The 60,948-nt window shown below is 35.3% G+C and overlaps 3 protein-coding genes across 6 annotated transcripts; all 3 read right to left on the bottom strand.

Annotated features, from left to right (window-relative positions):
- Positions 1-6,145: 6,145 nt before the first annotated feature.
- On the bottom strand, positions 6,146-9,896 carry LOC113716154 (scarecrow-like protein 14). Of its 2 annotated transcripts, none has more exons than XM_072058388.1 (2): positions 9,649-9,896; positions 6,146-9,223 (listed from the first exon to the last, which is right to left on the bottom strand). In XM_072058388.1, exon 2 carries the CDS (start codon positions 8,975-8,977, stop codon positions 6,983-6,985), a length of 1,995 nt encoding a protein of 664 aa, XP_071914489.1. In that variant the 5' UTR covers positions 8,978-9,223; positions 9,649-9,896; the 3' UTR covers positions 6,146-6,982. The 2 variants fall into 2 exon arrangements, with proteins under 2 accessions (XP_071914489.1, XP_027096278.2); XM_027240477.2 differs by having other exon boundaries at positions 6,146-9,240; positions 9,649-9,895.
- Positions 9,897-17,310: 7,414 nt separating this feature from the next.
- LOC113716069 (scarecrow-like protein 14) lies at positions 17,311-20,680 on the bottom strand. Of its 2 annotated transcripts, none has more exons than XM_072058311.1 (2): positions 20,350-20,680; positions 17,311-19,751 (listed from the first exon to the last, which is right to left on the bottom strand). In XM_072058311.1, the coding sequence occupies exons 1-2, from the start codon at positions 20,407-20,409 to the stop codon at positions 17,628-17,630; spliced, it is 2,184 nt and encodes a 727-aa protein (XP_071914412.1). In that variant the 5' UTR covers positions 20,410-20,680; the 3' UTR covers positions 17,311-17,627. The 2 variants fall into 2 exon arrangements, with proteins under 2 accessions (XP_071914412.1, XP_071914367.1); XM_072058266.1 differs by having other exon boundaries at positions 17,607-19,868.
- A 6,590-nt stretch (positions 20,681-27,270) lies between these two features.
- Positions 27,271-30,022, bottom strand: LOC113715942 (scarecrow-like protein 14). 2 transcript variants are annotated; one of them, XM_027240268.2, is made up of 2 exons: positions 29,886-30,022; positions 27,271-29,682 (listed from the first exon to the last, which is right to left on the bottom strand). In XM_027240268.2, the coding sequence occupies exon 2, from the start codon at positions 29,656-29,658 to the stop codon at positions 27,409-27,411; it is 2,250 nt and encodes a 749-aa protein (XP_027096069.2). In that variant the 5' UTR covers positions 29,659-29,682; positions 29,886-30,022; the 3' UTR covers positions 27,271-27,408. The 2 variants fall into 2 exon arrangements, with proteins under 2 accessions (XP_027096069.2, XP_027096116.2); XM_027240315.2 differs by having other exon boundaries at positions 27,271-29,730; positions 29,886-30,021.
- Positions 30,023-60,948: the final 30,926 nt, after the last annotated feature.

Here is a 60,948-nt window from a genome sequence, read left to right as displayed (position 1 = left end):
ATTTTGAATATAATCATTTGAATGAGTTTATAACTATTGTTTCGCTAAAATTACATGCTTTGCTTAACTTTTGATTTAAACTGATTTAAGTAGATCTTGGGCACTCTCGTGCACAGCACGAGGGCCAAAAAAACTAGTACAATTATAAATGTGAAGGTTGAAAACTTGAATACAAATAATTAAATCTTGAATTAATTTGTCAAACATAAGTTGAAATGTTAATGTAAATAGTAATAAATATAAATTCTAATTGAATTATACCTGTTCGAAATGTAGAGATTGAAAAGTTTCTTTATGGTAGGATAGAATAAATTTTAAATAATCCTTTGTTTTACATTAACTTTGAATGATAACTTATGAAGGTTGAAAACTCGAATACAAATAATTAAATCTTGAATTAATTTGTCAAATATAAGTTGAAATGTTAATGTAAATAGTAATAAATATAAATTATAATTGAATTATACATGTTCAAAATGTAGAGATTGAAAAGTTTCTTTATGATAGGATAGAATAAATTTTAAATAATCTTTTGCTTTACATTAACTTTGAATGATAACTTATTTATAATTTTAAATGATTTAAATGATAAGGTTGAAAATTGGAATAGAAATAATTAAATCTTAAGTTAATCTATCAAATATAAGTTGAAATGTTAATGTACATATAATAATTATATAAATTGTATAATTGATTTATGTTATATCTGTTCAGAATGTACAGGTTAAAAAGTGTGCTCAAAATAATGCAATCTCATAAAGAGGTTAAAAAGTGTGCTCAAAATAATGCAACATTATAAAGAAATGTTAAATGCAATCTAATTTAGGTCATTGAGTACATCTAAAACAATGCCAACTTCACAAGACAATGTCAATTCCATAGACAAAGCAAAAGAAAAAGCTCAAAAATTCATCCATAGTGCCACGTGTCAGTAGAAGGAGTTGCTACACTAACATTGGCCTTTTGTTTATCTTATAGTAAGATATATTTGGAATCTCCACGACGTGTGGAGTTCATTATTATAAGATATTGAAAATTTGACATCCTTTCTTTTTTTTTTTTTTCCTTAAAGTAACTGGAAAAGGTTGAAATAGTGCCATGTGTCAGCAAAAGGAGTTGCTACACTAACATTGGCCTTTTGTTTATCTTATAGTAAGATATATTTGGAATCTCCACGACATGTGGAGTTCATTATTATAAGATATTGAAAATTTCGCATCCTTTCTTTTTTTTTTTCCTTGAAGTAACTGGAAAAGGTTGAAATAGTGCAAAGGTATATTATGGAGATTTGGATTATTTCATGCCAATTTCTTTGTTTCTCGATTTGAACTCTCCTTGCTATATGGAACATTTTGTTATAAAGTTGAAAATATTTGGTGAAGAGTTTGTAAAATAGTGGTAAAATGAATCTTTGACTTCATATCTAGACTCATCTAGCAAAGATTCACAAAACAAAAAAACAAAAAAAAAAAAAAAGCAAGCCTATATTTGAAATTTATGTTACAATAAAGTTCAAGAGTATAATTCCATCAAAATTCAACAATGGTAAAGCAGTGGTCTACCCTCAGTCCATAGTCATTGGCTGGAGAGGAATAGTAGTAGGAGTTGCTTGTTTTGTGGTATGTTTCGTAAGGGGCCAAAAAATACAAATAATAATTGAATGGCTAAAACAGTAAGAATGTTGAAGTTTGAAAGGTAAATAGATGTTTTGCCCCGGGTTAATTTCACTTTGCCTCCCAAACTTTGGACGATTACCCACTTTAGTCCATAAACTTCAAAATGGGACACTTAAATCCCTAAACTTATAAATACCTCCCAATTAAGGAAAATTGTTAACAGAATCCTGAATGCCGTGGTGGTTGAAGTGTCCCATTTTATAAGGGTTTAGAGATTTAAGTGTCCCATTTTATAAGTTTAGGAACTTCAGTGTCCTAATTTATAAGTTTTAGGGGCTTAAGTGTCCCATTTTAAAATTTAGAGACTAAAGTGGGTAATCGTCCAAAGTTTGGGGGGACAAAGTGGAATTAACCCGTTTTGCCCAAATAAAAGAATAAAAGATAAAATGCACCACACCACCTTGTGATTTAGTAATTAGACATGATACTCTCCTATGCTTTTCAAACCTACTTAAAAACTACTTGTGCTTTGGATAAAATTGCAAAGTGGATTTAAAACATTAAACTAGTCAAACAAACACCCGGTGTCAAAACCATTTTTAACAGAGAATGGGTAAGATTTAAGAAGTGGGGAGGGAGAAGGGAGAAATTGAAACCAAAACATCTAATTCTAGGAGTTTCAACCTCAGCCGCTAGTTCAAAAACTTGTCAGTTGCCAAATTCACTTCTCTATCTTATACTAAGATATCAAATTCACTAAATCCCTTTCCCTTTTTCAGTTTTCTTGTTCAACCTCACCAATTTATGCATTTATAGATTGGAATTTATCACTATATTTATTGTTAAGGAAGAATAAAAGGAAATTATAAAGTTTTGATTTTGACGACTAAACTTTTTCCTGTTTCTATTTGAAGGAAACAACCCGAAAAGGTAGCAAAAAAATTTTTAAATTTTGTTTCTACCCGATGAATCTCTTTGTAGATCTTCTGGATAAACAAAGTGGGTTTTAGAAGAATAACTCAAAGGTGCAATTTTCATCACTTTGAAAAGGTTGTAGATGGAAACTACCAAGCCACCCAAATGTTTAGCCTCAAATGATGGATCTGTATCGATTAAGTATTTTTAGAAGTGTTTTTGAATAGTTACAATGTAGCATTGTATTTGAAAAACTTTTAACTATAGATGATCCGTATAGATAAAGTGTTTTTCATGATGTATTTTGAGATATTTTTAAATTTTAAAATTTTATGAGATATTTTTAAACATTTATTATTTTTTACAACCACGGCCACTTACTCGTCCTTCCTCCTTCATCGCAATCACCTTCTTCCTCGCCCTCCTTCCTTCTTTCTCCTCCTCCCTCTCCCTCTTTCTTTTCTTTCTTCCTTCCTTCCTTCCCCTCCCTCCTTCCCTTCTCTACCCTCCTTTTCCTTTCCCCCCACAACTCCCTCCGCTCCTTATCTTATTAAGTCTCTATTCAATATCTTTTAATCCTTTGAGTATGTCATTCTTTATGTGTGTGATCTATTAGATTCTCATGATACGTTGATAATAAATATAAATAATAATCCTTGATAAATATTAGAAAATTAAACTCCTTTAAATTCAACTAATTAATCAAATTTATTTCTATAAATCAAGATTGGCATCTAATAATGCACCGTGATCGCCCAAATAATTAGAAAATTCAAGTGGTTTGGCTTCATCTATCTTATGAATGGTTGCCATGTAACTACTATTTCTTTACTTTACTATATCCAAACCAGTATAGAAGTAAAGAATTTGTGTCCACTTCCATAAATAATAATAATTTTTCTTGTTCCTGAAATATAACTCTCTGCGAAGTTGAAATTTGAAATTCTTCAAATTTCACTTCCACTCTACATAGAGATTGCAAAGTATATTTCAACAAAAAGGCACAAGGGACATGCGCTCCTACTATTAGGTGGATAAATTCTTTATTGATCACTGACAACCCTTCCATGCTTCAGAGTATACATAATCTCTACCATATAAGTCATTGACTCTGTTCATTGACATTCAAGATATAATGATGATTTCAAATCTAAGAATCACTTATATTAGTGTAGTTGTCTGTATATTATAGTCGATGAAATCAACTACTCCCTTCATAAGAAAGCAGTAGTATATAGGGGTGCGTATCGAATTCGAAATCGGTAATTCAAAAGTTTAAATTAGTAATTTTTCGAAATTTTGGAATCTGATAATTCGATTGAATTCGATTTCGAATTCACCAATTCCGAATTCGAATTCGTACCGGATTCAATTCGAAATTCGGTAAATTCCGATTTCACCGAATTCGGAAAAATTTATATATTATTATATAATATATAATTTATTATATAATATATAATATATTATATTATATAAATTTTATATTACATGTATAAAAATTATATATATATTAAAAACGAATTTGAAATCGAAATCGGAATTCAAATTCCGATTTGAAAAATTCTATTACCGAATTCGAAATATATAAATTCGAAAAACCCGAATTCGATTCCGATTTCCGATTTACTGATTTCAAAAATTCCGAATTCAATTTGAATTCGATCGGTAAATCGGAATTTTTCGATTTTGCACACCACATTCTAATCTATCCAAATTAGCAATGTCCTTTATTACTAATTCTATGACCAGAGATATTTAAGAATAATAACACGTGTAGTAAGAATCTTGTCATCATACCTCTTTATAATTTCCTCTACATGGTTAACTGTTCTAAAGACTTTATCATTTGCATTGTTTAGAACAATATATGTAATAAAAAACGATAAAGATGCCATGATTAAAGTTGCACAGACATAGAATTGTAAATACAACTGCAAATTCGATTGGGTTTAGGACATACAACACTAACGCTACTTTAACCCACTTGAGGATATTTTTGGTAGAAAAAATAACAAAGGTTAAATCAATTTAAAAAGGAAAAATAAACTGTTTCATCCCCCATATTTTGAGGAAAAAATTTGTCCCTTACTTTTAAAATAAAGCAAATTAGTTCTTCACATTCTAAAAATGAAGCAAACTAGTCCTATAATGATAACTTGATATAATTTTTAAGGGTAAAATTGAAATAACGCTTTAGTTTCTTCCAAATCTAACTACACTTGATATACACATGATATTAAGTCAACATAAAATGGAAAAAATTAAAAATTATAACATCAAAAAGAAACCATTCTGTATAACAAAATTAAAATTTTTGAAGTTACAAAATAAGGAATTAAAAATTTAGTGACAGGCACACAGGTTCCAAGAGGCAAAGGCAAGGAAAAAATAAGAAAGACACCATAAAGATTGGGATTGAAGGAAAGATTAAGGAGCATGTCTGCGAAAGCAGTACTCGAAGTGGGGTTTGTTTTAAAACTAAAAATTAAGTTAAAAATAAGGAATTAAAAATGAAGTGATGTTCCAATTTTATCCCTGATTAACGAAATTTTAGAACTCAAAAATTTTAAATTTTTTTTAGAGAGAAGAGTTTGTTTTCGATGTTATAAATTTTTAATTTTTTCTTTTTTATTTTGATTTAATGTCGTGTGCATATTAGATATAGCTAGATTTGAAAGAAACTAAAGTGATTTCTAATTTTAGTCCCGAAATCTATATCAAGTTGTTTTTGGACTAATCTTCTTGGTTATTGGAACATGAGAAACTAATTTGTTTTGTTTTAAAGTGAAGAGCAAAAAAAAATTTCGCAAAACGTGAAGGACAAAACAGGTCATTTTCCCTCAAAAGAAAAATCCCTCACATTGGGTGCATAACCTCAAGACACATTTTTCCGTCCGTCATAAACTTTTACCCAAGCACAAGATAGAATTAAGCAATGGCGGAACAAGTACTCTAAAGGTAGGGGGTTAAACTCCTATGTCACAAGAACTGTAGTAACAGTAGAATTTAAAACCAATAAATATGTTTATCTTAAACATTCATTTTTTCCTATGTTAAATATGCTTTCAAATCCAAATTGTGCTTAAAATTTGCAGTGAAAATTACCTTTAAATTAACATATCCGTATTTGACTTTTGTTAGGTCTAACACTCTTGTGAAAGGTAATAATTATGAACTTTCAATTATTCAGGGGAGCAATGCATGATAGAAAAGAGAATTCTAACAATTTTAGGGAGGGTTGGGGGGCCAAATAATGAATAATTTTGAAAATTTATGAACTTTCATGTGGCTTTGCTACCGGAATTAAGTACGTTTGGACAGCACAAGAGGGTCAGGTGCCTAATTGCTAAACCACAGGGAGTAAAACAATCCAGATAGGAAAGAATGAATCTTATTGCCTTCATACTATTTCCGTTTCATAATTGAAATTCTAATGTTAACCAGAGTCTCAAGTGCACTACTATCTTCTAAAACAAAAGGTGAGAAACACACAAAGAATTGATAGACCTTATTTTTTTTTTTTTTTTTTTTTTTTTGATAATAGAATTGGTAGACCTTTAAAATGTCAATGTAGAGAATACATCAGAAATGCTTAGTACTTTTACCTTCCTCAATGACAAGAGACAGTAGTCTATCCATTGATGTTCATAACTTTCATACATCTCATACTCCTATATCATAAATCAATATGTTTATCTGAACGAGTGTATATAATGATAGATAGTAATGTACTCCTACAACAAATGACTTGGAAAATAGAAACTGCAGTTTGCTCCGGAAATTAAGAATAAAAAAAAAATGCAAAAAAAGAAAGAGATGAATACATATTGAAAGTTGGAAGGTGAACCAGACCTGGTAAGATCAGCATTCAGGGAGCACTTCTCATCTCAGAAAGTATTTATTAGAACATTTGAGCTCCATACATTGGTAAAAATAGGATGCATCCAAGATGCAGATCCTACTCTCTGACCAGCACTACAGTCTCTGCACAAGGTCTTGGATAAATGGATTTCAGATTTTCAATTGCCATTGGAAACACTAGCATCTTTTCCATCCTGAACCAGAAGTACAGAAGAAACCTGTCAATGGCATCGACTCCATATTACAAGTTCTGAAGATTCCTGAGTTCTTTTGGAAATCTCAATGGTCATTCATTGTCATCCTAGAAGCCTAAGATAACTCATGCATGAGTTTAGACTAGAATATATAGTGGCATCTATAAGATAATTTTACGATCAGATAGCCCATGACTGATTAACATCACATCTTGACAAATCCAATTTTCAGCAACACCGGAAAAGGACATCAGTACTGCAATTTCACTACTCTAGCCCGTCCAAACCAAGCCTATAACAGGCAGCAACAACTACAGCACATCAATTTGCATATCCCGCACACCATCCATGGCAGCACCAGGATTCTAATGTAAAAAAAAAATTAAAAAAAAGGGTCTAGGCAGGGACCCAACAAGAGCAAGCTGTGATAATCTTGCCTTTCCACCCCTGGAGTATCCAACCACCTTCTTCATCAAATAAAAAATCTTTGTGGTACCCTTCTTTAACTTTGCTTCTTAATTCTTTCTTAAGATCTTGATTCAGAGGCAGCATTTTGAAACCAGCCCTCTTATAACGGATTTGCCACTGCTTGTATGTCTCAGCCCTCTCAACCCTTTCCGAGCCCTCACATGCAATGATATTCATCACTTCCGTTCCCATAAATTCTTGTTCAAATTTCAACCTTTGCTTATCATTGGGTGGCAGATTATGGTGAAGAAAATCAAACACTGCAGAGAAAAAAAAGAGTGCTTCTCTGCACCGAGTGAGGAAAAAGGGAGTACAAAGTTGTCCACTAAGAACGTCACTCACAAAAATAGCAGGATTAATCTCTCTGATTAATCTTAAAACCGCATCCCTTGGACAATCACCATCCACTACCTGATCAAGCATGTTTTTGAAACGAAGCTGGCAGTTCACCACAATTACCTCATCTCTTGTAAGCTTTAGTTCTTCAAGTCCAATTTTCTCCCAATTCTTTATTGGAATTGCTTGGTACACAAAAGGTACATTAAACCTTTCACAGTATTTTGCCAAGCGACAGCCCGTCTCTTCTATTCTTTCTGCTGGCCGAAATCCAGGTTTGGGATATTCTATTCCAGTAATGCGTAGCTTGGGAGGCCCACCATCTCTATTAGAAAGCTGTTGTATGAGGCTGGGCCACTGAAAGCCGTAGCCAATGCCAAAATCAACAATGTGAAGTGTTTTAGCCCTTGATGCTGCTTTAAGGATCATTTTGTTTGCAAAGAAAGAAGCAATCTGCCTGAAAGGAGCACAAAGATAAACCCTGAATGCTTTTAACTCCTCAGCGGCTGACCTCCTCTTGGACTTTACCGTGGCATAAAGCTCAGGTCCATTGCCTGCCAAGCGTGCCTCAAGAGCATTGGCAAATAAAATGGCCAACCGCTGCTGTGGGTCACCAGTGGAACAAGCATGTTGTTTAATTAGCTTTAGTTGATCATTTGCAGTCCTACGATCATCAGCTACAACAGAATGTGCACAGTTAAGCAATAATGCACTTAGGTCAAGAGCTTCATTATCAGTACCCTTCCTTTCTTCTGTACTTTTACTAACATCAGATTCATGATCCAAGGCCTCAGATAATTCAGTTGGCTGCTCAACATCAACATTACAACATAAATCTTGCCCTCTGGAATCACTAAAAAGCAATATTCTATCAAATGCCTCTGACAACTCAACCTCTTCCATAGAAACAGCAGACTGTTTGTACTTTCTTCCTAGATGTGCATCACCATCATCCTGGTGTTGGTGCTTCCTTCCTCTCATTCCAGTGCGCAAATACTCCTCATCCTTCTTTCCCGTGGTCACGAGACCCACATCCTGCAACTTTGAGGGTAACGTGTACTTATCTAAATCAATATTCATTAGTTTCCCAGCTGGAAGGAATTTGTTACCTTCCTCTAGCCCCTTCTTGAACTGCAAAATGGTATCACTATCACTCACAGAGCTGGAAATCATATTCTCATTTGTTAAAAAACCTATTAGCCCATCGCCACTATTGCTCGAACTGCTCAGAGAATGAACAGAGTCGAGTGAGCTGGTCTGAAAGGATGACTTGAAATACTTATCCCAAGGTTGATGTCCTTTCCCAGAAGACTCAACAGGATCAAGAATTGGTTGGCTGTCAATAGTACTGGTATCAGTGTCACAGCCATCTGTATAATGCTGACTACAACTATCAGTGGATTCCTGTGAGCTTTCTGCAATCTGATCTAAGGCTGCCACTGGTTCATGAGGCGAAGGAGGGTAGCTCTTGCCAAGAACATGGTATAATGATTTCTCGGCAGCTTTTAGAGCTAGAGGATCAGGGGATATGTTTGGCTGCTCTTCCGAAAAGTCCTCCATGAGCATCTGGTTGATATACTTGAGCATAGGATAGGATTCATAATCACCAGGAAAATCAACCTCTGAGCTCACGTTATACAGAGGAGCAAAAGTACAAGAACTCAAAGGTTGCTGCTCAAAACTTGGAAAAACAACGCTACTATTGAATTCAAAGCCGTTCACAGAATTCCAAAACTTCTCAAATTCGATATCCAAATTAGATTGCTCTGAACTTGCTAAATTAATCCCATTACCAAACTCAGAGTCATTCACAGAATTCACCAAATTGGGGAACTGATGATCCATAATACCTACGCCAAAATTGAAGGATCAAAACACTAACAGGAATACCAGAATTAATCAACTTCTTCTATACCCAAAGGGCCAAAAGGGCCTAAACCCAGGAAAACAATCAAGAAATTGGCACCTTTGCCAGTAATAAATTAACCAAATTCAAGAACGCACACAACTGCAGCAACAAATGAATAAGAAAAGCAGAATTAATGAACTTGTCCTGTAACCTAAAGGGCAGAAACCCAGTAAGCCAAACAAGTTTCCCAGTAATAACTTTAACCAAAATTTAAAGAAAGCATAAAACTGCTGCAATAATATTAATCAAATGAAGAAGACAACCAGCAAATTTACTGGAAAGCAGAAGCATCAGATGAATGAATTATGCACAAAAGAAAGTCAATTCGTGAAAAGCACATCAAACTTACGATTAATAGTCATGCCTTCCCCTGCATACAAGTCTTCTAGAATTCTACCTTTCCAGTTTTCTACCAACAACACTCATTTGTTCTGCGTTTACTTGTCTTCCAGAAATTTACTTTATATAGTTTTCACATTTCTGCGTTTACTTGGCTAGTGCTCTTCTTTCTCCATAGATAGTTACGTCTGAGGCGCTAGTGCCATCCTTTTTTTTGTTTTTTTTAACCCTTCCGCCCCTTCCCAACTCCGAACATAACGGCAACTTTAATAGCCTCCCGCCGACCATTGGACGGTCCCCAGCAGTTACCTTTTTGTAATCTCTCGTGAACTTTAAAGTAGAGTTGACGGTGACTTGGACGGATTTGGGTTGGGTAAAATGGGTAATGCATATAAGTGAATCAATCTATTTATATTCATTTAATTAGATGGGTATAAATGAGTAAGTCAAAAAATGAATTGGGTAACTCAATTACTCATTTATAATCTATTTATTTTAATTTTTTGTAAACTCATTTAAATTCATTTTTACAAACTAAGTTATCAATTTATACCGCTCTTTATACCCATTATTAATTTTAAATATTTACTTATAATTTTCAATAAGTCTAATTATCAATTTTTTTTCCATTTATACTCTATGTTGCAAAATTATATATTATTTAATAATTGAATAATAAGAATAAAAAAATTTTGAACTAAGTACTATAAAAGTTAATCTAAAAACTTAATCTAAAAATTTTGAACCCCTAACATTTTTTCCATATATAAATTTAAAATTTTATTTTAGAAAAATAAGAAAAGAGGCTAAAACTTATCATAAATTGGTAATGCTAAAAATGAGCAAGTTAACAAATTAAGAGAAAATAAAATAATAAGATAAAATCAACAAATAATAATAATAATAATGAAACAAAAATAGTTAACATCATGACAAAATAAAAAATTTGAAAAAAAAATGGGTGGGGGGAGAGAAGAGACTTGGAAGAAGAGAATTCTAAATGGATTAATTGGATTTGATGAGTTACCCAATAATATCCATTTATTATTAAATGGGTATTATTGGGTAACCCATTTATATCCATCTACAAAATTTTAAGATACCCATACCCATCTATTCATGGATGGGTATGGGTAAATTTAGTTAAGTGGGTTGGTTTGCCACTAGGGATGGCAACGGGGCGGGGTTGGGGCGGGGGACGGGGGAGTCCCCCGCCTCCTGCTCCCCCCGCCCCGCCCCGCCTTCCCCCGCTTCCCCTGTGGGGGCACCCGCAGGGTTAATAAAATTTTATTATATAATTTTATTATAATTAAATTTTAATAAATAATCAAGTACTAAAATATCAACACATCACCAAATTATTATTCATTGTAATTTTACAATTGAAACTCATAAAAACAATCAAACAGAAGTTATTTGAATACAATCCAATATGATGAAATAAATATAACTAAAATAGTCAAATTTTCACTTTTAGTACAAATGCAATTACTAATTCATCATTGTGTTTGTGCTTTTTTTTGAGAAAAAAGTGTTATTCTATTAAGTGTAATTAGAAATTTAGTATAAATGTATTAGTAAATTTAGTATAACTAATTAATAAATTCTATTAGTAGACATGTATAATTATTCATATAATTGATAATATCAATTATATTACATAAACTAATATACATTATATAATACATCTAACTAATAATATCATTATCATAAGTTTATAACTAATTAACTTACATATAATATATAGTCATATATATATATATATACACATTTTTTTTTGTTTTGCGGGTGGCGGGGCGGGGGATGGGGCGGGGGTATACTCCCCCGCCCCCCGCCCCGTTTCTAAGCGGGGGGAAAAAATTTCCCCCCGCCCCCGCCCCACCCCCCGCCCCAACCCCCGCTCCGTGAGCCCCCCGCGGGCACCCGCCCCCATTGCCATCCCTATTTGCCACCTGTACTTTAAAGGGTAATTGGACTCAACTTTCCAACTTTGGTCCCAAAAGGAAAAAGAAAAAGATTAATTACATAAACTACCCCCCAAGGTATTGTCAGTTTTACATTTTACCGCCTAATAATATTCTATTCTCACTTTTATCTCAAAACCGTTAATTAATTTTAACATCTTGTGTATAATGACAACATTAAAAAGACATTTTTACATTAGTATTGTGTTAAAGCGTTAAATGTTAAGCTATATCTAAGATTTTAGAGTCATATTTTCTAAACAGTAAAATGTATTTTCTCAAATATGCTAACTTTTGTTAGAAAAATTAATAAATATAAATAAACTTTAATGTCCACACGTAATTAGTACATTGATATTACGTTAGTGTGGTACTTGGGGTAAGTACACTTACTGTGAGAGTTTAGGATACAAAAGAAAAGAAGAGAAAATTTAGATTAGAAAAGGAAGGAAGATTTAAAAAAAAAAAAAAAAAAAAGAATGGGAATACTGTAACACTTTTTTTTTTTTTTTTGGGTTGAATACCAAACACCCGTCTCTGACTTCCCGTTGAACTTACTTCCTTATTTATGGTTTAAAAACTGGCCTTGTTTGGCAATCAAATTTTTTGTCAAGTTTGTCTGTTTTTAAAAACTAGTTACAGTAATTTCAAAAAACTTCTCAAAGTTTTTAAACTATATATTTCAAAATATTATAAAAAAACACGCTTCAAAAATTTTTTTTAAAACTTCTATAGTAAACTACAGAAAAATTTTAGACAAACACTTAAAAAATTTACTTGTCAAACGGGGCCATACACTTCAAAATATTCAAAAATTTTACATACTTCAAAATTTTTTTTAAAAACTTCTACAATAAACTATAATAAAGTTTTAGACAAACACCTAAAAAAAACTTATTTGCCAAACGGGGCTATAATTTAAGCTGTCGTAGTTTGTAAGTTTTTGAAATTCTGAAAAAAAAAATTGTTAAAACTAACATTAACAAGAAAAATATCACAATTACCCTATATAAACAAAGAGGTTAAATACCAAAAAAAAAACCCTATTTTTTAGGGAATATTCAACTCTCCCTATGGTTTATGTACTTACAATTTAGTACTTCGTGATTTGTAAGTTTTTTGAAAAACCAATGACATTTTATGAATCAATAATCTTCACCATGGCTTTTATTCAACAATCACAATATTTGTATTGATATCTCAAATCTCTAATTCCACCACCCCTCGATAGACTGAAGAAGATATTTTCGAGGGCGCTAGAAACAGGTTTTGTAATTTTTCCTTTCACTATAACAAATTAGATAATTTAGATTGTATAAACTAAGTAATACATTCAATTTCAGGATTTAAATTTTTTGCGTCTTTTTCCAATTCAAACACACTGATTTCTCTCCAAAACTACTGCTTTGTCTTCTTCAAGTTTTGGACCCATGATGTACTACAATTTACGTGTGTCGTTGTAGATCAAGGGTATAATAGGCAAAATCATACTTTTTTTTTTATTAAAAACCTTTTTACACAAAAGAAAAAAAAAAAAAAAAAGGAAAAACCGCACAAGGCACATGTTTCTTGGGAGCCTAGTTAGACAGTGGATGATTTTTGTCACGATTTCAAAAACTTATGAATTATGAGAGGCTAACTTGCGGGGTATCAAATATTTGATAGAATATAGAAGATATTATGGTATTTACTCGATGTATCCATACGGGGGAAATTTTGACTTTTGCTTGCCAACGTTAGCTTAAATGATTTTTGTTGATAGTTCAAAATTTACAAACCAAATTAAATCACACGTTTCTAAACTATATGAAGCTAAGTTAAACAATAGCTAAATTATAGGGGGTCTTTGGTATTTAACCTTTTTTTTTTTTTTTTGTGTAACCTAATACTCTTCGAAAATGTTAGAGAATAGTGGGAGAGACATTCTCTAGGTGAAAGTGTAATTCGACTTCAAGCCTTTCTATTTCTCTTTTTGTAAGGTTTGAAGGCTTTTCTTAAATCAAAAAGAAAAACTTAATAATACATGTATTTTATACATTTGACTTCAAACTTAAAATTTTGGAGTTTGTTTGACGTGTAAGTACTTATAAACTTCTCTCCTTAAATAAAAAAGAGAAGCTTGCTAATATGTGTATTTTATACATTTGAGTTCAAACTTAAAATTTTCAAGTTTGTTTGATGTGTAGATACTTATAAATTTTTGTGATACAATTCACTCTCCTTCCATCTCTCACCACTTCTACTGGACAGAATGGTTTGAATGGTGCAAGAGTAGGGAGTGCAAGTGAGAGATTCAGAATTCGAAACCTCCCACATAAAAAAAAAAAGTAACAAACATTTTCATTTCTCTCTCTTTCTTTTCTTTTCTTTTCTTTCCATTTTAAACTACCAAACAAAGGACATTAATCAATTTCCCACAATTTCTTTTTTCTTATCTCCTCTACCTTGCATTCGATCTCACTTCTATATTACGTCCAATTTGATCTAATTATTGTACTTATTAGTTTTAAATTATAATTTACTCCTTTTGATTTTGTAGATTATGACATGACATTCCTAACATCTTTAAATATTCTTATAAACTCCTATGATTTTACGTGAAGTAAAAAAAGGGCGAAAAGCAACTCTAGTTATCGTGATTGGCCTAGTGCTCCAAAATGCATATAATAAGATTATAATTTCCATTTAATCCTCTTCTTCTTTCACATATATCCACATAATCTCCTTATAGTTTTATGCAAAGTGGTTAGATCCAGTTATATTTAGTACTTCAATAAGAGCAACATTAACATACCTACTAATGATGTTACGGAGGTTTCTTTTTCTCAAATTTCCAATTTACATAAAATTACAGGGAGCTATTGTGGATATTTTAAAACGTTAGAGATATCATGTAATAATAGACAAAACTATAAGGTAGCACACGATAGCTAACCTTAGAATAATAGTTGGTATTAATCAAATTATATTCTTGTACCATATAAAATCAAAATATTTTATTTATATGCACCAAGATTTTCACGAATTCAACATTACAATGTGATTGTGCTCTCTAATAATGTAGCAAATACAATAATCGCAAAAAAGTCAGACAAAACCACAACCGCTCCTGCCCAAAACAATTAAGGGGGATTTAAATATAAAGCAAGAATACTTCCTTAATTGTTTTTTAATTGGTAGGAATACCTCCTTGATTTTTCGTCTTTTTATTTTCTTTTTCCAGTTTTATGGGGCTCAAGCCTTAGATATTCTTCCCTTAGTCAAATCAAGTGTGCATATAATTTCAATTCCATGAAACCCAGAGGATTCTGAAAGAGCTATGTCCAAAATTGCATATTGAAATTTTCTTTTGCTAAAAAGTATGGGACGCTAAGAAGCCAACTTCAAAATATCTCCTTTTGGCCAACTTGAGGCAAAAAGTAAAAAAGAATACCACATCGGCTATGTACAGTGGGGCGCTTAACAGCTAGAGGACAAGAGATGAACTTTTTAGATTGTATTACTATCCAATTGGTCAAAAGGAAATGATTTCGGCAGCACCTTTTTTTTTTTTTTTTTTTTTTTTTAGGGTGAGGGTGCAGCGTTTATTATTCAAGTTCAAGAGGACTTTAGGTACCATTTGACCATAAAATCATTTCCCACTTTTCTCCTTGCATGTCTGGAGCCTTTGTGATACCAAGAAACCAATTCAAGATGCCTCCAATATAAATTGATTTTGGATAATTCTAAAGCTTGACGATTGTCATTCCTTCTCTTGCCCCACCCTTGAATAATACGCTTGAAATCGTCTATCTCGAATTTTATTTCTGTACCGTCTCTGTTTAATTATCACATGTATTGATTAACAACTCTTAACATTCCATTGTGAATGACCCCTTTCTGTTTAACTATCACGTGTATTGATTAATAACTCATGACTCATCCACAATGGAATGCTAAGAGTTATTAACCAATACACGTGGTAATTAAAAAATTCGGAACAGACGATTTCAAGCGTATTAAAACACCCCAATTTTTGTTGAACTGAAAACTTTGTGATTCATCCACAATGAAATGTTAAGAGTTATTAATCAATACACGTGGCAGCTAAACAGAGACGGTACAAAGACAAAATTGAGGACAGACGATTTCAAGCATATTAAAACCCCCCCAATTTGTGTTATGCTGAAAGCTTTGTGCTTTAGTAGGCTATTTATTATTTCTCATATCCAGTTTTTGATGTGATTTGGGAACTTATTTGTCTTTGTACATTCAAATGTCTTGCTTTCAAAAAAAAAATTACATTCAAATGTTCATGTCTGCTACTGCTACATAATTCTCTTGGATCTATTTCATATGCAAAGTGTCTATTTTTACATCTTTTGCAAAATCTTGTATAATCTGTATAACGCCAATTCAATATACAGCACGAGCGACTCTTCAGACCCTGTAATTTCAAAAGGTTCTAGAGGACTGATGCTTGAAAGAATAAAGTAAACAATAATGCCCATCCAACATTAAATCTGCACAACTCAGCTCTATAGCAATTTACATCGACAAATTAGCAAGTTCATTGACAAAAAATTACACGTTTAGCGTAAATTTCATGATCACAAGTAGTTTCCGGCCAATACCACCAAAAAACTTCAAGAGCATGATCTATTTTATATCCACCATTGAAGCACCTGCAACAAGAGAGTTCTATGCAGGTATCCAGCAAGAGGGAGCACAGATAATCTTCCCTTTCCATCGCTGAAGCATCCAAAAACCATCTTCATCAAACATGAAACTCTTGTGGTAGTCTTCTTTAGCTTTGCTTCTTAGTTCCTTCATAAGGTCCTGATTCAGTCATTTATGTGTTTCTGCCCTTAATTTTGGTCAGATGGGCAGGTATTTAGGAACGACTTCTGTGACGATAAGGAATTTGTAGATCTAATGCCTGACGCTATCCCATTACACTTCACTGAACATCTCAAGCAGATTTTAATCCTAAAAATCAACAATGAGGAATATGAATTCAAGGTGATAGAGTAGCTTTTGCAGAATGTGAAATGCTTAAAGAAAATGACTCTTGGTGGACTGACAAAACCTTCAGAGCCCCAACAATAAGTTTGCAATCGGATATTATCCTTCAAGAAACGCTCCGAGAATTGCCAGATTCTGTTCAAGGATAAGTTGCCATGAACTTCTGGTAAAATTCATGTAGGAACAAGGATTTTTTGCTTGATATTTCTTCCTTGATATCTTTTTCTGATTTGCCATGGTAAACATTGACCTATTCGAGACCTCGCTCAATTAATGTTAATCTGAACTTGCAATCAGATCATTATATCTGCCTCTACAGGTGATGTTCCCCAATTCCCAAGTGAATCTGATTAGCATTTGCGTTAAATAGTACTTCAGTTAATAATACAACAAAAATTTCTGGATTCTGTTGTGTGAATGGAGCAAAATGCTACATTTTCAATGACAGAATACTAAAGCGCAAGGGAATTAAACAACTATACGTATTTAGTCTCCTGTGTTTATGTTTGTCATTGAGTTGCCTGATGCCAGCCCTCTTTTTTGTCTCTGTCCACTTTAATCTCTTTTAGCATCTTCTGCAGACTCTTGCATAATCCCTATCAAGTATAAAATCAATATACAGCAAGAACAACTGTTTCGACCCTGTAACCTCGATAAATTCCAGAGAAAGATACTTGAAAGAACAAAACACAGTAGCCTCGTCAAAGTCACAAAAATAAACCATATTAACCATCCAACATAAAATCTGCACAAGCCAGCTCTATGGAAAATTGCATCAACATATTAACAATTTCACCAAAAAAAAGATATATGTGCATAGAAAATTTCATGATCAAAATGTAGTTTTAGGCCAGTACCAACCCCCCCCCCCCCCCCCCCCCCCCCCCCCCCCACAACAACCCCCCTCCAAAAAAAAAAAAATTTGAAGAGCTTGATCTATTGGTCTCATGTTCTCACACATCCACCAGAGATGCACCTGCAAGTTATTTTTTGGGGGGGGGGGGGGGGGAGAGAGAGAGGTCTATGCAGGCACCCAGGAAGAGCAAGCGCATATGACCTTCCCTTTCCATCCCTGAAGCAACCAACAACCATCCTCATCAAACATGAAATCTTTGTGGTAGCCTTCTTTAGTTTTGCTTCTTAGTTCCTTCATAAGATCTTGATTTAAGGGAAGTTGCCTGAAGCCAGCCCTCTTATAACGAGCTTGCCACTGTTTGTATGTCTCACACCTCTCAACCCTAGCCAAGCCCTCACATGCAACAATATTGAAAATTTCAGTTCCTAGAAATTCTTGTTCAAATTTCATCCTCTGCCCATCTTTTCGCGGTAAATTGTTATCAAGAGCATCAAAAATAGTGGAAAAGAAGAAAAGGGCTTCTCGGAAACGGGAGAGAAAGAAAGGACCAGAAAGTTGTGCACTAAGAACTTCAGTTACAAGAATATCGGGATTCATAGTCCTGATCAAGCTTAAAATTGCATCCCTCGGACATTCATTCCCCACTAACTCATCCAAAATGTTCTTTGAATCAAACTGAAAGACCACTGCAAGCACTTCATTTCTTTTAAGTTTCAGCTCCTCAATTGTGATTTTCTCCCAGTTTCTTGTTGCTATTGCTTGGTACTCAAACGGCACATTAAACCTTTTGCAGTATTTTGCCAAGCGGTGACCTGTCTGCTCTATTTTTGCTGCTGGCCTAAGTCCAGGTTGGGGAAAGTTTATTCCTGTAATGCGTAACTTGGGAGGCCCACCATCTTTCTTAGATAGCCGTTGGATGAGATTAGGCCACTGGAAGCCAAATGTGATTCCAAAATCAACAATGTGAAGTGTTGTAGCATTTGATGCTGCTTCCAGAATCATTTTGTTTGCAAAGAAAGCATAAATCTGCCTGAATGGAGAACAAAGAAAAACCCTTAAGGTTTTCAACTCCTCAGAAGTTGCCATTGGCTTGGAAGTTAAGGCAGCATGCAGGTCATGTCCATTGCCTGCCAGCCGTGCCTCAAGAGCATTGACAAATATGAAGGCCAGCCTCTGATGTGGGTCGCCACTTCTAGAAGCATGCTGCCTAAGCAGCTTAAGTTGTTCATTTGCAGTGCTATGATCATCACTGGCAACAAACTGTGCACAACTAATTAACATTGCAATGAGATCAAAAGGTCCACCATCAGTAACCTGCCTTTCAGTTTGACTCTTTCCAACATGAGATCTGTGAAGCAATTGATCATTGTGCAAGGTCTCAGAGAATCCATGGGACGGTTTGATATCACCATAAAGCAGTGCTCTTTCAATTGTTTCTGACAATTCAACGTCTTCCTCATAGAGTGCAGACTGCTTGTTGCTTCTTCCAATGTATGAATCACTATCATCCAGGTATTGATGCTTCCTTCCTCGCAATCCATTATTCAATTTCTCCTCCTTATCTTTATTTCCCTTGGCCACAAGCTCCGCATTCTTCATTTCTGACGGGAATGTGTACTTGTCTAAATCAATAACCAATTGATTCCCAGTTGGAAGAAATTTGTTGCCTTCCTCCAACCCTTTCTTGAATTGCAACATGGTTCTATTATCACTGTAGAAACTGGAAATAAGATTCTTATCAGTGAGAGATCTGACCTGCCCATCTCCACAGATAGTCAAATTCTTCAGCTGAGGAGGGGACTCGATTGAATTTGTCTGGAAGGATGACTCCAAAGAGTTACCCAGAGGACAATGCTGTTTTGCAGGCAACTCATTAGGATCAAGAACTGGCGAGGGGGCAGCAGAAGTGCTACTTCTGCTGCTGTTCCTAGAATCCTTACTGGAACTTTCACTAAAGCCCTCTGGGGTTTGTGCATTTCTTTCAAGGGCTGCTACAGATGTTTCAAGAGGTGAAGGAGAGTAGTTCTCGCCCAGAATTTCGTAGAAAGATTTTTCCGCAGCTTGGATAGCTAATGGATCATGGGACATACTTGGCTGCTCATCCACATTCTCCTCCATGAGCATCTGGTTAATGTATTTGAGCACAGGGTAGAACTCATGCTCATCAGGAAAGTCAAGTTCTGAGCTCATGTTATAAAAAGGAGCATAAGAACTAGGATCCTCCGAACGAAGACTTGCATAAACACTAGCACCATCGAATCCAAAGCCATTTACGGGATCCAACGATTCCTGGAATTGGAAATTAAAATTAGACTGCTTCAATCTTGAAAAAACATTCCCTTCGTCAATTCCAAAGCCATTCACATCAGGAAACTGGTGGTCCATAAGTATCTAAGCTTTTATAACCTAGATCAGAGTTCAAGAATTGAGTCATTACCCTCGTAAAACAAGACCTGTAACAATCAACTTTTCCCACATATTCCCTAGACCAACGAAACAATCAAGCTGGTTTACATCGTAATCCCAAACTAGCAACCTCCTAAGCGAACACTTTCTTTTGATTCTTGTCGCACACATAAGTTCCAACTTTCAACCATTCCAAAAGATACAAGATGTATGTGTTTATTGGGAAATTTTTATTCAAATTTTCCCCTAAATTAGCAAAAAAAAAAAAAAAAAAACCACTGCTGTATGAGGGGCAATTTTTTGAAACAATAGTTCCTGTGAAGAATCCCAGAAGAATCTTTTATTATTTTAAGAACAGTAAAAACTACCCCCAAAAATTCAGAAAAATTGCAACAAAAAGAGAAGCTATTTATGCGACAGTTAAAACAATAAATAAGATGTAAGCTTTGAAAGGAAATCAAGCAAAGCACATAAGCCTTACAGGTGAAGTCATGTTTTCTCCTTCAGAATTCAGACTAGTCTTTGACTCCACTGGTTTCATTTCATTTGGGCGGCAAGCAATTATTTTCTAACGTCAGAGAATTTCAGTTCTAAACGGAGTTATTATCATAAAGTCGACTTTCTAACAAAATCGATCGGTTTAAACTATCATCGTCACGAGCAAGTGCATAAATATACTCTTAAAACTCTGAAAGATAACCCAATTCGAGGAAGTTTCATAGAACATCCTCAGAAGTCTAACGCCGTTGGTATGACTGACGGTTTCGTTACGACACTGCCTTGTGAGGGCAAAAGCCGCCCTTAGTTTATGTTTATGGTACACAATTATTTTATGTTTTTTTTCTAACAATAATGTTACTATAATCTGATTTATCCTATTCTACAAGAAATGATATTCCTTCCGTCCCACTTTGATAGTCCTGTTTCTTTTTTCACACAATTTAAGAAAAAATAGTTAACTTTGTTGGAAAAGTAAATTTAGATTGTTATTTTTTTAAAATATCCCCACATTAAATATGGTACAACTTTATGGGAACTTAAATTGATGGTAAAAAATAAATCAACTCTCATCAAATGGAGTAGGTTTATAGTAACAACTACTTACATTGAATAAGGGTATTTTAGAAAAATTAAAATATAACTACATTTTTCAATTGAAAAAGGAATACATGACTATTAATGTGAGACGGAGGGAATATATTAAAGAAGATATGTAAGGGATTAATAGATAAATAAATCCAACTAAATTAAGACTAAAGAAATTATATAAGGGACTAGTAGATAAACAAATCTGATAAAATTAAAACTATAAAAATTGTATAAAGAATCAACAGATAAATAGATCTGACTAGATTAAAAATATGTTCTGACATCTTCTTTAAATTTATTTTAAATTAGATGTAATTTGAACTTTCCACTTCAAAAGGGAAGCTCTTTTGGTGGCCCAGTGGTGGACTTTATTTTATGCTGTCATTCAATGAGTTTCCAATAAAAGTAAGGTACGCATGAAGACATCCACAACATTCCATAATCAGTACATTGCCTACAAAATTGGCTGTCGAGGTGAACCGTGAAGGCGGAAAGTTATTTCAAAATGCCCAATCATATTATTTCTATACATTTTATATAATTTTCAAGATTTCTCAAAAAAAAATTTACCATGAAAATTCGACTAAGATTTGACATTTGCCAATGACTAATTTAATGCTTTCACGCTAAATTGACTTAGACAAGTTTTCAATTTTCATAAAGTTTGAACTGAAAACTTGTCTCATAAAAGACAAAATACACTCAAGAAAATGATGTGTTTGAATTACATATTATTTTTATCTTATTTACATACATCGACTTGCTTGTATCATCAATATATTTTTTAATTAATTTTTTTATCTCACATACATCACATAAAAAAATATTATAGTATTTTTTCACAAAATTATCTCAAATTATTTACTATCCCAAATTGACACCAAACCGACTAATTCAAAATCCTATGTAGGCTAAAACGCTCTACTCTAACAACTCCACAATTTTTTATAGCAAGTTCTAAATCCAACACAATAACATTGCTGCAGAGTCAAAGTTCATTATACCCATAATTTAATACAACAAAACAAAACTCGAATGGACTAATCAACGATATAAATGCGAGCTTTTCTGCACCCTAGAGTTCACAACATACAAATAGGGATGGCAATGGGCAACCGCCTCGCGGGGGCTCTCGGGGCGGGGGACGGGGGGCGGGGGAGTATACCCCCACTCCATCCCTCGCCCCGCCACTTGCAAAAAAAAATTTATATATATAATTATATATAATATGTAATTTAATTAGTTATAAACTTATGATAATGATATTATTAGTTAGATGTATTATATAATGTATATTAGTGTATGTAATATAATTAATATTATCAATTATACGAATAATTCGACATGTCTACTAATAGAATTTATTAATTAATTATATTAAATTTACTAATACATTTATACTAAATTTCTAATTACACTTAATAGAATAATACTTTTTTCTAAAAAAAAAAGCACAAACACAATAATGAATTAGTGATTGTATTTGTACCAAAAGTGAAAACTTAATTATTTTAGTTGTATTTATTCATCATGTTGGATTGTATTCAAATAATTTTTGTTTGATTGTTTTTATGAGTTTGTTGGACTTTTACGGCTCCAATTAAAGACCTATGTTTCAGATATTCCACAAATTTTATTACAGGAATTCCTTCTGTTTTTATATTCTTCTTTTTCTTCTAATTTTTGTCTTTCAATAGATTTTAATTCAGAGTATCTGTGCCAAAGTAAATCTACCTTTGCTTGTCTAATATTTCTGAGAAAGGATGCGGGATGGTGGTGTGCTACTTTTACTAATCTAGATTCTTCTATTTGTATATTTGCTAGACACTGGTCTGAAGTTTCTATGTCTTCTAAAATTTTATCAAAATAATAATAGGTATCTGGTTGTCTGAGGGTTCGTAATGCTAATCTGTATGCGTTTTCTGGAGTGGATGTAAATTGAAAAGGAGGTTCAAAATTCATATAAAATATCAGGATGATTAACTGGAATTTAAGAAATAAATGACTACTAGATACTTTAAGAAAGATAACTGAGATTTTACCTTCCTTGCTTTAAATCCAAATTTTCCTTCTGATGCTATGAAAATGGGAATCTTGTGATTAGGAGTTTTGCCTCACCGGATCTTCCCCTGGCGCCTGCTTTGTAACTGAAAGGCTTTGATGGGTACTACACCGTCTTTTGGTCTTTTAGGATCCTAAAAACAAGGTAACTTTTTCAAAGTTTCCGGTTGTTTGGATCTAATCTAGGGTTGGCTGCCTAAATCTCTACTTTCTTATTTCTCTTTCGTCTTATGCTAGCAATATGAGAGAGCTAAGAACTTGGAAAAAACTGCTAAGGAACGTATGAAATTGGAGTTTTTATTGGATGCTTTAATTTACAGGATGTAAGTGCATCGTACCCAACATTGGTTTGGGACGTATGCCTTTATAGACTTCTTGTATAAACTGTGCGGACTTAAAAATTTTTGACTCGAAGTCCGTGGATATGACATGCTAACTTTACGGACTTAAAACCTACTGAAATCCGTAAAAACATCAAATCAATACTGCCTAACTATACAATGTAGCTGACAACTAATGAAAACTTTATGACCGGCCTATACATAGATTCTAAATAAATTTGGCCAAACTATACAATGTGGCCTGGTAACTAATAAAAGCTTTATGACCAACCTATACATTTTAGCTTTAGACAAGATGGCCGAAGAATTATCCTTCCATCATATTTTCGATGTTGCTTATTTCTTCTGGTCCCATTGTTTCCCAATAATGATCATCATTGTATTCTTCATCTGCTTCGATATCCAAATGCCTTGCTCCAGTGCTCATATAATATCCTTCTAAATATTTTTCAAAGACTTCTGGATAATTGGTACTTATAGTGAAATCTTTTTCTAATTTAAACCTGTATGGGACATATATCTTTTGTATTTTATTTTCATATACTAACCTAATTCCATTTTCCCATTGATCTATGAAATGTCTGTAGGCTAATTGGATCATTTTAGCATTTATCAATTGTTCTTTTAATGCTAATGGACATTCCACAAGACTGCTGCTGATTTTCTCTAATTCTTCTGTCGTTCTCCTTGCTGGTGGTATATTGCTGACTGTAATCATCATTCTATGTATTGCTGGTTCTATGTCAAAAAGTCCTGTCCATTCTGCTGGTGCTGTTTTGATATGTACAGTTGCCCACTGTCCATAGTCTAACATTTTTCTGATGAAATATCCAAGATGAGTTCCAAGACAATGAGTATCCTCTGGATTTGTAACAATGATTTTTTCTAGAAATCCGGTATCCATGAGAAATTGTGGTGTTAAAATAACCCTTTCCCCATTTACTCTTAGTATCTTTGGGGATGAATATTTTGATAGGATAATAGTTGCTCTGAGGAAAAAATTGCTGAGTGTATGTATACAATGGCTATTTATTTTCTGGTGGTCACAGGCTTCTGGATTGTTTGGGCAATGTTTTTCTGGGTCGATGAAGAAAGATGGGTGTAGTCTAATGGCTGCTGTATTTCTAATTGGGTCTTTTGCTATTTCATAAAAATATTGTTGGACTGCCATTAATTTTGAATAATATTGGGCTTGGGCTTTTTGGCTAATAATTTCTTGGATATGTAAAGGGAGGAAACCAAGTAGGTGATATGGTTTAAAGGATATTCTGGGTTTAAGAAATTCAAATGGTCTTTCTGAAATGGGCTTTTCTTGTATAAAAATTGGCTGTATACTTGGGCCGGATGAAGAACTGGCCATTTGAGATGCTGTATGAGACAGCCTTCCTTTAAGCTCCCCAATCTCAGAAATTTGTGAGAGAATAGTATCTCCTTGTGAGCCTGAAATCTTATACATTTCTTTGAGTTGTTCAGTTAAAGACTTTATTTTTTCTTTTTGGGAAAAATCCTCTTCTTCAAAATTTCTACATATTTGGGAAAAACTTCTTCAAAATTTGGGAAAAATCCCCAAATTTTATACATATTATATATAATATGTAATTTAATTAGTTATAAACTTATGATAATGATATTATTAGTTAGATGTATTATATAATGTATATTAGTGTATGTAATATAATTAATATTATCAATTATACGAATAATTCGACATGTCTACTAATAGAATTTATTAATTAATTATATTAAATTTACTAATACATTTATACTAAATTTCTAATTACACTTAATAGAATAATACTTTTTTCTAAAAAAAAAAGCACAAACACAATAATGAATTAGTGATTGTATTTGTACCAAAAGTGAAAACTTAATTATTTTAGTTGTATTTATTCATCATGTTGGATTGTATTCAAATAATTTTTGTTTGATTGTTTTTATGAGTTTCAATTGTAAAATTAAAATGAATAATAACTTGATGATGTGTTGATATTTTAGTACTTGATTATTTATTAAAATTTAACTATAATAAAATTTTATTAACCCAGCGGGAAAAATTTTATTAACCCCACGGGGGCGGGGGGAGTTTGTAGGTAACGGCCCCAACCCCGCCCCGTTGCCATCCCTACATACAAACGTTCATAACCAAATTTTTCGCCCATTTAATTATTTTTTATTTGCTAGAAGTGAATTGTGTTTATGAGGGTATTATTTTCTGAGGATGTTTTAGGTTGACATTCTAGAATACAAATTGAAATCAAGGTTCTCTAGCCCTGTTTGGATTGTCATTTTCTGCCGAAAAATTACGTCATTTTTCGTGATTATATTTCCCTATTACCTTTTTCCCTCATATACATCGAATCACTACAGTAATTTTTCATGAAAAATCATGGAAAATACAATCTCATATACATTTCCCTATTACCTTTTCCCCTCGTATATCATTATTTTGATATCCATTTCTAACTCTCGAAGCCATTCACAAAGAATCTCCAAGTCCTTCTATAAGAATTTTTTACCCTTCTCCATTTTTCTAAGCCAATGACATTCCTTGTGAAGCTTTAATTTTCGCCAAAGAATGTTCCTCAATTCCCAATCTTTTATCTCCAAAAAGTGTTCTGATTGATTTCCATTTATTTTGCAAAAACAATATACCATAACTTGCAAAATTTTAATTCAAATTGTCAAAGTCGTAGCTGGAATTCAAGGAACAAGATGGAGTTGTAGAGACTAAACATTTTTGAGGGAATATACGTGAATAAATAAAATATTATTGGAGCATAAATCTTCTTTTACAGGCACATTCCATATGTGCACAAGGAAATTGATCGAGATAGAAATTTTCCTAAGTTCAAAATTTAGAATTGACAATTGCATTCTCAAAACTTGAAAAAAAAAAGATTATTTTCATGTGGCATGTCCTACATGTACATCCACATTAGAAGTGAAACATCAGTGTTCTATTCTTTCTAAGAATAGAAAGAAATTCTTAGAAAAAGTTAGTAGCACAAACAATCCTTGTGTTTTTGAGCCGTTTGAAAAAATAATAGAAGTTCTTTAACAAGAAAATTACTGGATTTACATTTCATAAAAACCAAGAAAAAAAAACTACAAAAAAAAAAAGAGTCATGACAAAATCCTTAAGGAAATATTGTGTAGGTGAATGGGTAAAGATGAACAAAAAACAAAATATTTCTTATTTGAAAAAGAAAATACAATTTCTTTTCCATAGAAATTTGGGCAAATTCCACTTTACCCCCCTGTGGTTTAACGTTTTTTCACATAACCCCTCTATGGTTTCAAAAGCTATACATAACCCCCTTATGGTTTGGATTAAAGTGTCAAAGTAACGAAAATAGTCACTCGTAACGGCGTTATCTAAAATGTCAAAAATACCCTTATGTAAGGCTGAAATTTATGTATTAACCAAGGGGGGTTATGTGTATATTTTGAAAATCATAAGGGGGTTATATGGTAAAGTATTAAACCATAAGGGGGTTATATGGTAAAATATAAAAATCATAGGGGGTTAATGTGTCATGTATTTATAAGGGTAATTTCGACATTTTTAGAAGTTCCGTTACGAGGGACTATTTCCGTTACTTTGACACTTTAATCCAAACCATGAGGGGGTTATGTATAGCTTTTGAAACCATAGGGGGGTTATGTAAAAAAAGGGTAAACCACAGGGGGGTAAAATATAATTTACCCTAGAAATTTTGTCTTTGCAAAGAGATTTCTTTTCTTATTCTTCTTTACAATATTTTTCTTGCCAAAATATTCTTAATTTTTACAACATGCTTGTGATTGTGAGATGATGCACTTGTTCATCCTGTCCACAGTAGGCCCTCTAAAAGTACTAAGCAGTGGCTCCATGGCATTTACATTTACAATTGACAAGTTCATCAAGAAAAAGTCACAATAAAAAACTAAATTTCATTATCACAGGGTAGTCTCAGGCCTGTACCACTAAACACTTTAAGAGCTTTTACCACTCAAGTTTTTATCATACATCCAGAGAAGCACCTGGAAGTTCATGGAACAGATGGAATCTATGCAGGAATCCAGCAAGAGCAAGCACTGATAATCTTCCCTTTCCATCCCTGAAGCAGCCAACAACCATCTTCATCCAACATGAAATCTTTGTGGTAGGCTTTTTTAACTTTGCCTCTTAGTTCCTTCAACAGATCCTGATTCAAGGGAAGTTGCCTGAAGCCAGCCCTGTTATAACGAGCGTGCCACTTTCTGTAAGTCTCACACCTCTCAACCCGTGCTAAGCCCTCACATGCAACGATGTTCAACAATTGAGTTCCTAGAAATTCTTGTTCAAATTTCCTCCGCTGTGCATCTTTTCGTGGTAGATTGTTATCAATAGCGTCAAACATGGTGTAGAAAAAGGAAAGGGCATCCCGGAATCGAGTGAGAAAGAAAGGACCAGAGAGTTGTGCACTAAGAACATCTGTTACAAGAATATCTGGATTCATCGCCCTGATTAAGCTTAAAACTGCATCCCTTGGACATTCACCCTCCACCATGTCGTCTGATATGTTCTTTAAGCCAAACTGACAGGCCACTGCAAGTACTTCATTTCTTGTAAGTTTCAACTCCTCAATTGTGATTTTGTCCCAATTTCTTGTTGCTATTGCTTGGTACTCGAACGGTACATTAAACCTTTCACAGTATTTTGCCAAGCGGTGACCTGTCTGCTGCATGCTTTCTGCTGGCCTAAAACCAGGTTGGGGGAAGTCTATTCCTGTAATGCGGAGCTTGGGAGGCCCGCCATCTCTGTTAGATAACTGTTGAATGAGAGTAGGCCACTGGAAGCCAAATGTGATGCCAAAATCAACTATATGAAGTATTGTGGCTCTTGATGCTGCTTCCAGAATCATTTCATTTGCAAAGAAAGAAAATGTCGGCCGTAATGGAGAACAAAGATACACCCTGTAGGCTTTCAACTGGTCAGCAGTTGAAATTCGCCTGGAAGTTAAGGCAACATGCAGGTCTCTTCCAGTGCCTGCTAACCTTGCTTCGAGAGCATTGACAAGTATAAAAGCTAGCCTCTGGTGTGGGTCGCCAAGACGAGAAGCATGCTGCCTAATTTGCTTCAGTTTCTCAGTTGCAGTCCTATGATCATCAGCAGCAACAAACTGTGCACAACTAATTAACAATCCAAAGAGATCAAGAGCTTCACCCTCGGCGCCCAGCCTTTTCTCTGGACTCATTCCAACACGAGATCTATGAAGAAATTTACTCCTAGACAAGGTCTTGAATGATCCATTTGGTTGTTCGACATCAACATCAGAATCCGCTTCTAGGCCTTTGGAATCAGCATGAAGCAGTACTCTGTCAAGTAGTTCTGATAATTCCACCTCTTCCTCACTGGTTGCAGATTGCTTGTTGCTTCTTCCCCTGAGTGAATCATCATCATCCTGATTTTGATGCTTCCTTCCTCCTGATATTTCAGCCAATTTTTCCACCTCATCTTTCTTTTTTTCGGCCAGAAGCTCCAGTTTTAATGATAGCGTGTGCTTGTCTAAATCAACAATTAATTGATTCCCTGATGGAAGGAATTTTTTACCTTCCTCTAGCCCTTTCTTAAATAGCATCATGGTTTCATGATTACTGTAGAAACTCGGAATAAGATTTTCATCTGTGAGAGATGCCACCTGCCCATTTCCACAGATAGTCGAATTCTTCAGCATATGAAGGCACTGGACTGAATTGGTGTGGAAGGATGACTTGCAAGAGTTAACCAGATGATGACCTTGTTTCCCAGACAACTCACTGAGCTCAGGAATTGGCCATGAGGCAGCAGAATTGCTACCACTATCGCTGCAGTTCGCGACATGGTTACTTGAACTTTCGCTGAAGCCATCTGGGGTATGTGCATTATTTTCAAGGGCTGTTACAAATGTTGCACGAGGCGAATGAGGATAGTTCTTGCCAAGAATTTCGTACAAGGATTTCTCGGCAGCTTGGAGGGCTAATGGATCAGTGGACATGCTTTGTTGCTCTTCCAGATTCTCCTCCATGAGCATCTGGTTAATGTGTTTGAGCACAGGATAGCACTCATGTTCATCAGGAAAGTCAACCTCAGTGCTCACGTTAAAAAAGGGAGCAAAACTGCTTGGATCCAGAGGTTCCGGATCAAGACTTCCAAAAACAATACCATCATTGAAACCAAAGCGCTTTACAGGATCCCACACTTTCTGTGATTGGAAATTTAACTCAGATTGCTCCAAAGAGGATACTACAGTCCCATCAGATCCAGAGCCATTCAAATTCAGGAACTGGTGATCCATAACTATCTTTGCTTTTCATACAACCTATTATCAAAGTTCGACAATGGAGTCATTGACCTCGAATAACACGACCTGAAATGATAAACTTTTCATATCTATAGACTAAACTCCACAAAATAATCAGAGTTATCATCAATCATAATCCCAACTTGCAATAATTTTATGAAGGGGAAAAAAAAAGAGTCACTGGAGCTGCTATGCAAAAAGAGTATGTACACGAAACTTACAGGCAAAATCATGTTCTCTTCTTCATGCTAGTGAATGTGATTCCTCTGGTTTCCTTGGGCAAGCAACTATCATCTCTGGGAATTGCATATATTTGTCTCCTGTACAAGTGGGATCAAGAGGTCAATCATTATCCCCTGTTTTAAATATGGAGCCCAGTATTATCATATTTGTTAGCTACTACATAGGGGCACTTTTCTCGATTCAACCAGGTCATTAGATAAAACAAAAAGTGAATAAATTAGTAAATGGTTCACTGAACTGGCCTGAAGAATATATATAGAAGTTGACATTTAACAAAAAAAAAAAAAAAAAAAAAAACTGGCATGAAGAAACGCATACATCTCCGGACCAATTTTTGGTACCAGATTTTGTCCCAGATAATATTCAAACTGACTTAGAACACCTAACCAATAAAAGAAAAAGAAAGAAAGCGATGGTTTGCTACAATAATAGTATTACTATCTTCATAAAATTAGTTATTATCCATAATTAGGTGGATATATGTAGATAGTTAACAAATTTAATCTGTTAATTTTACTTATCAGTGTATTTTCTATTTTAATAGTCTTGTAAAATTTTTAAAATCTTTATATGTGAAGATATCATATCACTTGATGCACGATCGATATTCCGACCTATGTGAATCAATTGTATTTGTGACTGCGACTAAGACTGCAATGGCAAATTATGATACCTATAGAATTTTCTCCAAAGCTACTTTGGGCTCTAGAGTCTAATAGTGAGAGTGAGGAACAGGAATCAAACCATTTGCACCCGACACTGTAATAAGGAAAAAAGAAAGAAGCCATACGCAGCGTTTTGGATTTTAAGTTTTTAAATTTTTTGTGTGTATATATATATATTGAGCAAATTATCCGGATGGCCACTAAACTTATGCAATCGTCGAGTTTTGGTCACTAAACTATTAAAAGTCTGATTTTACCCACTGAAATGAATAAAATTAAGATTCAAAACCATTCCGTTAGATTTAGTCATTAAATTCAAAAGGGAACGTTATTCAAGGGACAATTTAGGAAGTTCATCAGCAAGAACAGCTTCGTAGACAAATCCATTGTTCCCCCTACCAAGCTCATTGAACTCCTTGAAACCATTGGTGGCATCCTTCAGTTCTGAAATCCGAAACACTTGGGCAATCCCAGGACATTGGACCACACACGAAGGAGGATTTGGATCACCATTGGACCACACCCAATGGCTACTTTGTCAACCGAACCCGATCTTCCAAACGACACCGTTTCGGTGGCGAATTCTCCCATAGTACTAGAGTTATCTCCCTACGGCGCTTCATACGTACACAGGTCAGCGTTGCAATTTTGGTTTGTGCCCAGGGAAGTACTCCTGCAATGCATAGGATAAAGGACTATAAGATGAAGACTCAGATGGGTCAAATATCGGGTCGGATTGGTTAAAGCATGCATCGCAGGGCTGGCATTGGAGCTTGTTGATTTGGCTACCCGTATCTGATACCAGGTAGAATTCTTTGACGGGTTGGCCCACTCCGATCCGAGCTAAGTACTCTCCCTCAGAATGAGTCAGTGGAGTTTCCAGGCCCTCAGATTTGGATCACCATTGGACCACAAATCTTAAGATCTTTTCGAACACACAAGTTGGTCAGATCAGGCTCATTGAGAATGCTGGTGTTGAAGGCCAATTTTCCTTCACCACAAGTAGCAAGGCTGCATAATCCGGGACTGCATAACTGCAATGGAGGATCATAATCTAAAGGTGAAGGACCATTTACGAACCAACAATCAAGTGCTAGATCAGCCTCCCTGATGCCACAGGTAACAAAATCTGTGGAAGCAAGGGCAAGAAAATCAGAACTCTTTGGAACCAAAGACGAATTAAAGTTCCCCCAACTTTCAACTCCGTGATCATCTTCTCGAATCCCACAAAAATGTTTTTCTCCAGCTACCACCGAAACGAAGCGAATCTAGTAGAATGCCAAAAGAATCATTATTAGCCAACAAATGTCTCCCTAATTTGCCCCTTTCTTTTGTCTTGAGAATCGCATGGGGCACTCAGATCTGGCGTATTTAACGACTAAATCTAACGGAATAACCTTGAATCTTAACTTTATATATTTCAATAGTTAAAATCAAACTTTTAATAGTTCAGTGACCAAAATTCGACAATTGCAAAAGTTTAGTGACCATTTGAATAATTTGCTCTATATATATTTATATTATAGTGATATAATATATATATAAAGTAAAAAGTTAAATGAAAAAATGTTAAAGGAAATTTTCTTTGAAAACTCGTAATTCAAACAACGGGTGTTTGTTTATATAAATAATATCTATCTAGTAATTATTTATTTATTACTTTTCCTGTTTTTCAACATCTAATATATGCATAATAATTTTTTAAATTTACACTTCCTGCCTTAAACTATGAAGTATATGACAATTCAACTTGTAAACTTTCAGAGTTTTTCCTTTTGGGTTATCATCACTTGACCTTCTTGGCGTTTGGTATCACCATCAATTTCCTCCTTAATATTACTTTTTAACCACTTTACCCATAAAACTAACAATCAAACTTAATAAAATTTGTGAATTCAAGTGAAAAGATATGTTTATCCTTTAAAATTATTATCACTTTACCTCCCATAAATTATAACCTTATTATAAATTTACCGCTAGAGTTATGTTTTATGTGATTTATTCCACCATTAAAAGTATTTAGTAAGTTAAAAAATGTTAGAAGAAAGTACCCTCCTCTTTGTATAATAAAAATAATAAAAAATTTAAAGTGGCTATTCTCCTTTTTCAGTATCAAGAAAAAAGTCAAAGTATTAATCTTTTTTCTCTTGGCAAACTTATTAATATTAAAAAAAGAATAGAAAGGTAAGGAGGGAGAGAGAGAGGTCAGTTCTTTTTTTTTTTAAATACAAATAAGAAATAATTCAATATTTTTATTAATTTAAAATTACTTCACTTTTTCATTTATCACCCAATTCCAATCCTAATCCCAATGACGTTAAAGTAAATATGATAATGTTGGATTCTTTCTTTGTAAAATCTAATTTTTTTGTCTCCTTCTTTTCTATCTCTTTTTCTTTTCCTAGTATTAATAAATGTGAAAAAAGAAATTTGAGAAAACCCTTTTATTTTATGTTTTCGGAACTCTTAAAGTGAATAAAAAGAAGAATTCCAACTTTTTTATTTTAATTATATATAAAAGGGTAAATACATTAAAAAAATTTTGAACATACTAGTTAGGTTAACAATGGGGTAAACCACTATATTACTATAATTTAAAGGGGTAAAGTGATAATAATAATGTAGTAATGCTATAAAATAAAGGGTATTTTGTCCAAAATTTGTTAACATGCTGAATTGAATTAGTTATAAGGGTGAAATGATTAAAAGATAACGTTATGAGGTAAATTGATAGTAGTGATATAGTTTAAGAAGATAAAGTGATAATAATACTTTCCTTTTCCTTTCTTTGTTGTACATAAAATCAACCTGAAACACAGGAGAAGAAAAAGGAATATGGTAGTATGTAATTCCAATTTCCAGAGTTTTATTTTCGATAATGTCTTATTTGTTTATTGATTCTATCGACTAAGTTTTGACAACAAGTATTGTTAAAATGTTTTCCTAAACAAAAAAAAAAAATCAATTTCTTTTTATTTGAAATGTTGAAATGCAAATTTTTCTAGCCGTTTGGTGCCTATGTCCCATGAAATAAAAATACATCCCTGCTCACTCTTCAAGTCCATTTGGTTCATGTGATAATACAGGATTAGATCACTAATCCTGTATCATCCGATATTTGGTTGCTTTTTTTTTTTGTATGGGATAATACATCCTACTTAACCGAATTAATCCCTCATATGGGGGATAAAATAAGCTCATGTGAGGAGATGGTATAACTTATTCTAGGATGAAAAAGAGGTAGGACAATACCAATTTGGACTTAGTGCCTGTTGATAACATAAAAAAGTGCTGAAACTGAATTCATTCAGGCATTCAGATGTTATGGGTGTTTGATAAATAAAAATTCACCTGTTGAATTTATTAAGTGGTATTGAATTTGTATGTATTTTTTTCAGCACAAGAATCGTAGCTGAATGCTTAATTTAATAAGAATCAAGAGATTTACTTCAACTACTTTATTTTATCTACCAAATATATCCCTGTTTGTTAATTACATTCAAAATCCTTATCTAATTAAACAACCTAATATTTCCTATTTAAAATCCTTATCTAATTAAACAAAACAACCTGATATTCTCTATTCAAAATTTTTTTTAACAATAGTATTTTTTTGCAGTAATTTTCATCCACAAACATTGATATTTTGATATATATTTTTTTTGTGCAGATAAATATTATTTATGTGATGCAACTTATCCACACACACGTGGCTTTATGACACCATATCGAAATATTAGATATTGGTTGTCTGATTTTCGAAATGCTTCTCGTCCAAGATCAAAAGAATAACGCTTTAACCAAGTACATGCAAGATTGAGAAATGTAATTGAACGTGCTTTTGGAGTATTAAAAGCTCGTTTTCCCATTTTCAAAACGATGAAACCATACCCTTTTCCTACACAAAGAAATATTGTCATTGTATGCATTGCTCTTCACAATCATTGTCATTTTCATACCTAACAATTTTAAGTTAATTAAATCATAGGTTCTATTTCCTTTTTGGATTAAAAGATAAAAGGGCAAAATTGTACAATTTAGCTTCTTAAACATTAAGTTATGAATATTTATCAAACAGTATAAATAGATTCAGCATTAAAATTCAGACATTCATATATCTCTTTTCAGTGCTTAAAATTCAGCAAATTAATTATTTCAGTATTCAGAATTCAGAGTTCAGAATTCAGAATTCAGAATTCAGATTCAGTGTTATCAAACGGAGCCTTATTTATCCTTACCAATAGCATAGTACTTTATTCTAAAAATTATATAACCGTACTTCCTTGCTATAATATAATCTAAATTTTGGACTAATTTGTCCCTATTAATGACATAATAAGTTTAGTACAAATTTGCTCTACTTATAAAAAATTAAATCTTGGACTAATTTATTCATATTAATAAAATAACTTAATGTTGGGCTGATTTGCCTATACTATTAACAAAACTATTTTTTTTATTCATTTGTCCATATTAATGAAAGGGTTAAAAACAAAAAAATCCCCTGTGGTACACCTAATACACAAAAAAGCCTCCCGTAGTTTCAAAACATTCAAAACGCCACCTTATGTTTTGAACTAAATTGTAAACTAACAGAATTCATTAAACTTAACAAAAATGACGGTCTCGGCTATTAAACTTATCAGATTCCGTTAAGTTTACCAGATTCCGTTAAATTTAACGAATTCTGTTAGTTTACAATTTAGTTCAAAATATGAGGTGTCGTTTTGTATGTTTTGAAACCACGGGAAACTTTTCTGTGTCTTAGGTATACCACAGGGGCCTTTTCTGTTCTTAACCCTTAATGAAATAACTTGGGAGAGGGATGGATTAGATGGTACAGGGGGAGAAAATATAAGTGAAAGGTCCTCAATTCAAAACCTCCCATTTACACAAAAAAAATTAATGAGATAATTAAAATTTTGGATAAATATGTTCCTAGTAATAAAAAATTTATGTTTTGAACTAATTTGCTCATGTTAATGAAATAACTAAATTTTGGACTAATTTACCCATACTATTAATAATATTTTAACTAATTTGCCCTTACTAAAAATTTAAGACCAATTTGCCTCTACAAAAAGCAAAACCATATTTGCTTGGTCAAATTTAGTTCATAAAAGATTATATATATCAATTGAGAATTGTGAGTTTGGTCCGAATCTGAACTTAGCTTGAAAACCCAATATATTTATGATCCAAGTATGGACTCATATTGTTAGCCCAAAACCCAAAATCCAAACTTTCGACTTTTAACAAAGCGAGTTTGGGTTTATCAAACCCGATTAACACTCCAAATTGTTGGTTTGATAAAAGGGTATTTTGGTCTATAATTACGTAATCTCATCTCATCTTATCTCTAACCAAACATAGGAGGACGTTATTTCATAATACTAGGGGGTGCTCCCGCGCAATGTGTGGGAGTTAGTACCTGTGTGGTTAGTACCCAAATGGTGAAAGAGTTATTAAGGTTGCAATTAACAAATTTCTAAGAAGAAAGTTGAAAAAAGCAAAACAAAAGAGTATACAAGGAGATAATCCACTCGTGAAAGAGCTATTGAATTAATGCTTAACATTTAATTGAGAAGAAAGTGCAAAAAAGCAAAAAAAAAATAAAAAGAGATAATCCACTCATCACGAGTAGTAAAAAGAGATAATTATCAATAAATCTAAAGAGACCAATTCCCTATTTATCTTGTTTACAAACTTCATAACAACAAAAAAATCATCATCCTTTATTTTGCTAATGATTCCGGGTACTAGTTGATCAACACCTTCTGTCCTTTAATTGTATTTGCCGACTTGGAAATGGTGAGGCTAATCCTAGAGTGCTTGTAATTCACCCAAGCCTAAGCCATCAATTGTCTTCTTACCAGGATTTTTTGCAATATCAAATCGAACTTTTTCAATATCAATACTCAAATACGCCTAGATACAATATAATTTTCCTACTATAAAAAGAATTTCCAGTAGCTCTATTAGTATTATCATAGTAAAAAAAAAACTTTATGGGCAATAGAGTAAGTTCCATAAGATAATAATACTTAATAGCTCCCACACATTAATACCGTCTCAAACATGCCTCAATTACTGATTTTAATCAAGGTTTCCTTTAGTTTGCTATCGGATAAACAACCTTTCTGTTTGGATAATGGATAGTTTAGAGTGTAAATTGATCACTTCCTATACATAAGCAGCATTTAAGCCGTTAATAGCATTTTTGCTCTATCTCGATGACATTTTTCTATTTGTATTAATTACACTCTCTTCCAACAAATCTCCAACAGTCTACCACTAAGGACGGTAGCGGGGCGGGGAACAGGGGAGGGGTCCTAATTCCCCCCACCCCCGCCCTAGTAAAAATTTGTTATATAATTTTATTATAGTTAAATTTTAGCAAATAATCAAGTACTAAAATATCAACACATCACCAAGTTATTATTCATTATAATTTCACAATTAAAACTCATAAAAACAATCAAACAAAAGTTATTTGAATACAATCCAACATGATGAAATAAATACAACTAATGTAGTCAAGTTTTTACTTTTGGCACAAATACAATCATTAATTCATACTTGTGCTTGTGTTTTTTTTATGAGAAAAAAGTGTTATTGTATTAAACATAATTAGGAATTTAGTATAAATGTATTAGTAAATTTAGTATAACTAAATTAATAATTTCTATTAGTAGACATATATAATTATTAGTATAATTGATAATATCAATTATATTACATATACTAATATACATTATATAATACATATAACTAATAATATCATTATCATAAGTTTGTAACGAATTAAATTAAATATTATATATAATTATATACATATATATTTTAGTAGATGGCGGGGCAGGGGATGGGGTGGGGGTATACCCCCCTCGCCCCGTTTTCTAAACGGGGGGAAGAAATTCCCCACCCACCCCATTAGCCCCTAGCGGGCGGGTGGCCCCCATTGCCATCCCTATCTACCACACCCATATTTGAAAAGGCATTATGGAAACAGTGTTCTGAAGCACGCATGACCATGCTGTAATTTGCGGTTAAGCATTTCTATTACACTTTTCCTCTTCCATATTTACCCTTCTAATTGTTAGATGAAATTTTCCCAAAAGTTAGCCGTAAAGTGTTTTTATATATGTATAGGACATCCCATCTAATGCAAAACTAACACAACAATTGATAAGAAGAGTACTCATTTGAGAATGATTTAATTCAAGATAAGTAGTCCAAAGATAAGTAATCCCCTCTCATCCAATTCATGAACCAAAGGCACCTTTCTTTTTTATTAACTTTTTCATCCAAAATTTAAATAGCCACCTCTCATCTCTTTCTCTCACTTCACTTTTTCTTAGGTCCAACTAAAATCCTAATTCTAATCAAATTGGAATTATCATAAAAATTGTTAGGTATAATGGCTGTCGTTGGTTCTAGTTAAGAAGAGATTTTCTATTCACGTAGTAAATTAGGAATAATTTAGAAGTATTTGCAAGTTTTCACCGAACACTTACTAGAAAAATACATAAAAGATCAACTAAAATTGTTCCAAGGGAAAGCACATAGATAAAGAAACAAACTATCATGTATAAAAATAAATAAAATTAAGAAACAATAATAGAATATGACAGAAGTGGGGGAAAAAGGGAAAAGAAGGACAAAGAAATATAAGTTAAGCAAAAGTTTCCATGATTTAAAAACCATTCTATAATATTTTTGTATTAGAAAACTAATCACAGACTTTGATCACTAAAAAAAGCTATCAAACGAAAGTTGAAGAACAAGGAATATAGTTAAACAAATGGTGTCAAAAAAAAGTTGGAGAACAAGGAATATAGAAATGAGAAGAATGGAAATTTATAAATATAACTAGATGGTGCTAACCGTGTAAGGCACAGCCATTGCCCACAATATATAGTTTTATATATTGATGCATACTTGTTTGAAAATATAAACCATCAAATGAGTGCATATGGCTGAATGCATATTTAAAAGCTGTATATAAGCATAATTAAATAATTCATTACAAGTCAAATTGTCAAGTGATATGTAGTGTTTAGACAGTACACATCTTCTATAGCTGGATCATTCAATTATTTCCGAAGTTGATTGCATGGCTAGTTGAACAGCTTGTAGCCATAATTGGTATTGAAGTCCTTAACATATTAAGCATCACAATCTTAAACTGTTTGACAAAAGAGGCTGTTTATTTGAAATGCTAAAATTGATTGTCAATTTCAACTTGGTTTGTTCACTTTTTGTTTACTTCTGTAGTTTTCAATATGTAGGAAATATATTTCAATGATTATGGATACTTGTGACCGCTTTAGCAGGATAACTTGTCACTATAGCATGACTTGCTTTTCTGATTACTTTAACTTGTGGGTTTGATTTCTTCACAGGGCAAAAGAGTGTCTTTCCCTAAACAACTTGAGTTATGTGATACAACAGATTCATGTTTTGTTTAAGTGGTGCAAGAAAGTATAAGTAGATTGGAGCATCCATAGGTATGATGTATTTAAATATGAAAGATATCTTATTATATCAGCTTCTTGAAGCTGGTGTTCAGTGGTAGACATTAGACTTTCTACTTCTAGTCCTAAAGTAGTAGCATTCATTCATCCATCGCGATCAATTATGCTTAGTGAAATGCAAACTATGTGAATTTTAGTTATTATTTCAATTTTTAATATAATAGATGTGCTATATATTAATGGGGTTGTTATACTTATCAACTTAGAAGTATAATTTTAATTTGTCTTGGGATGGGGTTTATTCTTGTTTGGCAAGATTGTCATTTCATTTCTCAAGTTGTTGTGAAATCATTTGGTTCATGACACTAAGGACATGCTGATACTAGAATTTTGATTATTTATACTCTATTTCAACCTATCCTTTAATCGAGGCTATTCATTTCTGTTATTATCATTGTACAGTATGGTTAGATGTCATTGATTAAGTCATAATTAGTAATGAATTTAAAGATTAGGTTGTGTAAGGCTTACTAATCTCTTGGGTGTAGAACTGTCTAAATTATTATGGTTCATGTTTATACACTAGAGATAGTAGTGCTCTTGTATTTGTGGATGTTCAAACAGGAATAATTTGACCAAACTATGCTAAATTTAATGAAACTAAATATAAGTTTTATTGTTAGATATGTTTCACACTTATATAGTGGCAATTTGATTCTTATATAATCAAAACAGAAAGCTAGCTTTATTTTGCATAAGTGGTTCAGCTCAACTGCTTCTTGAACTCTGGATTCAATTATAATGATAGATGATGATTATGCTGTGAAAGAAAGATCTATACATAGTGCAATAGAGAAAATAGTTTTTATGAATGAAATTTTATTCAAGTATGTAATAAGAATATGTAAAAATTTTAAATAGTACAATTTTGTGTAGTCGCTTTCAATCTTATGCCCAAGATAGTAGATAGTTCTTGTCTTTGTATGATTTGTACTCCTTTAATTGTTTGGAATTCATTGTATAATGTCATGATCACTTCTTTGTTTCATATGAAGAAGGAAATATGGTGGTTAATGGACAGCTATTCTGTCATAAATAAAATGTCTATTTATCTTTTTTGTTGTATGGCAAGATGCTTACTCTTGATTGCTGATGACATAGTCTCTTGCTGGAATATACAACTCTTGAATGTGAATTTCTCTTATTTGTAGAGCATATATAATTATTTCAAGTATATTTGTGATATTTGACAATTAGATTTAAGTTGAAATGTAAGTAAAATAGCCATATGGTAAAAGTGAAATAATAATCAAAATGTTCATATAGCTTTTAGTGTCTGCATGATCCTGGATATTAATAAAACTATCTAGATCACGAAAATATGGAATTTTTGGATCTTCAAGTTCATTGATTTCTTCAATGATAGTTTAGGTAGTGATTATCCAATAATATGGATAGTCTCCTGTGCGTGCTAGTTGAGATGGATTGATACATTTAAGATTGAATGTTTTTGAATGGTAGTAAATGTCCATTAACAAGTGAAGTAATATCATCAGTGACAATTGCTTGCACTTTAATTCCTTTTTAATTCCTGTATAATATTTATGATATCAAATAATTTGTAAGTATATTGCATATCAAGAGTGCATAGTTAATATGGTATTATTCAATCTAATATCAATACCTGTGAGTAGGTAAGCAAGATTGGGTGGAGCTATGTTGCTTCAAAGGAGGAGGGTTAGATTGGATAGTACGATAGGAGGAATTATAAGTAAATGATCTTGTGTTCCAGACCTTCCACTTACAAAAAATGTAGGTCAATTGACCCCACTAAACTTTTGATATCTAGTTATATAGTAGTTTGAATCTTTGCCCTATTAAAGAAAATAATGGGGTCAATATCGCATAATTAAAACTGTAAGTAGGACTTTATAATACAATAAATGATTAAGAGTCAACTTAGACAAGTAATTTTCTTCTTAGTCGAAGTGCCTCTTAATTTTCTCCACTTTTCTTAAAGTTCATCAAGTAAAATACAATTTTTATGAGGAGTAAAACTAAAATAAAGAAAAAAATTCAAGAGTAGTTGAAATAAAATACGATGCACTTTTTGGTATTAGTAGGTATGTAAAAAAGTACAAATGTTTATTTATTATACCTATTAGAGTTTAAGAGTTATATGTGACAACCCCACCTTCCCCTAAGGCGAACCAAAGGGGTTAGCGGACTGCCTGCCCAGCTCTCGCCAGGACTAACGGTACAGTTTACGTCGTTCTATTACGCTCCGGAACATACCATTGCGCGCAAACAAGTCAAAATCACGAAATAAAAAAAACCGAAAATCGAAGCCGAAGATGAACAGTAAAATCACGTCAGAATCCGGATTCAGCACTGTTCATCCTCGCCAATTTTTTCCTTTTCCGTTTGAAAAGCGTGTCACTCCGAAATTCATCCAAACAATAACCATACATAAATATACAATAGAAATCAACATTTACAAGCCAAACGGCCTACCAAAATATCCATTTAGTTCATGCATATACAAGTAGCCATTTACACACCAAACATTGGTGGAAACAAAGCACTTAGGGTTTTCACCCTCAAGGAACTATTCAAAATACATATACATGAGCTCAACTTGCATCCGACTATCACAACCTTTTCCAAAAGTGTTCATTTTCCTGTAAGAAAAACAAATGACACGGAATGAGCTAAAACCCAGTGAGCAACTAACACAATAACAACCAATAGCATATAACATAACCGATCACTTAAAGTACCCAAATAAGCAATGAAGCAAAACGGTAAAAGGATACGGTCGGCTCTCAAGAGCCCATTTCCACGCTTGCAATCTTGATCCAACCTCATTGACTCTCCGTCAATGTTAAAAGTACCAAACCGTAGACCACCCTTTACTTCCAATCCTTCCACCTAACATACCCCAACCGGGCCCGCACTTCATTTCAGTAGTTTTGGTAATACTCGAGTATACCGGAACCAAGAGTCTCGTTACTACAAGGTTCCTCAGTACAGTCCCCGTGGCATGACAATTTTCACGACCAAACCCTCGCCGACTCGATCCAATTGACTACCAAACGGGGTAGAGCTCAGTAATACAGTAAGGCCGTTGGACATTCGTCCAAACGACACCAAAGCAGTTTCCATGAAATGGAATTCACCAACCAATATATCAAGTTCAGTAATGCAGTAAAACGGTAGCCAATCAGTGATACTATCAAAAGGGGTGAGGGCGGTCAAGTACACCCTCACCTTAATCAATTCCAATATCCAAGTAAGCCTTCAAGGCATCACATATACATTTAGCAAAGCCACATAGTAACAATTAAGTGAGTAGTATACTCACCAAGTGAGAAAATGATGTTTCATGCACCGTCGTTAAACGAACGTCGTGCACCACCGTTTCCTCCTAGAACAAGCAAACAAATACAGTGAGACTCGATAACGAGTCACAAAACAATGCTGAACACAACCCCAATAGAGTTTCATATGCATAAATAAGCATGATAGCAAACCAGAAATTAGAAATAGCATTAGTCTTGGCCCCGAATAGAAAAACTGTTTTGCCCTTATTATGCGGTAATGGCACCAAATTCTCTACGGTTATCGGATGGGGGTGCAAGACCCACCGTTTCGAAGCTAAGAACCAGGGCTACAACAATGTAGAAGGTCACTCAATTCAGTTCCTAGCCCAACTAGGTCAAAAATGCCAAATACTAAACCGGAATCACCAAAAATAGGTTTACAATTCACATAATGCTGTAATTACTATAACTCAGTCTATACAGGTCCAAATGCCGAAATTCCAAAGGCATTTGGTAGCTAAGACATCCAGCTACATTTTATCAGAAGACACCAACACCTAAATCCAAAGCAATTCCAGTCAAAATGGCCAATTACAAGTGCAGTTTTCGCATTCTGATCAACCCAGAACAGCAACAGTAAAATCGGCATATCTCACTCTACACTAATCCAAATGACCTGAAATTTTGCAGGCACTTCAAACCCATCAATACCTACAACTTTCATGTTTTGAGCAAAGTCCAATTCGGCCTCTAACCCTATGATCCAAAACCAGACAGAATTAGGGGTTTATGAACCCTAACTTTCCATTTTCCATCCAAATCCAAAATTGATTGCATTTATCAACAATTCACACCTACTAGAGTCATTTTAAACCATTACCATTCATCATACAAGGCCATAACATCCCATTCATATTAAACCAGAAAATTCATCATAAAATGGAAAACTTCACCAAATCACTTCAAATCAAGAAATAAATCACATATTCCATCACTCAAGCCACTTCTAAGCATAACATAAACATCATTAGGTGTAGTAGGGTGTTCTAGCATCACTTACCAAGTAACAAGAGAGATAGGGATTGTGGACACCTTAGCTCTTCAAAACAACTTCACTAGACCACTCACTATCACTAAAAGGAAAGATTTTATGGAGTAAAAATGGATGTAAGCAAATGTTTTTGGGTGATTTGCACCAAGTAGTAGTTAGAACTTGAAGAGTTTCTTCTTTCTTCTTGCTAGAGAGGGCCGGCCATAAGGAGGAGAAGAAATGGTGATTTTTGAATGATTTTTGAGATGTTTAATCCTTTGATCAAAAAAGTCAAAAATTGGAATAGTGTTTCTTAAGTCATGTCCACTCTAATGGTGACAAGTGTCACCTCATTAAATGCAATCTTATCTTTCTTTTCCCTCTCACATCAATCAAATCTCACTCTCTACTTATCTCTTAACATCCGATAAATTTTACACAGTATCCGAAACTTAACCTTATTGGCCTAATTTTTCAGAACTTTTCGCACAGTGGGTCCCACGTCCAATATATATTCTTAATTTTTTAAAAATTCTCCAATACTAGAAAAATCATCTAAAAATCATAATTACGCATAAAATCTATCAGGAAAATATTTCTAAGCCCGAGAATGCAGAAAACATGCAATTAAGGGGAAATAAACCCTAGGAAAAATAATTAGGGTTTTACGGGTTCTCACACTTTCTCCCCCTTAAAAGAATTTCGTTCTCGAAATTTCTCACCTTAATTCCCGAAAAGGTTTGGGTATTTCTTTCGCATTTCCTCTTCTATTTCCCAAGTAGTTTCCTCAACTCCGTGGTTTCTCCATAGCACCTTCACTAGCGGAATCCGCTTGTTTCTGAGCTCCCTGACTTTCCGATCGAGCACTTGGACCGGTTTCTCTTCATAGGCAAGCGATTCGTCCACTTCAATTTCCTCCGGTTGCAATACATGGGATGGGTCGGGATGGTACTTCTTTAGCATCGAGACGTGAAATACATCGTGGATTCGAGAGAGACTGGATGGCAGTTCCAATCGATACGCGACCGCTCCAACCCTCTGAAGAATCTTGTAGGGTCCGACGTACCGCGGTTGAAGCTTCTTTCCTTTACCTGCTGTAAGACTTCGTAAGGGTGTGATCTTGAGAAATACGTAGTCTCCAACTTCAAACTCCAAGTCTTTTCTTCGATTATCCGCGTAGCTCTTTTGTCGACTTTGGGCTGTTTGAAGCCGTTGCCTTATCAACTTGACTTTCTCTTGAGCCTCTTCCATCCATGGAATAGTTGCCGGGTCCAGTGCTTTCTTTTCACCAATTTCGTCCCAGTAAATCGGCGACCGGCACTTGCGTCCGTAGAGAGTTTCGTACGGAGCCATTTGAATCGACGAATGGAAGCTATTGTTATATGCAAATTCGACTAAGGTCATGTGCTGACCCCAGTTGCCTCCAAAATCCAGAATGCACGTTCGTAGCATGTTCTCAAGAGTTTGAATGGTCCGTTCCGACTGGCCATCCGTCTGAGGATGATAGGTCGTGCTCAAATTGAGTTTAGTCCCCAGAATTTCTTGAAACTTCTGCCAAAACCGAGATACGAATCGTGGATCCCGATCGGAGACGATGCTCACAGGGACACCGTGTAGTCTTACTATTTCATCCATGTACAGTCGGGCCAACTTATCCATTGAATACTTCATGTTTACTGGCAAGAAATGAGCCGACTTGGTTAATCGATCAACGATCACCCAAACGGCATCGTGTCCTCTTTGCGTCCTTAGTAACCCTGAAACGAAGTCCATTGTAATGTTTTCCCACTTCCACTCGGGTATCTCCAAGGGTTGTAACAAACCCGATGGTTTTTTATGCTCCGCTTTCACCTGTTGGCAAATGAGACATTTCTGCATGTACTGAGCGATTTCCTTCTTCATATTGTCCCACCAATAGGTTCCTTTCAGGTCTTGGTACATCTTGCTGCTGCCCGGATGAATTGTATACTTAGACCGATGAGCTTCCTCCAGAATTTTCATTTTCATCGACTCTTCCTTTGGTACCACTATTCGGTTTCGATATTTCAAAATGCCCTCAGGACTCAAATTGAAGTCCGTAGTTTCTCCCTTTTCCACTTTCTCTCTCCACTTCTATACCATCAAATCTTCGCCTTGCGCCCCTTTTATGCGTTCCAGTAGAGCGGAGGTCACCCTAGCATTGCCAAATAACACCTTATGGCTCCCAAGATAGGGTCTCCACTCGCACACGGATTCTAATAAATCCCACTCCTTAATCATTAACCCTGCTACTTGCACCTTACGACTCAAAGCATCTGCTACCACATTTGCCTTTCCCGGATGGTAGTTGATTGTGCAGTCGTAATCTTCCAGGAATTCCATCCACCTTCGTTGCCTCATGTTCAATTCCTTCTGGGAGAAGAGGTACCTAAAACTTTTGTGATCCGAGTACACTTCGAAGGTCACCCGATATAGGTAATGCCTCCACTTTTTCAGTGCAAAGACAACTGCGGCTAGTTCTAAATCGTGAGTCGGGTAATTCTGCTAATGAAGCTTCAATTTCCTAGAGGCGAAAGAAATCACATTCCGGTTCTGCATCAAAACACACCCCAAGCCTTCTCGCGACTCGTCCGCATAAACCGCAAACCCGTCCACTCCATTTGGTAAAACCAGTACCGGAGTCATGGTCAATCTTCTCTTTAATTCCTGAAAACTCGTTTCGCATCGGGCGTTCCAGATAAATTGACCATGCTTCTTCGTCAGGTCAGTTAAAGGTCCTGCCAGTTTGGAAAAATCTTTAATGAACCGTCGGTAATACCCATCTAGCCCTAGAAAGCTACGAATTTCCGTGGGGGTTTCTGGCCTCTTCCAATTTGTCACGGCCTCAACCTTCGCCGGGTCCACCGAAATACCTTCGTGGGAGATCATGTGCCCTAGGAATGCTACTTTTTTCAACTAGAACTCGCATTTACTAAATTTGGCATACAGTTGATGTTCCCGTAACGTCTGCAATACCACTCTCAAATGCTCCTCATGCTCCTCGCGTGTCTTAGAGTAGACCAAAATGTCATCAATGAACACAACGACAAATCGGTCTAAATAGGGTTTGAAAACCCTATGCATTAGGTCCATGAAGGCGGCAGGAGCATTGGTCAGTCCAAAGGGCATAACGGCGAACTCGTAATGCCCGTATCTTGAGTTGAAAGCAGTTTTCGGAATGTCCTCCTTCCTTATTAACAACTGATAGTATCCTTGTCGGAGGTCCAACTTGGAGAAGACCACTGCTCCTTACAGCTGGTCAAACAACTCGTCGATGTGAGGCAGTGGATACTTATTCTTGATGGTTACGTTGTTCAGCCCCCTATAGTCAATGTACATCCTCAAGGTTCCGTCCTTTTTCTTCACAAATAGGACAGGAGCTCCCCAAGGAGACTCACTCTCGTGAATGAATCCTCGCTCCAAAAGGCCTTGTAATTGCAACTTAAGCTCCTTTAGTTCTGTAGGCGCTATACGGTAAGGGGTTTTTGAGATGGGTGCGGTTCCAGGTAAAAGATCTATTCGGAATTCTATCACCCTTTCCGGAGGTAAGGCTACTAACTCATCAGGAAATACATCCGGAAATTCCCTCACTACGGCCACGTCTTCCACTTTTAACTTATCCGTAGGGGTATTAATTAAAAAGGTCAAAAATCCTTGCGCCCCTCGACTTATCAGTTTCCTAACTCGAATGCCCGAAATGAGAGCAGATAAGGCTAACCTACCCCTTATATCCAACCTTAAAGTTGCCTCGCCGGGAATGCGAAATTCTACTATTTTCGTTTTACAATCCAATTGGGCGTTATATTTGGCTAACCAGTCCATACCCAGAATCACATCGTACCCCTTAATGGACAAGCTAATCAGGTCTCCTAAAAACCTCCTTTCACCTACCCATACATCGCAATCCCTATAAACCATACTAGTCACCAAACGTTGATTTCCCGTAGGAGTACTAACTTCTAAGTCATATGGTAAACTAGTAGGTTTTATATCAATGCCACACATGAAATCAGGGTTAACAAACGAATGAGTGGCACCAGGATCAATTAAAATTTTGGCAAAGCGGTGGAAAATAGGGATCGTACCTTCTACGACCTCAGAAGATTCTGGAACCTGATGGGGCTCTAAGGAATACACCCTAGCCGGCACCTTAGGTTTGGATCCGTCTCCCTTGGCTGGTCCAGTATTGGTCCTCGACGTTGGTTGGCTCCCCTTTCCGTCTTGTTTCAGGACCGGATAAGTAGCTAGTTGATGGTCCGCACTTCCACACCGCAGGCACTTACCCTGTTTCCTCCAGCAATTATCCTCGGTATGGTTTATTTTCCCACAGTGCCCACAGGGACCACGAGGTGCCGAAATCGAGCCACCTTGAGCGTTCCCCCTTTGTCCTCGCCCAACTTGGCCACCCCTGAACGGAGTCCCTCTGCCTGAGCCAGACTGTCGACCACCTCCCGTGCCTCGTCCAAATTTAAAGGGAGTACTCTTTTCACCCTGTCCAGAAGTACTCCCAGGAAAGCCACGCTTCTTAGCCTGGAAGTTTCAGACCTGCAGCCGTGCACTTTCCACTCGTTGGGCTTTTTCCATTGCCTCGCTAAACGTAGTGATTTGAGCCGCCGTGAGGTCTTTCTGGATCTCAACGTTCAAACCCTGAATAAAGCGCCTAATCCGTCGTTGCTCAGTCATGATTAATTCAGGCGCAAATTTGGACAGGTGGGTGAACTGACTCTCATACTCCGCCACAGTCTGAGCCCCTTGCCGGAGCCGGATAAACTCGTCCTCCTTCCTCTCCTGGACTAGGGGAGGGAAAAACTTTGCATTAAATTCTCGGATGAAGTTCACCCAAGTCCTAGGCGTCTGCTCCCGCTCCCATTTCTGTCTAATTACGTTCCACCAGGAACGGGCAGCCCCCTCAAGTTGAAACACGGCAAAAGTCACCTGCCGTTCGTCTGGGTAATGTAGAGCTGCAAAAATGTCTACCATCTTCTCAAGTCATTTCTCAGCAACATCAGGGTCGGGTCCCCCAACAAACTTTGGCGGAGAAAACTTTTGAAAACGTTCTAGCGCTCTATCTTCGCTCTCGATATGATGGCCAGTGTTTCCGGGGTTAGGGTTTGGGTTCTGACCCTGTTGTTGCACTACTTGTGCTAGTAAATTGGTCATTTGTTGCATAGCAGCAGCTATTTGTATATTCGGGTCTATTTGCGGTCCAGGATTGGGTCCAGTAGAGGTTTCCCCCGTTTCCCCAACCGGTGTGGGTTGTCTAGTTCCGCGCCCACGTCCCCGACCACTCCGTGTACCTTCCATGAGTTCTACTTGATCTAGACAAGAATACTAAACCAAAGTAGTAACAAAAACATATAAGCAACACTTAAACTTTGCACAAAAACACATAGGTATACAGTCCAAGCATAATCACAAACACACATATATACAAGCCAAACACATATATACAATCAGTCAGTCAAGTACGGTCAAGGCACGTACGTACATAAACGATCCTCCCGAGGATAGACCTATCAAAAGAAATTTACACGTAACTAACTCAACCCAAAACGGTTAGCTAAGGCTCTATCCCTATCCCTATGTACATACAAAAACCACCAACCATCCAAAAGATGCCTAAAGATCAAGGCCTAGTCAGTCGCCGGGGTCTGGGATCCAGGCGACGGAGTAGACTCCTCCCCAGCCTCGGCCCCAGCATACGAGGCCTCATCACTAGACTCATCGAGTCCGTCGTCGCACAGATTAAGGATGGCCTCATCACTACTCGCTTAACCTCGCGCTCGCGTGCATCCCTCAATTGGTCACAGAGGTCATCAACTCTGTCCTCGGCCTCATGCACGTCATACTCTAGCTCCATGATACGTGCCGCCTGCTTCTCGTTGGTTGCCCTAACCTGAGTCACCTCAGCTTCCAACGTAGCAACCACAACTTCCAATTTAGTGTTATCCTTAGCAAGCTCCTTACGCTCCTTCGCTACCGCCAAAACTAAGGCGTTCGGGTAAGCATAAGTATCACGGCACGCACACCGTCGAAGGCGGTTGGCCGGGCTCCAACGCACCAATGCCCCCTTCTGCCTGATCTGATATGGAATCACGGGGAGTGCTCTGGGAGGTCTCACCCCCGAAGGACTAGCACTAGGGTCACCACTCGCATCCATCCTATAGCAAATGAAGAAATAACATGAATACACTTAATAGGCATAAACAATAGAATCCTCAAGTCAAGCATTCTTATAACACCCAGGTTAATTCAAATTTAGGCTCTGGTACCACCTGTGACAACCCCACCTTCCCCTAAGGCGAACCAAAGGGGTTAGCGGACTGCCTGCCCAACTCTCGCCAGGACTAACGGTACAGTTTACGTCGTTCTATTACGCTACGGAACATACCATTGCGCGCAAACAAGTCAAAATCACGAAATAAAAAAAAAACCGAAAATCGAAGCCGAAGATGAACAGTAAAATCACGTCAGAATCCGGATTCAGCACTGTTCATCCTCGCCAATTTTTTCCTTTTCCGTTTGAAAAGCGTGTCACTCCGAAATTCATCCAAACAATAACCATACATAAATATACAATAGAAATCAACATTTACAAGCCAAACGGCCTACCAAAATATCCATTTAGTTCATGCATATACAAGTAGCCATTTACACACCAAACATTGGTGGAAACAAAGCACTTAGGGTTTTCACCCTCAAGGAACTATTCAAAATACATATACATGAGCTCAACTTGCATCCGACTATCACAACCTTTTCCAAAAGTGTTCATTTTCCTGTAAGAAAAACAAATGACACGGAATGAGCTAAAACCCAGTGAGCAACTAACACAATAACAACCAATAGCATATAACATAACCGATCACTTAAAGTACCCAAATAAGCAATGAAGCAAAACGGTAAAAGGATACGGTCGGCTCTCAAGAGCCCATTTCCACGCTTGCAATCTTGATCCAACCTCATTGACTCTCCGTCAATGTTAAAAGTACCAAACCGTAGACCACCCTTTACTTCCAATCCTTCCACCTAACATACCCCAACCGGGCCCGCACTTCATTTCAGTAGTTTTGGTAATACTCGAGTATACCGGAACCAAGAGTCTCGTTACTACAAGGTTCCTCAGTACAGTCCCCGTGGCATGACAATTTTCACGACCAAACCCTCGCCGACTCGATCCAATTGACTACCAAACGGGGTAGAGCTCAGTAATACAGTAAGGCCGTTGGACATTCGTCCAAACGACACCAAAGCAGTTTCCATGAAATGGAATTCACCAACCAATATATCAAGTTCAGTAATGCAGTAAAACGGTAGCCAATCAGTGATACTATCAAAAGGGGTGAGGGCGGTCAAGTACACCCTCACCTTAATCAATTCCAATATCCAAGTAAGCCTTCAAGGCATCACATATACATTTAGCAAAGCCACATAGTAACAATTAAGTGAGTAGTATACTCACCAAGTGAGAAAATGATGTTTCATGCACCGTCGTTAAACGAACGTCGTGCACCACCGTTTCCTCCTAGAACAAGCAAACAAATACAGTGAGACTCGATAACGAGTCACAAAACAATGCTGAACACAACCCCAATAGAGTTTCATATGCATAAATAAGCATGATAGCAAACCAGAAATTAGAAATAGCATTAGTCTTGGCCCCGAATAGAAAAACTGTTTTGCCCTTATTATGCGGTAATGGCACCAAATTCTCTACGGTTATCGGATGGGGGTTCAAGACCCACCGTTTCGAAGCTAAGAACCAGGGCTACAACAATGTAGAAGGTCAGTCAATCCAGTTCCTAGCCCAACTAGGTCAAAAATTCCAAATACTAAACCGGAATCACCAAAAACAGGTTTACAATTCACATAATGCTGTAATTACTATAACTCAGTCTATACAGGTCCAAATGCCGAAATTCCAAAGGTATTTGGTAGCTAAGACATCCAGCTACATTTCATCAGAAGACACCAACACCTAAATCCAAAGCAATTCCAGTCAAAATGGCCAATTACAAGTGCAGTTTTCGCATTCTGATCAACCCAGAACAGCAACAGTAAAATTGGCATATCTCACTCTACACTAATCCAAATGACCTGACATTTTGCAGGCACTTCAAACCAATCAATACCTACAACTTTCATGTTTTGAGCAAAGTCCAATTCGGCCTCTAACCCTATGATCCAAAACCGGACAGAATTAGGGGTTTATGAACCCTAACTTTCCATTTTCCATCCAAATCCAAAATTGATTGCATTTATCAACAATTCACACCTACTAGAGTCATTTTAAACCATTACCATTCATCATACAAGGCCATAACATCCCATTCATATTAAACCAGAAAATTCATCATAAAATGGAAAACTTCACCAAATCACTTCAAATCAAGAAATAAATCACATATTCCATCACTCAAGCCACTTCTAAGCATAACATAAACATCATTAGGTGTAGTAGGGTGTTCTAGCATCACTTACCAAGTAACAATAGAGATAGGGATTGTGGACACCTTAGCTCTTCAAAACAACTTCACTAGACCACTCACTATCACTAAAAGGAAAGATTTTATGGAGTAGAAATGGATGTAAGCAAATGTTTTTGGGTGATTTGCACCAAGTAGTAGTTAGAACTTGAAGAGTTTCTTCTTTCTTCTTGCTAGAGAGGGCCGGCCATAAGGAGGAGAAGAAATGGTGATTTTTGAATGATTTTTGAGATGTTTAATCCTTTGGTCAAAAAAGTCAAAAATTGGAATAGTGTTTCTTAAGTCATGTCCACTCTAATGGTGACAAGTGTCACCTCATTAAACGCAATCTTATCTTTCTTTTCCCTCTCACATCAATCAAATCTCACTCTCTACTTATCTCTTAACACCCGATAAATTTTACACAGTATCCGAAACTTAACCTTATTGGCCTAATTTTTCAGAACTTTTCGCACAGTGGGTCCCACGTCCAATATATATTCTTAATTTTCTAAAAATTCTCTAATACTAGAAAAATCATCTAAAAATCATAATTACGCATAAAATCTACCAGGAAAATATTTCTAAGCCCGAGAATGCAGAAAACATGCAATTAAGGGGAAATAAACCCTAGGAAAAATAATTAGGGTTTTACGGGTTCTCACATTATACATATTTTTATATATTTTACTGTTTAAATGGTATTTAATTTGTCATTTTTTGTTTTATGAAGTTGAAATCAATCATATGACAAGTGGAGTTGATCAAAATATGGTAGAAATGCTTCTTTCATTATGCCTTTTCTGTTTATAATATTAATTCAAAATTACTTATTTCTTTAGTTGTATGGAATTGAAAACTATTACGTCTTTCATGTACTGGGATTCTTGTTGTGTTATTATGGAGGTGAAGGTTTCATTCTTATATTTGAGCTTTGATGTCACATAAAAGAATACAAAGAGTATTTGATGGTAAAATTATTTGCTTTTAATGTTGTGATATCAATGACTAAATATAGATATTCAGCAAATCTAATTCTATAGATGTGTTTATTGTGGTAGTTTTTATTTAAAATAATTCTTTCAAAGTTTTGGAAAGTCTTATATACTATAATGTGTGTAATACCATATTTGTAATCAACATGCCACTATTGATGTGAAACAATCTTGATCGACTGATACCGCGATGCAAACCATGCTTTTAAATGTTCTTTGACTTGTCCTACTCTTTACTTTCCTTATTTGGCCAACAATCTAAGTTCATAAAGATATAAAATAATAGAAGAATCATAGATCCAATGAGAATTATGAGTTGCAACTGAAAAATATTGAAGTTCAATCACAAACTACAATGAATTATATTTTCTCACTATTGCTTCAGTGACTTTTGCTTAGAATCTTTATATTCGCTTTCAAAAATTAATTGTGCTTCTTGATGAGATTCATGCAGATTGAATGTGCCTTGATATCTTAATAATTAATGTAAAAAATCATGACAACAAGGTGCAAAAACATAAATAATTTTGTCACTCATCAATATTATGTCTCACAATCAATCTTATTCATCAAATTTTAAATTAATCCTATCTGAACCGTCAATTACATGATTTTGTCACACAATTAGTCCCAATTGTCTAGTTTCAAATCAATTTCCATCTATCCCATCAGATCACCTTTGCCACACTTCCTTTTTTTTTTTAATTCAAAATCACATTAGATTCTGTAGTCATGTTCAATTGGTAAGAACATATCACTTTCTCATAAACAATCGTCTATTCGAATTCACTGTTGATGTGAGAATTGTGTTAATGGACGATCAGTAAGAATCCTATAAGCGACTTATGGTCCTGACACATACGTTGATTCTTAATAGTGATAAGAGTTTGAAGCCAGCAAAATTTTTATTAACCACATATAAACTAAGTGCTTAGGAAACTCTCTAAAGGGTGTGTGGTTCTGCTGATGTGTGGCTCTGTCATAGGGTGAAAAGTTGTCATCCCGCATGTGCTGAGCACGTGATGCTATGGTTGTAAAATGGGATGTAATGTGCATTGGTGAGCCAACGGCTGTTTTGTTTGCATATAACCGAGAAAAGAAAGTGATGATGCTCATAGTAATGATAGTTGCCTTTAACTATTAATTTTTTTCCCCTTCTCTATTGTGTGTTTGGGTTTATTTTTCCCTCCCATTTTACCTAATGTTAGCTTGTTGTCTTTGTAAATTGCTCTGCTTTCTCTATGATATGATGGGGCTCCAACTAAACACTCATCTCCTTCATCAATCATTGTTTCCTCTCCATCTTCTCTCTCATCAATTTCACCGCCAACAAGCTCATTTCCTCCATTCCCCTTCTATTTGTATTTTGAAAAATAGGAGTATTTACACTTCCACATCACAGATCTGCTCTTTTTTTTTTCTTTTCTTTCTTGTTCTCAGGATGTCACTATTGCTCCAGGTTTTCTCCTTTTTTTCCCTTTTTGTTTCCTTTTTTACTTCTTATATGAACTTTATTCTTTTAATCTTTCTTACTGTTCTCATTTGTGCTTTTTTTCCTCCATCTTTTTTTTTATTTGAGTTTGCAGAGAGAAATATAAAGAGAATACCCATTTTTATTTGATTTTTCATGAGACTGAGGCTCGAGTGGATACAGATCTGCACTATTCTTTTGCTTCTCCATAGGTATGTACTGCTCTAATTTTTTTTCTAATTAGAACATTGTTCTTTTTTTAACATTTATCTCTTAGCTATAAGATCCCTAGTGATATTTTATATTCACTTTTTGCAAATTTGTTTTCTCCTTTTTGTGCATGAACTTTTTGTGTATATGTAAATTACTCTTCCTTTTTTTTGTACTTTCCCCTCTACTACTCCTAGATATGGTCAATTTCATGTCATTTGGCTTTAAAAATAAGCCTTTTCTAATTGTCTTGATGACTGCGAGATTAAAAAAAAACACTTATTTATATAGATATATTCATCAAGATTTACTTTTGTAATTTTTTTTGGAAAATTGTGTACTTTATGATTATATGCAAGAATTTTTTATTATGGGAATAGCACAAATGTGAAGTGGACATGATTTGCTTCGAGGAAGTAAATTTTTGCTTGCAAAAAATCATATTAGTTGCTTCAGTATATGTATTCAACATGCATCGACATTATATAATTTGATTGTTGTGGGAATTTTAAGTTTCGGGTTGTAATCTTAGTATTTCTTTATGTTTTCCATTGCAAAAGAAAGATGAGATTTACCAGGTTGGAGTTCATCATATGTTAAATTTGATGGTTTTCTGTGATAAAAAAAAATCTGAATTTGTTTTTCTTTTCCTTTTTTCTGGCTTCTTAGTTAGCATTTTTTGAATTTTTGGTATTTTAATCAATTTTCTTGACTAAGTTAGAGTAATAGTGCATACTTGCATCTCTATTGTAGTTCATGTTTGCATATCTTTTGCTAACCATATACAATTTTCGTGTATTTTTTTGGAAACCATGGACTCACATGCGTAGTTCATCATGGGCCAAAACTTCGAGTTACATAAGATATTTTGTGATGCTATTTTTTTACGGCTATTTGTTAATGTATATTCTTATAGTTCAGAATTGTAAGTCTCTTGGTAAAATCTTTTGACTCTTTATATATACTAGGAGAGGAACACCGCACTATGTGCGGTGTGAAGTTACAAGTTTAACATGCCCAGTAGGAAGTTAAAAGGTTAATATGACCAGAGCCCTCATTGGCTTTATTTTCCAACTAAAAATTATTTTTTTATCATTTTCTATATGAGGTAGATAATGAAGCATTTTGTCAACATTTCAATTAAGAAAAGAAATAATACTAATAAAGCTGAAGAGCATAATCACACATAATTGAGATAAGCTCTCCAATTGTATGATGCATCTCATTAGCTGTGAAAAGTAAAATTTAAGATATAAGATACATTCATCCAGAAATATTAACTGCTATATCTAAAAAATGCCTCTCAACTTTTCTTATCTAGCGTCGCGTTCAATTAGCCAATTATAGTGGAACTATGCATTAGTGGTCAAAATTTCAAAAAAAAAAAAAAAATCATCACACAGTTTGATATCTATACTATAGCAAGTGGCTGTTGAAGCATAACTATACATAATATGTCTAGAATGGTATAATACATGCCACTGAATAGTTTGAATCCTCTCTCTCTCTCTCTATCTCATGAACCATTGGCAAATCTAATTAACCATGGCAGCCGAGTCTGCCCCCCCTCCTCCGGGTGGGGGGCTGTCGGCCTCTTCCTCCCCCTTTAGGAAGAAGGCCTTCTCTGCGTTGTTTGAGCCACAACCGACGTCCGAGGTAGTGCAAGTTCAAGCGAGGATGACAACACACCGTGGAGAGCCTGCGGTGGTCTTCAGTGCGGCTGACATAGCAGTGGTTGCTGCTCCATTCCGCTACACTTTGGTTGGGAAGTTCTCTAAGGGGCGGCCGCTGCTGCCTGACCTGAGGAAATTCTTGTCGACTCTTGATTTGAAGGATACGGCGTCTGTGGGATTGTTAGATGCTAGGCATGTGTTGCTGAAATTTCAGTGTGAAGCGGATTTCCTTCGCGTTTGGGGACGAAGTTTGTGGTACGTGAATGGATCCCCCATGAGGGTTTTTAAGTGGACATCTAAGTTCCATGTGAACAGAGAGTCTTCCCTTGTTCCCGTCTGGTTTAGATTGCCCAAACTCCCAATTCACTTATTTGCTAAGCCATGTCTATTTCATCTTGTCTCCTGCTTGGGTACGCCGCTATTCGTGGATGCGGCTACGTCTTCGTTTTCGCGACCGAATGTGGCACGAGTATGTGTCGAGGTGGATCTGCTCAAATCGATTCCGTCGAGGGTGTGGGTCGATATGGGAGATGGGGATGGTTTTTGGCAGGTTCTTATCCCTGAGAACCTCCCTAATTATTGCAGCCACTGCTATCGTCAAGGGCATGGCGAGAATCATTGCCGTGTGAAGCACCCTGATTTGCGCTTGCACAAGACGTATGAGAATCTGGTCACAGGGGTGATGGTCGCGAAGGTTCGCTCCTCACCAGCTAACACGCAGCGTACAGAGGATGAGGAGCGAAGGGGGGTGAGTGAAGGAGATGGGGTGAAATCTGGTGCGACACAGAATTCGGGTAAGAGCCATTCCGAGGGGTCAATGCACGTTGACACCCCTACTACTGCTGTGGGAGATGCATCGTGCTTACTGAACCAGCTTGGAGGGTCTACGGTTGTGCTTGTGGAGAAGGGGATAGAGGCTGCTGCTGATGCCATTCTTCACGCTATGGCTGACCGCGTGATTGGCGAACCAGAGGAAGTGCTGGAAGGGACTGCTAATACGGGAGAATTGGCGCTGGTGGAGCTGAACGTGGTAGCAGGCCCAGGCATGATGGAGCCCATAGAGGGGGCTGCTGTGCCAGGGCAAAACTGCAACGAAAAAGCTGTCAAGCATGGAAAAGCAAAGTTAGTTGTTGATGACCAAAGGGAGGGACCATGCGATCACATTGCTGGAAATGATTGTGAGGAGTCCCATATTCTAGTGGAGCAAATATTGGGAGATGGTCAGCAGCAAATGGCCGACAATACTTCAATTAGAAATCAAAATGCTGAAAATTCTAATTGGAATAAAAGTGATGGGTCCCAAGCTTTTGAGAAGCAGAATTTGGGAGACGATAATCATCAAAAGGTCGACACCACTGACCCCGACATTGCCTTACCACTCCTTGTGGTTCCAAGTACAAGTACAAGAACAGAAACGAAAACCACGGTGCCTCAAAATCCAGTACCAGCTTTCAAAGATGTGTTCGAAGAGGTTAAATGGGAAAAATTACATGGTACACTTCCCCGACCACATCAAATTAGTTTTATTCGTTCAAGTATAACATGCAATAACGACAAAAAAGAAAAAGAAGAAGACGATTCACAACACGACAAACACAAAGATCAAGACCAGAATCTAGTACAACAGCAATTTACCCAAGTGTTTTCAAAGAAAGCGAGGAAACAACTTTCAAAAAAAGGTAAAACAATGCAAACACGTCAAGATCTCAAACCAAATTCCAATGCTCACTCGCAGTCACACAAATGTGGAGCACCCTCGTGTGGATGATTTCTTTGGATTGATCTGTTATGTCTTTACAATTCCTTTATATGTGTGTTTATTTTCCATCATTACATGTTTCTTTTTCTTTAACAGAGGTCAGGTTTGGCCCGCCTCTAATTTGATGTATTTTTTTCTCGGTTTTTAATATATTAAGGAATGGTATCCCTTTAAAAAAAAATAAAAAATAAAAAATAAAAAAAAAAAGTATCAAGCATTCATGACAAAATTCCATGAGCTTCCATTAGCTTCCAAGTTCCAGCTATCTAAATATCAATCAGATTTGCCAAGAAGGAATCATATTGGAATTTAATAACATTTTGTGTAAATAGTACAATGACAATCTTGTTAAATCACAGGTAACGCATCCCTAGTTTTTGCCACACTTCATGGCAAAATTGTAAGGAAATACTAAAGCATGAAATATAAAACAAAGTCGTCAAGAACACATTCCCTACTCCTAAGTTTGAACCACCAATATATTTGAATAATACCTCTTGCCATTCAACTTTTTCTCAAACATTAATGTTGGATATATAAATAAAGAATAGAAAGCCAATAAACAGCAGATGCATTTTGAGCCACCATCTTATTTGGATAAATACCTCCTGCCAGCCGATTTTTTCTCAAACATGAATGCTAGGTATAAATAAAGAACAGAAAATCAAAAACAACATATGCATTCGAGCCTATAAATCATGTAGTTATATTTCATTCATGCCACATTTTTGCCAAGACAACATGAATGAACATAGGACATCAATTTAAGCTGAAAGAAAATTTTCTCTTCTTTCTTAAAAAGCTCAATGACAAAACAAAAAGCTCCAAAAAATCAAGCAAAAGCTACAGAGAAATTTCAATATATTAGTTTGGTATTTGTTAGAGTTTATTTTTTAAATCCTGAAACGCAATTTATTCTCTATGTAATTCTTAGATTTTAATTTTCTTTTTTACATAAAGGTATTAGAAAATTCTAGTTGCCTAATTGAGAAAAGGTGGAGAAGCTAAGGAGTAATCACCACCTATTGATCATTCCCCACTATACACAATTTGGCTAGAAATTTAGGGCGGCAATATTTAAACTTACAATTGGGATGGAGCACATGAACATTTTTTTTCTACATACAAAGATCTTGTCTTAAGGTTCTTTTAGCCATTTCAGTTACATCATTCCGACTACTCAAACATGAAAGCATTAGGAGGGACAGGACAGCGAGTAACAAAAGCTCCAATCAGCCAATGTACATCATTTTCTTAGAAATTACTACATCTAAAGAGTTATTCAAAAATGACACCATCAAAGTAGAGAAAAAATTTATAATGATTTCATCAGTAATCATAACTTAAAATGAAATAGGGTGAAAACAAATGCTATTAAACCTGGACTAAAGATCTTAAATGAATGGAGCAGCCAAAGAAGACTTGCAACCTCTTAGTGATGAATTTACTAAAATAGGTAAAATACTAAAGAAACTGACTCTAAATCAAAAGGAAATGCAGTATCTTCACAAAATTTCATACTCCACTTTTTCCAAGAATAGTAAATAGGGTAAAGTGACCAGAAAATTATAGTAAAATGCTAAGAAAAAAATGAAGAGAACACTAAAACATTAAAAACATACCATTAAGGCTAAATGGAAAAATTAGCCTCCTTTTTGCTTTGTTCCTTTATCTAACAAAAATTTAGTATAAATAAATATCAGAAAAATCAAATTTATTAGGAAAAATAAAAGGAAAAATGAAATCATATTAACTTTTCTCTATGGGAAAAAGACAGAGAGTCGATACAATGCTCACCTTAAGAAAAGAATTCGCAAATCTTAACATCTCAAGCTACAACAAACATTTGAAACTTATGAGAGGGCATAAATAATTAATATGTTAGACCATCAAATCTATCATAGGATATGTGAGACCACAATAAGGAACAAGAAAATGACAATAAAGCATAAGGATTAGCATGAAGTGAAGAAATTGTGTTTCCCAATTAATAACCAAACATTAAGCACTAAACATCTAAAATGCATTTCCAAAATTTCACATCCAGTTCATACTGATGCAATACTTTTTCAAGTTGAATATATTCCTTTTGTAATAAAATCCAAAAGTATAACATGCAAAGGACACAAAGGAAGGGAGAAAGGTGATTTGTTGCTTTTAGCCAAGGAATGATCAGCAAAAAAATGCCAGGAAAAAAAAACCAAAGGCAAACCTGAAGTGAACATTTTGCCAAAAACTGAACTATTCTTTCCTTCTTCAAGATATGCATTAGTCTTCAAGATATGCAAATCATGTCGATCTAGGTAATAAGAAAACAAAACAAAATATTAACAGATCATGATATGTTTAGCGAGTTAAGGAGACTTGCCTGTTTTTTTTGGAACACCCTTTTATTTCCTCTTCTTAGAGGCCAAGGGAGATTTTTTGTGGCTCCCAAAAGAAAAAAAAAAGAATTATACAGAAAAGTTATGGCAAGCCAAAAAGGAAGAAATTATACATAAAAAAGGGAAGGGGGGAAGGGTTGGGTTGGGTGGTACGGGGGGAGGGAGTGTAAGCAAGAGGTCTCGGGTTCGAGTCCTCCTGTTTACACTAAAAAAAAAAGAAAAAAAAAAGGGAAAACAAAGGTGAGAAGATAAAACCTGTGAGTAGTCAGATGAAAAAATAGTGAGCGATCTACAAGATCACACAAAAAATTGTGGTCCAAAAAAAAGTAACAATTGATGGTCAAGGATGCAAGTACTAATGCATCAGAAAATGCATGTCAAGGATGTACAAATTAAAGGATAGAATATAGAGAAAAGAGTAAAAGAAAAGCAAAATTAGAATAACTAACCAGTGTGTATGAAGAAGTCCAACACCGCACAACTGAATAATAGCAGAAGCTATCAAAGAAACCACGATCATGTAAAAGATAATAAGAAAGGTGACAAAAAAATAGGAGAGTAAAAAGAGAAG

Source organism: Coffea arabica, chromosome 1c, assembly GCF_036785885.1.
Source record: "Coffea arabica cultivar ET-39 chromosome 1c, Coffea Arabica ET-39 HiFi, whole genome shotgun sequence".
Classification (NCBI taxonomy): Eukaryota; Viridiplantae; Streptophyta; class Magnoliopsida; order Gentianales; family Rubiaceae; genus Coffea; species Coffea arabica.
Note: the sequence above shows the minus strand (reverse complement) of the source record. Positions and strands in the feature narration are given on the sequence as shown.

Coding starts and splice junctions, on each gene's coding strand:
- LOC113716069 (XM_072058266.1), bottom strand. CDS start 19,847: ATGGACCACCAGTTTCCTGATGTGAATGGCTTTGGAATTGACGAAGGG.
- LOC113715942 (XM_027240268.2), bottom strand. CDS start 29,658: ATGGATCACCAGTTCCTGAATTTGAATGGCTCTGGATCTGATGGGACT.